This window comes from Lagopus leucura, unplaced genomic scaffold (genome assembly GCF_019238085.1).
Source record: "Lagopus leucura isolate 7727_CA_CO unplaced genomic scaffold, USGS_WTPT01 Super-Scaffold_100017, whole genome shotgun sequence".
Lineage (NCBI taxonomy): Eukaryota > Metazoa > Chordata > Aves > Galliformes > Phasianidae > Lagopus > Lagopus leucura.
The window spans coordinates 1,840,038-1,900,985 of record NW_024962271.1 but is presented as its reverse complement, the minus strand read 5'-3'; the positions used below and the strand labels follow the sequence as shown (position 1 = coordinate 1,900,985).

General features: G+C 42.6%; 4 protein-coding genes and 1 long non-coding RNA gene across 8 annotated transcripts; 4 read left to right on the top strand and 1 right to left on the bottom strand.

Moving 5' to 3' along the window:
• Positions 1 to 8,477: 8,477 nt before the first annotated feature.
• On the top strand, positions 8,478 to 16,145 carry LOC122183142. Of its 2 annotated transcripts, none has more exons than XR_006180114.1 (8): positions 8,478 to 8,639; positions 9,111 to 9,334; positions 10,179 to 10,260; positions 12,594 to 12,821; positions 13,211 to 13,310; positions 15,230 to 15,415; positions 15,722 to 15,835; positions 16,047 to 16,145. It is a non-coding gene; the product is annotated as an uncharacterized LOC122183142 (long non-coding RNA). The 2 variants fall into 2 exon arrangements; XR_006180113.1 differs by having other exon boundaries at positions 14,774 to 15,415.
• A 4,356-nt stretch (positions 16,146 to 20,501) lies between these two features.
• Positions 20,502 to 24,152, top strand: LOC122183141 (arylamine N-acetyltransferase, pineal gland isozyme NAT-3). 2 transcript variants are annotated; one of them, XM_042876920.1, is made up of 2 exons: positions 20,502 to 20,681; positions 22,264 to 24,152. In XM_042876920.1, the coding sequence occupies exon 2, from the start codon at positions 22,265 to 22,267 to the stop codon at positions 23,135 to 23,137; it is 873 nt and encodes a 290-aa protein (XP_042732854.1). In that variant the 5' UTR covers positions 20,502 to 20,681; position 22,264; the 3' UTR covers positions 23,138 to 24,152. The 2 variants fall into 2 exon arrangements, with proteins under 2 accessions (XP_042732854.1, XP_042732855.1); XM_042876921.1 differs by having other exon boundaries at positions 22,260 to 24,152.
• A 698-nt stretch (positions 24,153 to 24,850) lies between these two features.
• LOC122183139 (arylamine N-acetyltransferase, liver isozyme) lies at positions 24,851 to 29,282 on the top strand. The gene is made up of 2 exons (XM_042876918.1): positions 24,851 to 25,057; positions 28,167 to 29,282. Exon 2 carries the CDS (start codon positions 28,172 to 28,174, stop codon positions 29,060 to 29,062), a length of 891 nt encoding a protein of 296 aa, XP_042732852.1. The 5' UTR covers positions 24,851 to 25,057; positions 28,167 to 28,171; the 3' UTR covers positions 29,063 to 29,282.
• A 146-nt stretch (positions 29,283 to 29,428) lies between these two features.
• On the top strand, positions 29,429 to 35,459 carry LOC122183140 (arylamine N-acetyltransferase, pineal gland isozyme NAT-10). Its single transcript, XM_042876919.1, has 2 exons — positions 29,429 to 30,963; positions 33,318 to 35,459. The coding sequence occupies exon 2, from the start codon at positions 33,323 to 33,325 to the stop codon at positions 34,193 to 34,195; it is 873 nt and encodes a 290-aa protein (XP_042732853.1). The 5' UTR covers positions 29,429 to 30,963; positions 33,318 to 33,322; the 3' UTR covers positions 34,196 to 35,459.
• A 4,736-nt stretch (positions 35,460 to 40,195) lies between these two features.
• Positions 40,196 to 46,256, bottom strand: MPHOSPH6 (M-phase phosphoprotein 6). Of its 2 annotated transcripts, XM_042876932.1 has the most exons (6): positions 46,137 to 46,223; positions 44,614 to 44,770; positions 43,256 to 43,368; positions 41,945 to 42,035; positions 40,848 to 40,945; positions 40,196 to 40,409 (listed from the first exon to the last, which is right to left on the bottom strand). In XM_042876932.1, exons 2-6 carry the CDS (start codon positions 44,617 to 44,619, stop codon positions 40,268 to 40,270), a joined length of 450 nt encoding a protein of 149 aa, XP_042732866.1. In that variant the 5' UTR covers positions 44,620 to 44,770; positions 46,137 to 46,223; the 3' UTR covers positions 40,196 to 40,267. The 2 variants fall into 2 exon arrangements, with proteins under 2 accessions (XP_042732866.1, XP_042732865.1); XM_042876931.1 differs by lacking the exon at positions 44,614 to 44,770 and having other exon boundaries at positions 46,137 to 46,256.
• Between the last annotated feature and the right edge of the window lie 14,692 nt (positions 46,257 to 60,948).

Here is a 60,948-nt window from a genome sequence, read left to right as displayed (position 1 = left end):
TGGTCTTGCTGTGGGGAGGATGTAAAAAAAGGTCCTTCCTCCTCTGCTTCTTGGCATGCTGCAATGCACTGAGTGGAACCACCTCAGGACTGACCCTGATTGACTTCCTGAATGTAACCTGGGTTGTACCTGGTTCTTAATGGAAGTTCCCACATGTGATGAATTCCTGGTGCAGGAATTTGTTTTTTTTAATAATGAAGAATTTAAGTCAACTGTCAGAATTTTTCCATTGATGAACTAGAATTCCTATGGGTTGTCCTATAAGTGACTTAAACATTGCAGAAATCTCTCCGTGCCAAATATCACTGGTGTTTTTGGGAAGCTTCAGTGCCTGTTGCTAGCTCCTGTGGCCCCTCCATGCCTGTGTGCTGTTTGTTCCCTACTCATACTGAGGGTGACTTTGACAATCCAAGCCCCTTCAGGCAGTAGAGCTGGTTGCTATCTTTTTGTTATGTGCAGCTTAAGATTGGTCCAAACTGTGTTAGTGTTCAGAGAGAAGTGGAGGGTCTTTGCTGGGAAACACTCATCAGTAAAAAATCGCCCTCCAGACAGCAGAACGTGCTCCTGCCTGCTCAGCCCTGGCTGTTTAGGTAACTCTGTTTAGATAGCAACAAGAGCCAACAGCTCTTTGTCAGCATATTAACTAGACAACTTACTCCACTTTGCTAAATATTTACAGTGTATTTACACCTGGATTTTAGCAGTGAATCTTCTCACATTCTTTGGATAGGGAGAAAAGTTGCAAAATAATAGGAAGAAATCTCCAGAATCCCTAAAAAACACACTTATATACATATATATCTCTATATGTTTTACTTTACATAAACTCCTTTGATGCTGAGATACAGTCTTTGTGAGACCATTGCTGTTGTAAGACGTAACTGGGTGATGTGCAGGTGACCAAACTCCAGGTAATCTGCTGGCTCTGGAAAGAAGAGGGAGGTGTCAATTTTGGCAGCTTCAGTGTCATGCATTTTGTTGAAACATTAATTTGCTGAAATCATAGAATCACTGGGTTCAGAAAAGACCACTAAGATCATCAAGTCCAAGCCTTGCCGGTTGCCATCGCTCCCGCTGACCGTGTTCCCCAGTGCCACATCTCCGTGGTTCTTGAATGCTTCCCTAGGCAGTCTGTGCCAATGCATTACCGCTCTTTCTGAGGAAAAAATGTTTCCTGATACCCAACCTGAGCCTCTGGACATGCTCCAGGGCCTCGATGTCTTTTGTGTAGTGAGAGGCCCGTCACTGAACACAGCATCCACCAGACCTGAGTACAAGAGGGCAATCACCTGCCTGGTCCTATGCTATTTCTGATACAAACCAGGCCTTCATTGGCCATCTTCTCATCTTCAGCCAGCGTTGTCCCTTTCTTACATGTATTTGACACTGGTTGTGTGTCCAGTTGCTGATAACAGACCAGCGCTAATTCATTTTCACTGTGTGAGTAGGTCTATAGGATGTGGTGTGCAATGAGCAAGTCTGGGCTTTTTAAAAAAGCTGGTGCTTGTTCACTCAATGAACATAAATCTAATGATAAAAGCAATAGGAGCCAATTTGAATGAGCTGTGGAGCTGGTTTGCAATCCGGTAAGCTGTACACACTGTCCCAACTTAAAACTTTAATTAGTTTCAACAGGTGTTACCTCTGTGAATTTTCTGTCTGGGCTAAGGAAAGAAGTGCCAACCATGTAACCTACTTGCAGCCTCCCAGCCTTTCCTCCTGTAGCTGAATTTAATGAGCTGAGGCAACTAATATTCCCACCCTGAATAAGTGGTTACTGCCAGAAACTCTTAGAATGGGACTCACAGGATGTTCTGATTAAAATCTGGATCCTTGCAAACAATGGCATCCAAGGGGAAAAAAATTACAGGGCTTGAATTTGCGAATGAAATCATATTTCATATTCAGTTCAGAAGATATTGTGCAATCTTCCCAGGATACACAAATGAAGCCGTGCAGATGGCTGTCCAGAGCCTTGCCAGATCTCCTTGTTCATTTATCCTGACCACAAAGTATTTCACTTGGAGGAAAGCAAGCCCCAAGACCAGTAAGCCTCTTCTTTTGTGCTCATGTAATGTTCACCTGGGAAACACAAGAGGCTTGAAACTCTTAGTTCCTCTGTAGAATTTAGCTCTTGGTTCGTAATGTCTGAACAGATGACATAGGTATAAATTTAACCAAACCAAGCCAATGTCCAAACCAACCAACCACCTAGATGTGAGGAAACAGGGACTTGTCCTAACTCATTGGCATCAACATTAAGATGGAGACAGCTCTCTTCTCACCTAATCCTTTCTTTGCAGTGGGTTCTTGGTTTCCTTCTTTTTGCCAGTAACACCCCTCAGGTTGTATGTAGCTGGTGTAGAAAATCTCTATCAAAGAAGATTAATTAAGCATCTCATTTTAGTTGTGATTTGCTAATGTCTTCACTTAAGTACCTGTAGACTGACTTTTTTTTTACCTTGAAACTTTTTTTTCTTCTTATATAGTGACTGCCTGGTGTTTCTTAATTGGATGAAGCATTCACTTTGTTCTCTCTCTTTGTCAGGCCAAGATTTTTCTCTCATATTCTCTTTCTTGACCCTGTGAGATACCCATTTTGAAGGCTCTTTTGCATTTTTGAGTGAGAATTATCCTCCACATAGGACTTTGTGAGTTCAGTCATTAGATATATTAGATATATTTTTTGTAGGTGTTTGTACCTCTTAGCCTCTTATTGAAAGGCAATTAAGCATTCTGGGGAGACTGAGTTTCTCTCAAGGACGTGATATTTCCATTATGGTTCCCTGATTACCCATCACTGACTTTTGTTCTTTCAAGAAGCTTGATCTTATCTAGAAATACAATTTCTATCAATTCTGAAGAGATTACCAGGAATATGAATGGTAGCCTCTTAATATTCCATGATTTCATATTAGCTGCTGCAGAGGACTTGCACAATGACAGAGTTTATGCAGATAGAAGGGCAAGTTGTTCTGCAGCTAAGCAGGAGATGCTATAGTTGTGTTGCAATCTGCCATCATGAAAAAATAGGCTGGGAATTACAGAGTGATTGCAGCGTTGCAATGCCTGACATCCCTTCCTTCCTGCAGAAACACCACTTGGCTACAGTAAGGTAGAATTGTGGTCATCCAAAGGTGATGGGTGCCTGTGCAGATGGCCATAAGGTGGTCAGGGAGTGATGACTGAATGTCCAAGGGCTGAACTTTGGCTATGAAGATTCAGAAAAGATCCACTGTTCCCCTGCAAGGAGCTGAGAGTGAGCTTTAGTTTCTTTGAGCCCAGGCAGACCAAGGGATCATCTGCCCATGGTACAGACTGTAGAGCATCTTGGAGTCTGCTATTTCCACCAAAGCACAATATGTGCTCCTTTTGCTTTCTCTTCTACAATAGTCATTAATTAAATTTAAGATCTACATAAATTAAAGGTCTGTACATGCCAGAAATTTCAAATAAGTTCAGATGACTTGGGAACCTACAATTCAGAGAGGCAAGTTCCCAGTTCCTGCCCGTGAGTCCCACAGGATGCTGATCTTCACACTGAGGCATGTGGCTGCTTCTCAGGTTTGGCTGTATGAGATGTACCTGAGCTCACATAACACATGAGAGCTGGAACTCAGTGCATTTCTTCTGTGTCCCATGCTAATGCTGTCATCACTGCTCTGTTCTCATCTCTGGCGTGGCAATAACATAGTGTTTTTTTTTAGCAGTTAGTCTTGCTTGCATTTGCAAGCATGAAGCCAGAAGAAAGCAGTCTGTTTAAATGGAAAGGTTCAGTCAAAAACCCCTCTGCTAATTCCTGCTGTTTCTCAAGCTGCTGGAAAAAATTTAGAGAGACAATAATTCATGCTGTGATAGGCATTTAAATAGTGCAATTAATTGCACTGTATGTTTTTTCACCTCTTTCTTCTTGGAAAATTGCAATAGGGTAGAAGGATGTGGAAAGGAGTAATGAATAAGAGGTGGTCTTTGCCTCAGAGCACTCATTCTTTTAATGGGAGGTATTAGATATATATGTAAGAACACGTGCACCATTTTCTTTTTGTTTCACTTGGGTCTGTTGAGAGGGAGGGCTGCTTCCCAAAAAGTGGGCGGGAAAGTTTTTCTCTGCTGTTCATTTTGCTCCAATCAGGACTATCGTGGCTTTTTTCTAGCTGGGAATTGAACTTATCTACCCAGTGAAGTACAAGAAGTTGAACGTGCTCCTGTAGACCATGGGAGATGAGGTGGCACCTTCCCAGAGGAACGCATTCACTGTCCCTCTCCATTTGGTAAGGTCTTCTAATGAACATTGTAGCCAGCTTCTGGCTATGTGGACTGAGGCAGAAAGCTGCACAGTTGTCTGTGTAGGATGCAAATGACCCCAGCTCAAGAGAACAGGGGTGATTACAGAAAGTGAGCCAGGCTGACACAGGTTGGTTGTGCACTTCAGGTGTGGGTAAGATGTATGTGGGGAACTGTCCTAAGGACTGGGTCTGTGTAAAATTGTCTCCAGCAAGTTTCTCTCTGATGTATCTCAGTACTGCATTTATACCAGGCAGAAATGAGACTCTGACTTAAATTCTATCACTTCTTGTAATTTTCCATAAATCCATAGATATTACATCTACTGTGGACCTATAAGTAGAGCAGTGTGGTCTGCTGGCATAGGCATAGAATCATAGACTCATAGCATCATCTGAGTTGGAAGGGACCTTTAAAGGCCATCTGTCCAGCTCCCCTGCAATGAACAGGGACATCTCCAGCTCCATCAGGTGCTCAGAGCCCCGTCCAGCCTGACCTTGGGTGTCTCCTGGGGTGGGAAATCCCCATCACCTCTCTGGGCAGCCTGTGCCAATGCCTCACCACCCTTATTATAAAAAACTTCTTCCTTATATCAAGTCTAAATCTCCCCACTTTCAGTCTGAAACCACTTCCCCTCATCCAATCACAGCAGACCCTGCTAAAGAGTTTGTCTCCTTTTTCTAGCCCCTCTAGTTAGTGAAAGATCAGATCCTTTTTGTTGAGCCTAATGATTTGCACGTGGCTCAAGTATATTTACTGCTCCTGAAGATGTCAACAGAGGAAACCTGCTCTGCTGCCAGCACAGCTGAGCTTTGCCTGCCCCATGAAACCATCAGAGTGACCCATGTCCTCCAGCCAGCTCTGGGGCAACATCTGTGGGGTTTTGTACAGAGCAGCCCCAGCAGAGGCAAACAGTTTTTCACCCAGACACAGCTGCTGTGGCTGTTTGAAGGATCTATCTGGAGATCTGCTGATGCACTTCAGTTATTCAGCTAACTGGGAGATGATTTAATTTTGTTTCAAGTCGTGCAAGCTAGTCAATGGGTTTGGGGTCCTCCAAGTCCAATACCAGCTGGTTTGTCATGCACCTAGAGCCTTTTGTTTCCTGTTTTTGCTCTCCACTAGCAGGGAGGTTAACATTATTTATTCTTTCCATAAAGAAAAAGCAATATCAAGTGTTCTAAAAGCTGTGACCTAAAGGCTTTCATTATGTTGTGCAGTCAAGGGCAAGGCTTGTATTCAAAGCTGTGGAGAGGCAGATGCCTATGTGGATCAATGTAATAAAAATTATTCAGCTGAAAGTATAAAAGAAAAAAAAGGAAAAAGAGAAAGAAATCTGGAGGCCAAATATGACAGGTATAAAGAGATGGCTGTGTTCAGAGTTGTAAAGACCACATTATCGTCCTGGCAAAGGGCAGCTGAGTGAGATTTCTATCCCACCAGCATCTGCTGACGTTGGGTTTTCCAGGAAATAATGGGGCAATTACAATGCCTTGTTGACCTCAGGAGTGTTTATAGGGAACAAGAGGAGAAGCATGAGGAGGTCAGGGCACAACATGATGGCAGCAGAGCATTACACACAGGCTGGAGCTGCGGGGTGCCTCTAGGACAGAAAATGTGCTGGTTCTTTTTTCATTTGTTTTCCTTGTGAAAAGCCTCCCAGTGGTTCTGAGTCTGCTGTGTGTCCACAGCAAGTCTTGGATCTGTGCAAAATACATGAGTAGGTTGAACTGGGGTGGATGGGACAGAACTCAGTCCCTGTGCTCGCCCCCCAGTGCTTGGAGTTGGGTGCTGCCAGCTCTCCTTCCCCAGATGGGGTGCACTTTGCACTCTGCAGCAGTGCAGATGGACTGAGCTGCAGAAGGTAGCAGAGTGCTTCCCCAGATTTTCTCTCCAGTGCGTTAGCTTCTGGGGCTAATGAAGCTTTGAGGGATAATGCGAATTGCTGCATAAATTGATATCCTTTGCTAATTGCATCAGCATTTTGCTTTGATGAAAGCCTGGTAAAAGGTGCCAAGAAACTAATAACATACAACATCATTTGCTACTTAAAAAAAAAAAAGCAAGCAGTCACTGATTGATTGAATGTACGATGATTCACGGAGCTGTGAGTCAGCTCACCAGGAGATGTTTGTTACGGGTTCAGTGGAAGGCTTTATTTTAACATGGTGAAGGACTGTACTTTAAGAAAAACATTCCTAAACATTGCTGGAATGTTGCATCTCACGCTGTGAGATGAAGGTCGCCTTGCTCTGCTTGCCAGGACACTGCTCACCTCCAACCACAAGTAGCTTGGGTTCTCAAGTGTTTTCCTTGATTGCAGGCTGGCCATATTACCTCAGTAGCACACAACCACTGTTGCAATGGAGGTGTGAAAGCTGGGAGCTGCTTTTGCTCTTGCCACCCCTTCATGTCTTTCTTAATCACTGCACTGTCTGGACCTCACTCTGCCTTCCCCATTGAGTTAATTTAGTTAAACGAGTGCAAGCTGCAAGGCACTGAAAGAGTGGTTTGTTTTAATTAATCTTAAACCAATTCTGAAACAAATCCAAAAACTAGGAACAAGCCACCAAATGCAAGTGTGTCTGTATGGGAATATTCTTGTTTGACTGAAGGGGCTTTATGACGTGCTTTTATTTTAAAGGATGCAACTTTATGTGGATCATAAGCACTTTTTAAGATGTGACTTTAAAACTTTACAAACAAAGAAAGATTCAACAGGAAAACATTATATGAGGGCGATCCAGAGTATAATTTCATTATTATATTTTCATTAATTGGTTCAGTCATTGGGCTTCTTTGCTGCTGTCCCTGCCCATGCAGTCCAGTGCCCTGCAGAGCTGTGCAGGGGAGGTGCCTAGGAGCTAAGATCTGGCTTTCAGCTGCTCTTGTCCTCCCCGTGTGTGGAAAGCAATGGGCTTCCTCTTACTTCTAAAGCAGCGTGATGGAGATGATGGCATCACACACATGTGGAGAGAATTCAGTCCAACTGAGGGAGTGATAGACGTACGTACATAACACTGTGTAATGTTTGCTGATGCAGTGTAGGTGTTTTCTTGCCACGGAAGTGCAATTCCCAGATTCTTTCATAGCTAATTAATTATACAGATCTTACTGATTTTACTTTCTTTCTTTAAATCTGATTCAGAATGTCTATGTGTCTATGCTGATGAGGGCTGATAAAAGCATTGTTCATACCTCTTCTATAGCTTTCTTCATCTTCTAGTTTATGCCTGAACACTTGGTGTTAGCCATTATGCAGAGATCAATGTGTCAGAAAGAGGCAGATTTATAGAGAACACATTTCCCATTCTGAGTTGGGGAGAAAAAAAAGAAAGTGAGATATTTTCCCTGAGTTAATCAAAGGAATTCAAAGGCAGTTTAAATCTTTCAATTTTCTTTAGCTCATGGAGAAGATGAAAAATGTTTGACCTCCAGGAAACCAACTGAATTCATATGGTGGCTCTGTTGATAAATAAAATGTCCAACCAGACAGAATATTGATTACTGGAGTACTGTATGCTGAATCATAAACAGGACCATCAAAAGCAAGAAAGTATCATAAAATACATCAGGGCATCTGAGGTGTCAGGCTTAATGTAAATAGATAAACAAGTTATATTAAGCTAACAAGGCTGAGAAATAGCAAGGTGCCATTGCCCCATTGCATTATTCATGGCAGTGGTGGTGCCTCTGCACCGGTCACCTCTGCAACATCCATTGGTCACATTGGCGCTGGCTTTGGGGGAGGCCAAAGCATCCAAGGGACTGGGGTTCTCATGGAAAGCTGGGCTCTCAAATCCTTTATCTGCCTGCACTGAGACTTTGACAAGGGGGGATCTATTGGAGAAGGAAATGCCCATTTGTTGTCATTGAAGCTGTGTTTCTTTTTTAAGGGCAGACTGTGAATAAGACTTGCCAGCAGGTTGCTGAGGTGATCATCTCCTGCCTGAGGCAGAAGTTAGCCCAACAACAGCCACTCTCACCCAGCAGTGTGATCAGCATATAGGAAGGCACTGAATCATTAAAGTTGGGAAAGACCTCTACAGTCATCTAATCCAGCTGTCAGCCTGCTCCTACCATGCCCACTGTCCCTCAGTGCCACATCTCCATGGTTCTCGAACACCTCCAGGGTTGGTGAGTCCTCCCCTCCCTGGGCAGCTGTGCCACTGCATCACCGCTCTATCTGAGAAGAAATGTTTCTTAATATCCAACTTGAGCCTCGCTGGAACAACTTCAGGCCATTCCTTCTCCCTGTATCGCTGTAACGTGGGAGAAGAGACCAACCCCCACCTCACTGCAACCTCCTTTCAGGGAGTTGTAGGGAGCATCCATCACCTCTTACCAGGGATAAGGTATGTGGGTATAGGACCACCTACCCTGTCTGCCAGGTGGATCTCTTGTCTGTGAGCAGGGTGGTGTGGGAAGCAAGAGGAGAGAGGAGAAAAGTAGAGGAAATGAGACATGAAAGACTTTGACCTACATAGAGTCACGCTTCTTTTTGTCTTTCTTATGAAAGCAAGATGTGGCCAGTTCCACTGGGTATTGCACATGCTTTACTATCAGAGAAAACTGAAGATATTTTGTTAAAAGAGGTAATTTTAAATTTAAATTAATTCCTTAATCCTAGAAGAAGGCTACTTCCTAAGGAAAACTCTGAAATTAAAGATAACCTGCATCAACTTTACAATCAGTAGCAAGTTATAAAGTGACAGTTACAGACATACTTGCATGAAAGAAATTAAAATAAGCAACCTTTGCTCTTTATATATTTGTGCAAGAAGTACTGATAAAATGCATAATCTGTTTCATCCTTTTCTCTACAGAAAGTGCACGAGGTGCAATTAATTCCACGTACAGCAGCACTGCTGGAAGAAGTAATCATAAACCAGACTTAAGATGAACAACTTGGATAGTAATATTTTGAAGTCGAGATATTTTTTGGACCTGTCATCTTTGGATGAAGTTCTGAGCTGCTCTTATTTCTTACATTAATTATATTATGTGTTCTGAAACAAGACTGAAAATAACAGACTCGACTCAAAGAGCAGTAAGACCTGTTTTGTTTTGCTTTTCTTGGAAGACAGTGGGCTACAGACTGAAAGAATAGGTGCTGTTGGAGGTGCAGGATGATCCTTAAGACAAACACAGGCATCCCCTGTTGTTATTGCTGTGGGAGGGTGTTGCTTTACCTCTGTGAGAAGAAACAACATGGGCCTCTGCCCATTTAGTGCCATTAGTGCCAGTAAGGTTAGTGCCATTCCTGGTAAGGTCAGGAAATCCGGAAGGAAATGTTAAATGAGGAGTCCCTCTTGGAATGCAATAATTTATGCCATTCAGGGCTTATCCACAGTCAGGCAGTCTCACAGCGATCTGACAAATTACTGCATGATCTAGGAGATGAATTATTAGCCTCAGGCCCATTTGAAGGACTTTAATGTTGCTGGACATTTGGGTAATTAAGGAGGTGAGAATGCACAAGCATCTCGTTGGGCCCACAGTTCCACCTCTGCATTGCATCTATGTGACTTTGTGCTTGTGAGGTGTGAGACAAAGTGGAGCTCTGTGGGGTCATGCACACCACTTCTAATCCTTATCCTCCAGATTATGGCTGGTGTGGTGGAGCCACTTGGTTCGTCTCCTCACCACTTCTTCCCTTGGCCACTTCCCTCCCAGGTGATGCAGCTCGCTGTCAGCTGCTTTGTTCCAGCAGAATTACCGAGTGGGAGAATAATTTTCAAGCTAGCGAGGCTGGAGAATTAAATAGTGCTCTGGTAAATGTATTAAAAAAAGTAATTTTAGCTTCATGTCTAGCTGGGGAAATTGGATCATCAAGAAATAAAACTGTCCTTTTTCCATCAAGAGACAAATTAAAGTCGTATCCTTGTGTGCAGGATGGGTACTCTCACAGATGGCATGCACAAAAGCAGGAGTCCGGACCACTTCTTCCTCTCTCTAAGCAAAGTGTTCATTATGGTAGGTGTTTTGTTGTTATTGTAATTAATTAGTAATTATTTTCCTGTGTTCTTAACTTTACCAGCTGGGTAAAGACTAAAAAGCAAATAAAATCGTGGTGACATCTAGTGGCTGCAGGGAATTTGCAGTGGCATAAAGGGTGAGAATGCTGTGGCTCTGGACATTTAAGCATGCTGCGCACAAAGCCAGGATGTTAAACTGGAGCAAAAAATGAATTAAAACTGTACAGGATGTAATTATGTGACCAGACCCATAATTTAATTCAAGCATGTTTGCAAACTCTCAAGAACGCAAGCAATGATTGCAACCAGAACAAGCAAAAACTAATTTTTGGAAAGGCGTGTTGGTTTGTGATGAAACAGAGGAGAGTTTGCCTGGCAGGTTTTATGGCTAGGGGAGAAACTGGGGCTTTGAGACAGCGAGACTTTCTGGCTGCCACTTGATTCAGTATTCATTTGACTGTTTAGAGATGGGCTATTTCAATCCCTTTGGGCTCGGATCCTTGGTGGCTTCCACAGGGCCTTGGTTGGGTGAGCTGTAAGCCGGGCTCCGCTGTGGCTCCTTGGTGGAAGGAGTCCACCACTGAGGTCCAGTTTTTAACACAGCGTGGTGCACAATGAAAGCAGTAGCTCCTTGAAAGCCCTAGCCTCATGGCTTGTCTGCGTGAGCAACGTTACTAGCATTTCTCCTGTAGTCAAAGGATAAGTGAATTAAAATAAATCCAATTATGGCTGTGTTTTCTCTGACGGAGTGCATCCACACGGGCTCACCATCTGCTTTAACTAATCTGTGCTATGAATTCATGGCACTGTATTGTTTAAGTTAGTCTTCTGGGGTACTGCTGGGTAAACAGCAATTAAATCTGCTTTAAAAATATGATTTACGCTAATGCCTGTGTAAGGGTGTTTCACGTAGCTTCCGTCTGCTTTTGAGTTGTGCTCCGTGTAATCTTGGTTTTTCAATCACTAAAAAGAAGCGGGTGAAGGAAGTTCTCAATATGCAGTCTCTCACTTAATATTGATCATTATTTATGTTGGGTTCTTCTGAAAGGGCTCCTGATTGACTCAAATTACCCAGAAGTAAGCCAATGGCCTGACAAGAGATGTTATGAGCAGGGAGCTGCCCATGTTTAATGGGTCTTAAAGATGTTCCACCTTTAATTGAGCTGCTCCAATGCTTTTTATGTATGCACAGTCAGATTCCTAGATAATTTATAATCCTTCAAAACATGTAAGAAAATTCATAAAATTCCTTAAGAAGAGTTTGAGAAACTTGAGGAGAGTCTGCTGTAAATACAAAACCTGATCCAGGATGTCATTTTCATTACTTAGCCACTTCAGCCCTTTGCTTTCTCTATCCTTCCTCACCATTTTTATCAGTTATCTTGATGAAAGCCTCTCCAGCACTGTTGCTGGCAGAGGAACTCCAAGGGAGAGCTGGCATCATAGAATCATTCAGATTGGAAAAGACCCTAAGCTCATCTAGTCCAGTCATCAGCACATCATCACCGTGCCCATTAAAGCATTGTATTGACAAGTGCAAACAAGGGATAGGGTTGGGATTAGGGTGCTGCCTTAACACACCTCAAAAACTCTCCTCCTGCCCCAAGCAAAGTGCTGCTGTGACTCTACGTTAATTTTAATTCAGAACTAATAAGTCTCAAATTAGCACAGAGCTGCTTCTGCCTACCTGCTGCTCCCCTAACACAGGGATGGTTGTATGGGCAAGGTTCCCATTCATTTTCAGGATTAGCAGCATAGCCCTAACGTTTTTCTAAATTCATTGGCAGCACTTTCAAATCCCTTTAGCTCCTGATTTGTATGTCGCTCTCACTCATTAGGCAAAATATGGTGCATCATAGTGGGATAGATTTGCAGCGGAGAGTTTCCAAAGAGAGCACTCAGTGGTTCCAAATAATCAACAGAATTCAAAGGAAATGTAGGAGTTTTTATACTGTGGCTGGCAGAGAAAATGAAAAGAGCTTGACCTCAGGGGAATCAACAAAGCTCCTCTGGTGGCTACATGGAAAAATAAAGCGCTTGTTCAGAAGCATTGCTGCTCATTTAAGCTCTTTATAATGAATTCCAAATAGAAAAGCTCATCAAAGGTGAGACAGTGCTGGTTGCAGAATGTAATGCATTCAAGCACCTGAAATGTAGTATTAATGTTGGACAGGTGAAAGAGGCAGCAACAAAAGCTGGTGCGTTGCTCTGTGCTGCTCTGCCCACTGCTCATTCCCTCCAATATTTTCAGCTGTGGCAGTGCTTCCTTCTCCAAAAGGATCTGATTTTCTTCCCCCTACTTTTCCATGTCTTTGTTCATTCATTCACTAGAGAGAAAACCAGAATCCTCCCTCCCCTGACTGCGGAGTTCTCCTGGAACAGGGACACTTCGACCCTCAGCTCCCTTCTCCTCACTCACCAAAAGATGCCAGCAAAGAGCTTTGTTTTTACAGCTCAGCCACCAGCTCTGCATCAGGAACCTTCGTGCTGCATTCTGGAGAATGGATTTTTCTTGGAAGTCCTGCTTTCAGTGCGTTCCCCGGTGGGATGTGGTGTGGGGTGAGTGACCTGTGTAGCATCAGCAGACAGAGACGTGGTCAAGGTGTGGGTATTCCCATACATTTCTCTGTTATTGGTTTTTTTTGTTTGTTTGTTTGCTTTCAATTTAAAAGATCCCATGCATGTTTATGCAGGAATGTGGCCCATAACATTTAAATTATATGCAGCAAAAGATGTGCACAACTCCGAAATCATAGGAGTCACAATTTAGGGAAATTGAGAGTGTGCGCTTGAGCTGACTTGGAAGAAATATATTCTGTAAGAATCTTTAAGGTAACAGAAGGATGCTCTGCAGACATACCTGGGCTCCTATCCCTGTGTGATTAACTGCAGTGCTGGGAGAATGCAGGCAAAGCCCAGGATGAGGTCTGTGCTGTGTTCCCATGCAGGACACCCAAGCAGGGCAGCAGCTGGCTGTTGGGCGCATCGCTGATGCATTCTGCACGAGGAGCTGCGAGCAAGCAGAGCATGGGGAATCACACCGGTTCGGTAAGGCTGGAGACAGTAAAATTACAGTGACATCTAGTGATCATAAATATTTCACAAAGGTGCCACGAGCGAAAGAAATTAAACATTTATCGCCAGGGAGCATTTTGAACGCATAACATGCAAAATCAGATCGTTAACCACGGGCAGCAGTGAGGCGGGATACAAATGGGGCAGATGATGGGAATTAAAGGGCTGAGGGGATGCTGCCAGCACTGGGGAGGCTGTGGGTGGGTTCTGTGTGGATCGTGGCTGGGGCTGTATTTCTCACTGCTTCTGCAGAGTTTACTGATGGTACTAAATCATAGCGCGTTCCTCTAAAATCGGCTCGATGTTGTTGAGGCTGGGAATAGGACTAATATATGATGTGCAGCTTTCTAGAGCACACAATGGTTTCCAAGGGGAGGAAAGCAAAATGAAAGCTGTGCAATGATAGGGATGCACAGCATGGACACAACTCTTCCAAGCCCTGGCCCAAGGCTGAAGGGATGGTAAAGAGGGATGAGCAGCAATAGGGTATCACTGCAGACACGGCTGGGGCTGCAGCATTGGTCTCTGCATCATGCTCTGGGGCTGTGTTTTGATTTGCATGTAGGATTAGAAGGTGTTTTGTGCAAGTCTGCAGATGAAGCTAAATTAGGAGAAGTTGTTGACCCTGTGCAAAGTGATGGAAAATGACGGTGGGGTTAGCAGGAGCAGCAACCCAGTGGTAACTGATGCACTTAGCACATTGATTTTGTGGTTTGAAATTGGGTAGCTTTGTGGCCTCGTAAACAAGCAGTCAAATTTTCTTACAGTGAAACATTCAGGAGAGCCTTTGATAAATTTGCAGAGGAAGCTCCTGTCCAATGGCAGGGGCCTTTTGGAGAGTCCCCAGCAGCCGTGCAGCTCTCATTTATTGCCAGAGAGCAGCATATTTACTGCCACCGATCTCAGGTGCATAAGGGAGAGACAAATTCAAAGATGGGATACTTCGGCTGCCTCTGAGCACTGAGTGCCAGCACCAGCATCAGGTTATTACAGATGGCAGCCATGTTAACCACTGGATTGCTGTGATCTTCCAGAGGGAAGTAATGAGCCCTGAGACTCGAGCTTTTGCATGGCAGTGAAGCTCACAATACTATACTGCCTATAAAATTATTAGTTAAGCTGGTAAAGGTAGGGATTGGTTAAGAACAATAGCAAAGCGGGTAAAAACTGGCGAAAGAACAGTGTGAGGACTGGTGGTTGCTTGTGGTGCTTGCCTTGTTCTTCCGTGGGCAAAGACGTGGCCTCCAGCCACTTCTCAATGCCTGTTTCTTACTACAGCTCCTGTTGAATATCTGCTTTGGGAAGGCTGGTGACAGTCTTCCAGCATGACAGCATCCTCAGCATCTGCCTGGGAGGAAATACTGACCTGGATTGTAGCATTGATTTGTGACAGAGTGATGATGCAGCATGGAAATTAGCTGCTTTTTACCTTATAGGCTGGAAACGTACAGAAGTGGTGCTGCCAGACTCGTCATCTCACAGTAAAGGCCAGTCTGAAGTTTGGGTGGTCAAGGATCTAACTGATACTTGCTGGGAAAATAATGCTGCTGTGGGTCAGGGGCTGGAGGTGGTGCTGCATTGGGCAGGATTTGGTATTTTGCAGAGGAGATGTGGGAAATGAGAACATGTTCAGAGGATGCAATGGAGAGCAATGCAGGTGTTGGAGCAGGGAGCCATTGCAGCCCCTCGTTCCTGCTCTCCCATGGAGCTGTGTGTGCTGCATACCTCCCACTCCGTGTCTGTGCTGTTCATGCTGGCCCAGTCCCTGCAGTGCCACCTTGATGTGACATCCATGTCCTTCAGCACTGCTCCTGAGCACAGCGGAGAGGAGAGGCAAGAGTTGCAGGTTGCCACAGTAACCCCTGCTCCACCACCTTTTGCTTCTCCACCAGGAAAATACATCTGCAGACACCCAGCTCTGCAGACACCCAGCTCCATGCTCATGATTTATACTGATCGTGTTTGCACTGGGGCTACTGAACGCTGAGGGCTGGTGTAGAAGACCCCTGCAGGACCAGCTCCATGCTTCTGAATCCCCATTGCTTCCAGATCTCCTTCATGCAGCCAAACCACCTCGGGTGAGTCTGGGGGGTAGCACTGTGAACCCAGAGCATCTCTGCTGTTTTCTCCCTGCTCCTGATTCAGCAACAGGGAGGGGGACAGTGGTGTCATCCCAAACGTGCATGATTTGTGATGCATGATAGTGAATTATAATGAATGTGTTTTCTGAAGGTGCAAGTTTCTGCTGTCACTGTGCATCTCTGTTTCCTGCTCTTCATGGAGATAAAAGGTTTCCCTCCCACCTACTTTTCCAAAACCTAAAATATCTGAGCAGCAGGAATGACAGAACTCATGTAATTGTTCCTCGTGTTGTGTGTTTCCAGGCTGACTGCCTGAAATAGGGCTGAGTGTCATTCCCCCTGAACTCAACGAGAGCCTTCTCATTGAAACAGCAGCTTTCTTTTGGAGATTTTTTGGAGAAGCAGGCTGAGAGCCAGGTGGGGATTTCGTTTTTCACAGCTAATATATGTGTGTGTGTGTATTTCTATATATGCATATTTTCCTGTAATACAAATTAGATCTCTATATGGAAAACACATGAATTAAAGCCAGTATATTTTCTGTTTAGGCCAATTAAAGACTATTTCCCTTTGAGATGCTCTTTTGGTTGCTTTATATCCCGCTCACAGCAGTGTTTTTTCCCCACAGTATTCCTTCAGGTAAATGCTTCTCCTTCCATCAGTGCACCTGTGGATTAGCTGTGAGTAATTTCCTCTTGAAACGTTTTGCAAAGATATTCTTTGCACATGGTAAACAGGTTTGAATACCCAGGCTGATAATGATAGAGGCTGATCTGATGATAGAGCTTGGTGCCTTGCAGGCCCTCTTTGTGCAGGTAGGTCACACCTGTACAGCTGGATTGCGTGTGTTGGTCACGGACTGTTTTCTATACTCATTTGGCAACAGTACAGAGTTTTTGCAAGTGATCAGTGATTTAATTTTAAAGGTATCTCTTCTGGTTTTTGTATTAAGACCAATGTAACAGCTTTATTGTCAGATGAGGCCTTTCTATCCATGCAAAAAACATTGCCCTGCTATTGCTGCTACCAATGATGGTGAAAATGGAAATGTGTCCTTCAGGGATGAGTACTGCCCCATACACCACCTCCTTTGATCATGGGCTCTGCTGTGGATGCCCATTTTGCCCACTGCAGCTCTGTGCCAGAGGAGCAGGGGAAGAAATGCCCCGTGTGGCTCTGAAGCGTGACCGACAGCTCTCATTAGAAAATGTGAAATGAAAGCAGCTCAGGGTCCAGCCTCGCTGAGGCCCATTACACATTACACTGTCACACTTCCCTTCAGCAATTACAGCTTAACGTGATGGCATTTATTAACTGCTTAATCTTGGGAGTGTATATATCTGCACAAAAAAGCTGGGAGAACGGAATATATCCAGTGTCTAGGTGGGATGTTGAAATGAAGAGAGAAAGATTAACGCCTTGGGTCTCCAAAGGTGCTCTGGGGGCATATTGTGTATTGATTTTGGAAGGCACTGCAGTATTTTTGAGGCAGTGGATGCAATGGTCTGATGAAGAGGGAAGGAGGGAGCTCACGTGCTTTTTGCAGAGCTGAGATTTGAAACTGACATCTGAGCGCCTGCAGCACCATGTATGTGAGCTGCAGCAGGCTGTAGGAGGACCCCCAAGCTCCAATGGTTTGAATGGGAAGAAATCTTCTCTCTTGGCTGACGGTGGTTATGGGGATAGACTGCACCAGGAGGATTTGCCATGGGGTGGCTGCAGATGGGGATGTCCAGGCCGTGGTTTCAGGTTTTGTTTCTGGTTAGATATATTTCTCCTTTGAAAATATTTACGTGTGACTTCACTGATGCTGACTTTACATCCCAATTGGTAAGGAGTGTTTTGGGCAGTGCGTTTGTAGGCTGTGCTGAGGGGGAAGCTGGTGGTAAGGAGAGGGATGCAAGCTTGCCAATGGCGTAACCCCAATAATGCAGTGTGAGACCAGCCAGGGCCTGCCCAGCTCAGAAAGAGCTCCCTTCCTACCTGTCTGGCACCTCTTTTCCCCCAGCATGGCCATTGCTAGAACTCAGGATGCTCAGCAGCTCCTGGCCACAGCAAGACTGCTGTGGGACAGATGGGCATGAGCAGTCGGGTCTGGCCAAGGGACACATGAGCTCTGCTCCTTCCCAGTTCCCACCTTGTGGCCACCAAACCCCTCTCTGGGTGGCAGACAAGTCTTCAGCACAACCTCCATCATGCCCCTCCACTCAGCCTTGGCAAGATGGAGAAGGACGTGTTGAGGGTGTGATCACTGCTTGTGAAATGGAGGACAACTTCTGCTTCCCCATACTCATGCTGGAGCTGGCAGAAGCACAGGGAATGTAGGATGGCCCAGGGTGCTGGGGACACATGCTGCTGAGGATCTAACTCTGTCCTGTCCACCACAGCAGTCGTGATCCATGGGAAAATAAAAGCCACGTAAATGGATATATTTTTCATCAAAGCAGCTATTTAAAATGAGATAAAACTGTTCATGTAGAAAAGCTTATTGTTCCCCCTGAAATGGAATTTAACTGACTTATGACCACTCGCATTTAAGAGATTTATGCTGAAACCCTCTGGACCAAAAGGCCCTGCAGGCCAGAGTGGTCTTCTTGGTCTGCATTAGCATGCTTGGTGTTAGTTTGTGTGAAAAACCTCATATTGGCAGGGTAAAGATAAAGAGAAGAGAGAATTTTTGACTCTCACCCGCTCTCAGAAAGACGTCTCAGATGATAGAGATGCTAAAACTGTGGTCTTGTCTGTTCTCTGCCAAGAGAAAGCCAAGCAATTCAAGCACAGCTACCACCTTCCACGGGCAAAAGTCACTGCTGCCATTGCAGGCTCTTTCCTTGGCCCATCAGAGGACTCCTTGCAGCACCCAGACGTGAGGGATGCAAAGAGGAGATACGCAGCCACAGCTGCTTGATATGCAATATCAAGGCAATGAATACGAAGCATGAGCTCTACCATTATAAATATTGCTTACAGGCCATGAATATTATTTACTACTCACATATTAGAGTGGCATACAGGTATTAAAATCCCTCTGGAAATGGTGGGATAGGGCACACTGCTCAGCTTGGGATGTGTAGCATTTTATTTTGAGCAGCCACTGAGAGTTCAGCAGTATGGAAGAATTGAAAGCTGTGTAAGAATTTAAGATTTTATTCCATTTAAAACATGTCAGATGTTCTATTAGTTTAAAAGCCTCTTTTCTTTCCTCTCACCCCAGACCAGCTAGATGAGTAGAATACCCCACCATTTCTATATTAAGCACCCAGCTAACATAATAATCTGTACTTTGTTACAGAGCCCATTGCAGAGGGCACTACAGTGGGAACTGCTCAACGGTGAGTAGACACTCAATTGCACAACACTCCCCTAGCCAGGGTGCCTTAATGCTTGTATTTCTTCAAGCAAATATTGCAGCATGTAATGCTCTGCTAAAGGGGGGGAGGGAGGAATATTTGATGCAGCCTCTCCGGAGAGTCAGAATGAGAGAAAGATTTCAGTAATAAATTAAATGCTGGCGGCAGTTTAAATGAATAAATAAATAAAAGCTATGTGCAATTACATTGATGCTCTTCTGGAAAATGCTCAATGAGCTTCAGCTCCTGCCAAGTTTGGGAAATTGAGTTACGGGTCATCGCTGGTCAAGTGCTCTGTGCGGCGTGGGCTGGGCTTTGCCCTTTGTCACTTTTGAGGACGGACTCAAGTGGGGCTTTATGGCATATCATGGCCATGCTACACAGCAGTAGTAATTGCATTTTATTGCCCTGCTAAGCCTGGAATGAACCATGATGATATGACACAGAGCTGAAACGGAAAGTCTGTGGTAGGGCTTTCTGGTTAAGAGGAACCTTATCTTACCTTTAGTCTTCTGACCTCCTTGGGTGCAAGCAGTACCAGATGAGAACTCTTGGTTTTAATGGTTAGAGGAGCAATGACTCTGGGCAAGGATTGTGGCTGGGTTTGCATGCACAGTGCGGTGATGGGACCTTGGACTTCTTCTTAGTATGGTTCCCCCCAGCAGTATTGGTCTCCCTGCTTGTAGTTTGGCTGCTCTTTGTTGAAATGACATGTGAAAAGAGAATGGAATAGCCTATGTACAGCAAGCTCTACAGAGGGAACGTGAGGCTTCTCTTTTCATCAGGTTGGACGTGACCAGAGGAGCCCAAGAAAGGCAGGTAACTTGCTACTTGAGCATCTCTCATCTTGGGCATTGGTTCTGTCTGGTTGGGTGAAACACCGGATGCTGATGGGATGATAAAGAGGCACATTTTGATATGGCAGTGGAGCTGTGTTACCACAGGCATCTTGGGTCTGATTTATCATCTCTACCAGTTATCACAATAAATCAGTGCTTGAACAAAACTTGCTAGTGATACTAAATATGAAGGAGGGACTTAACAGAGAAGAATCCATCCATGTATATTGAGAATTAATTAGTCCTAGCTTGGAAGAATGCAAGCAACATGTGTACAGAGAAAAGCAGTGTGAAGCACACTGAGGGGATGGAGTTCCCCACGTGTTCACACTTCATATTCACCACCACAGCATCCTTAGATGCTAAACTGAGCTGAGATCAAAGCAGGCACACTGCTGGCCCAGCCTTATCCTGTGAAATTTCATTCTGCAAAGTCTGCTGTAATAATAAATTAAAAAAAAAAAAAAAAAAAGCAAACAAGCATGTAAATTAAAAAGTGTGAATTAAGCAAACACTAAAGTTAGGGTGTGGGCTGACTGAGGCAGGGGCTTACAGGTGCAAGACCCCATGCAGAAATCTTGCTGCTTTTCAGACAGAATGAATGCAAGGATTCTTTCCCATGTACCCAAAGAAGCAGTAAGCCAGTACCCAGGGTAAGTTTATATCACTCACGTGCGTTTGGCTAGATAGCAAAACAAAAAAGCTCGCCCTTTTCTTCTTAGCCCGAGATTTGCTGCTGGCAGCATGAGACAAATGAAAATGTCAGGCAACCTCTGCTCTAATAAAGACCAGGTTCTGAATGTGGATCGAGTCAGTGCTGTCACTCTTTTTTGCTCACTCCAGCTCTTGTGCTCCACCCTTTTCTTTTTTTCTTTTCTCCTCCTCTTTCAGCTCTTGCAGTCTGACAGAGGCGGGTGGAAGCAAGTTGAGAGAGAGGGCATTCCCCAGGAAGGGAGCTGGGCAGTCCTCGACCCCGTGCTAAGTAAAGGACAGCCAGCCACGCCACTTGCTTTTGCCTAAAATAAATCCCCCCAAGTCCCAGGAGATCCGTTTGCAGTTGAACTGATTTTCCAGGTAAGACCTTTCTTTAACCCCTGAATTTAGGCAGCTGCACTCTTCCTAACCAGGAAGTGAGATACGTCTGAGAGCAGCAAACAGCCAGGTTGTGTAACAGCAGAGCGAGCAACGTTCAGCTGCTTACCAGTGCCTCCTTTTGTGTCAGTGTAACAGATTATTTACGTGGTTATCAGCCTCCAACATTTGTTTGAGCATTTGTGCCATCTGACTTATTTCAGATTCAGCTATGGAAAGGGCTTTATAAGGAACCACAAGAAGCAGACAGGAAGACAAATAAACTCTGTAAGGCCAGTGTTTTCCCTTTAAGTTAATGTAAATGTTTCACCTACTTGGGCAAAGCGAAGGAAAGGAAGAAAGAAAGAGGTGTGGGGATGAGGGGGGAAGAAGCACAGTGCTGGTGATATCAGCTTTACCGCTCCCACTGCAAGCGCTGTAGTTGTGATGTTCAGAGGAAAAGCTTGGGAACAAGCCAGAAGCTGAACTAAGAGAAGGCCTGGAATAATGACTGGACGCTCTTAACCCAGTGTTTGATAACTCAGGCCTGCTGGTTGAATTTCATATACCTGTCACAGTGCAATAGTGACAGATTTCTGAACATCTGTATCCTGTGAACACCCTCTGCTTCTCCCGGGACACTCTGCCACATAGGAAGCTTGTGTTCTCACTGCTTTGCATGTATACTGAAACTATCTTTCCCAAACTCCCATACAATTTACTGTATATTGAGAACTTAACCCTGTTGCAACAGTTGGAGATTTTCTCATGGTTTTACCTTAATAACCACACATGGATGCCATGTGAGAGCAGGTCCATGATCTGAAGATTAGTGCTCTACACTCAGATCCATCTGAGATGCACTGGTGCCAGGCTGGGATAATAAAGATATTGTGGCCACATTCACAGAAAGAGGGGGGGTGCTTAAGATGCTTTCTTCCCCTCTGCTCACGCAGGGCAATGCTCACAGCCCTAAGTAAGGACTCCTAGTTACATCTGCTGCCATCAGCACTGAGAGCAGATAGAGCAGATACATCCTGCCTAAATCATGAAGACCACACTATGGGCAAACAGATTAATTTCAGACGTGGTTGAAGACAACGCTCTGGCTTGCACTGTGGGGAAGAAGGGGCGGGGGGAGGAAGGGAGGGGTCTATTTTCTACTTCTGCTTTGCTGAGTCAAACCATGTGCAAAGCAGTTCAGAGCTGGAGAATTTCAGTTCCTATAATTTTTAGCAGGAAAACAGAGCTGCTACTGTTTTTGTTCCTTCCTACAGAGATTTGTAGCTTTGCTGGGCAGGAACTCTCTGCTGAAATGTGCTTAGCACAGCTGGAGCTTCTCATCACAGCTGTAAAAGAAACAATTAAAAATAACATTTGTGCTCATCAGTAGTGCCCCATTGACTTCCCCCAGTGCTAATACTTGCACTCAGCTGCCTTGGATAGGGCCATTTGTCAAACCCCATTCCTCTTCTGAGTGGGTTGTTTCATAACGGGGCTGTCATCAATATAATGGATGAGGAAGATCCTTCCGTTACTTCTGGCACAAACTATGGTGTTTTTTTCACCCTTTTCTCCAAGGCAGCATGGACATCAAGGAGTATTTTGCCAGAATTTCTTACCGAGGCTCCCATGATAAACCAGACCTGGAAACCCTGACAGAAATATTCCAACACCACATCCAAGCAGTTCCTTTTGAGAACCTCAGCATTCACTGTGGGGAAAGCATCGAGCTGGATCTAACAGCCACTTACAACAAGATAGTGAGGAAGAAACGTGGGGGCTGGTGCATGGAGAACAACCACCTCTTGTCTTGGGCCCTGAAAACCCTAGGGTACAACGTCACCCTGCTGGGAGCAAAAGTTTATGTCCCGGAGCACGATGCATACGCTGATGACATTGATCATCTGTTGCTAAAAGTGGTGCTTCATGACAAATCCTACATTGTGGACGGTGGTTTTGGGATGGCCTACCAGATATGGCAGCCGATGGAGCTGATTTCGGGGAAAGATCAGCCTCAGACACCCGGCATCTTTCGCTTCCTAGAAGAGAATGGGACCTGGTACCTTGAGAAGGTGAAAAGGAAGCAGTACGTTCCCAACCACAGCAACACTGCTCCTCATAACGTGGACAAAGAAGTTTGCCGTCGAGTTTATCTCTTCACCCTCCAGCCCCAAGACATAGAAGAGTTTAGAGCCAGAAATCTGTACCTGCAGACTGCCCCAGACTCACTTTTTGTTACAAAGTCCATCTGCAGCCTGCAAACCGCCGATGGGGTCCGGGCACTCGTTGGGTGGAAGCTTACTGAGATAAAGTACAATTACAAGGATAACATGGATCTGGTGGAAATCAGAATCCTTGCAGATGAAGAAATGGAGAAAACATTGAAGGAGAAATTCAATATAATATTAGATAAGAAATTTGTACCCATCAATACAAGCAGGTTGTCTCTGTTTTAACTCACTGCCTGGATTATAATTCAATATGGTGGCATTATGTGAATTCCCCCCCCCCTTCCTGACAAGAATCTAAAGGTTAATCTTTCTCTTTCCATTTACCCCAGCATAAGGCAGAACAGATTAGCATGAATCAGGAAAAGCAATTGATTTTCACAACTGTTCCTGCATCTCTCCTTGGTCTGGGTACAAATAATTTCTTCCTCACTCAATCAAATCACTCCCCTTCTGTTTGTGCTTAGCTGGCAACAGATGCTGCCCATTCCCTGCTCCATTCATCTCTTAAAAGCTTTTCCCACTAACCCAAAGCAGCAGGGGCAGGGAGATGGAACAGTGTGTCCCTTCCCTTATTACTGAGCTCTACCACCTGGGGAAAAAAAAAAATAAAAAAATCACACCACATCTTAAATTAATGCCATACTATTTTTTGAAATGTAATAGCCAGAAAAGTAAAGACATCCAATGCCATTTGCTACACTAAGCCTGTCCTTTGTGCTCCTGCACCCCTCGCACTTTCTCACACAGCAATTCTAACACTCACTGAGGGGGCTATTTGTGGCTTAAAACTGGTGATGAGAAATATTAGGGGACAATTCTGCCTTCTTTCAGATTTCTGTACCCTCAGCAACATAACTAAAGCTTTCAAAGTGAAAGCACCTCCTGTGGATTGTTTGTGAGCACCCAGGAGAGGACTGCTGGAAGCGCACCCTCCTCACACAAGGCTGTCAACTTCTATAACAAACATTACTGCTTGTCAGTTAGTTTCTCCAAAATGTATGTATTTGACTGCTTGTAGTGATTCTAATTATATTGATAGAAGGAGAAATGATGAATCTTACTCAGATACCTAAAGGCTAAGATTTTTAGCATGAGAAATTACACAAATGTAATCACTTTGCCCTTTGAGATGATGCTTGATGTCCCTTTATGTACAAATTCTACAGCATTACAACTATGCACTTACAATTAATAACGTAAGCCAATTACAATGAAATAAAAAAACAAGAACTGTGAAGTATTCAATCTGTTTGTTCCTCTTGTGTTACAACCTCTAATCCCAAAGAAAAAAAATGACATTAATCACCACAACTACCCCGACTGCCTGCATGTGCTGATGTTTTACAGCTAAGGCTGTTAGAAATGCAGTAACTCACTGACCCTCCTTTTTTATTATTTGTTTGTTAAGCAATGTGTGCAGCTTCCTGCAACTAGAAATTTACAGTTAGCAAAAGCTGCTGCTGATCTGCATCTTCCAAAGGCACTTCACAGAGACACAGCTAGCTCTCAAATGCATCTGTATGTGTTTGGATATAAGCATGCACACAAGGCTCCCCACATCCTATGGGGAAATGAGATTTTAACCTCGAAGTAAATTGCAGAAGAAAAAGGGGATTGTCATAGGGCAGGAGTATCCTGTCATGCAGGTGGTCAGCAGGAACCAGCCCAGAATCTACTGGATTCACAATTGAGCAGAGTGAAAGCAGAGATGGAGGAGATAGGCAGAGGAGGCTGCAGCAGGAAGGAAGCTGTGGCCTGGAAGCTCCTTGGCCCCTGCCAGGCTATTTCTCATGCTTTGGGTTGGTTTGTTGGCTCAGAGGAAAGGCTAAAGGGTTAAGCTGATTGCCCCAGAGATGCCGCTCGTGAAGGGCAAACAATGACAGAGAAAAAGTGCTGTTCTTTCAGCTGACTCAGCTCCAGAGGTCCCTGCCCTGGCTGCTACCTGCTGGCCCAGCTCAGCACTGCCAGCCCAGACGAATCACATGCAGTTGTGCTGGGAGAGGAGAAAAAAAAAGAGACTGCTCAGCTCAGATTTCACTAGTTTGCTTTTTTCCTTATCAGAGGCAAAGTCTTAAAGGCCTAGAAGGTTTCAGCAGCACCCTACCAGCTGTGATTAACCCTACTGCTGCCACCTCCTGTGTACAGGTCAGTGACTTGCTTGGCTTGGCTTAGCAGCTCTCAGTCCTAAATTACTTCCTGCAAGGATCCTTGACATCAGTGTCACTGACGTATCAAATGTTGCACTCTTGCTTGGCTGCTTTGGCATGGGTGCTCCAAAGACTGAAGCACTGGGGCGATAGGGATTGCAGATGAGTGACAGCCACTTGCAAAAGGTGCTCATGCTACCTGTAACGGATTGCTGCCTTGCATTCCTGAAGGACTTTTAGCTGTCAAACAGTAATTTGGGAGGTTTAAGCTTACACGATATTATAAGCAGCCTGGGGGAATGCATCATGTTCTGGCTCTTCATATAGCACCTACCACAGTCAATTGTATGGCAAGGCTTTCTGTGCTTATGCAAAAAAAAAAAAAAAATAAAAAAATCAAGTAATAAGACCATTAGAACATACAATATTATAAAAAATTAAACTAATCTGCCTGCCTGTTCTGGTTCTGCTGGAGGAGAATGCTATCCCTGTCAGGCAGAAAAAGCAGCCTCAATCTTTAAGGGCAGCAGCTCTCATTGCAAACACTCCTGGGAACTTAGCAGCTAGCCAGCCAGCCTGCAGCTCCTAGTGCAGAGGTAAGCACCCACATGTCTGAGCTCTCGCTTCTGCATGTAGCTGTGGACAAGCCTTCTGCCACCCCCGTGCATCTGCATACCACGTGCTTTGCACTGTAGGCATATTAGCAAAGTGTGAATTACAGCCACCTGAGGATTGACAGTGTGTGTAGCACTGCAAGGTCGTTGCCAAAGTACAAAGATCAAGTGCTTGAAACGAACTCATTTTATGCTGAGCCAGGGTGTATGAAAAAGCCAGCTCCTGTCCTGCAATTCAGCTTAAAATCAAATACATTGTATAGGCACGTGCAAGAGGATCTTACCTTGGAAGTCTCTCTTGAATTCTGGTAGGGAAGAATCATTCTGGTTTTGGATTCAAGCCATTCCTTGGGTGAGCGTTTGCACGGCTATAGCCCTGCTGTGATGGGCAGTGGTGCTGTGTAGAAAAGGAAGTCTGCCTCCAGGAAGCTGTGAGAGCAAATAGCAGTTTACATGGCTGCTACCTGCCTACATTCACTGACAACGACTCTTTCATACTGCAGCCTTATCCTACACAGATATTTCAGTAGCAGTAGATACCCATCTCTATTACACAGTTGTTGAACTGATGAGGTCCCGAGCTGAGGAAGCTGTGGCACAAGCTTTTGCTACAAGTTCCCCAGGCCCATCTGCCTGTGCCCCATGGAGGCTCCCAAAGGCTCATACGCCACAGGGATCCTAATGCTGCAGATGGGCTGCAGGGCTCTGGCTCACAACAGGGATGGATGAGCACTTACTTGAAAGCCACTGCCAAGTTTATGAGATTCACCAGGCCAAGGGACTCACTTGGCTCCTCCTGGGCACAAAGGTGCAGCTTGACACCATCATAAGAATGAGATGCTTCTATCTGGCTATGCAGAATTGCTGAAAATGAGAGTAGAGAGAAAAATGAGGCAGAAAACCAAAGGATGGGCTTTGCAGCATGCACGTCTGCATCTATTTGGTGGCATGGCTCTGTACAATCAGTGTTTCCTAGGAGATTCTGCCAGAGATGAGTGCTCTTGTCCTAAAAAGAGATGGAAAAAAAAAAACAAACACACAAAATGCAGTATCAAATACAGGTTTTTTTTTTTCTTCGTGTGGCCTCTTTGGGTCCTTCTGAAGCTAAAATGTGTTTCTTATTCCCTTATTGTGATAGTCCTCTGTTTTATCATATTTTCCTGTGTCACACAGTCTGAATCTTGGTACTAGTGCAAATCAGCAGAAACACAACTAAGTGTGTTATGCTGATGGCTTCAAAGTTGGGGCTAAAGTCTAGAGATAAGGTCATATGGTGCACTCACCTTCCAGGACAAGGGCATTTTCATTTATGTGTTCAAAATTTATGTGATTTTCAAAAGCTCCCTGCACTCTCAGAAATTGAATCTAGCTGCTGGCCACTTCTGAGAATGGTTGGTGGGAGGTGATCTCTCCCATGTCATCTATGTCAAAGAATTATTGGAAAATCTTCTCAGGGAATGTCTGAGTGATTTCAAGGAGGAAAAAAAAAAAAGACTTCAGACCTTTTTGGAACTTCATACAGTCCTTATCAGATTATAAATCATTCTGGGGGAAAAAAAACACAAACATATTTGGAATGGAAAAAAAATCTAAACGAAATCGAAATTAAAGGCAAAACAAATCCCTACAGACACCAAATCAGTCAGTGGATTAAAAGTCTTATAGGGAACCTTTTGCATCTCTGCTCTTTCCGCTAATGAAAAGAAAGGGGATGAGAGACACAAAGACACAAAATATATGCAACAATTTGAGCTGAATTCTTTGGTTTGTAAAAGATAGCAGAAGAAACCAAAAGCCACTGGATGTGTCTTGAAGGTGTTTGAAGTAATTATGAGTTCTCCTGGCTTTTGGGTAGAAAAATTAACAATCCCTTCTTTTTAACAGACAGAATCACAGCTGTGTCTGAACTCCACAGGAAAACTAAAGAGATTAAGAACAACAACAATTTACTTCGCATGGAAGCTTGTCTGAAATAGTGACACATTGAGGAGTTTATCCTGGTTAGCTAAAGCCATGAATGTGAAAGTCCCCTGTTAAATTATCTGTGTGATAAAGAATTACTTAACAGTTACGGTAAAAGCAGTAGTAAAGCATTGCAGTTACTATTGCTAGCATAGGCTAACAGCTTGTTTGCAAACCTCATTTGCCAGTTTCCTAAAATTTTGGTCACGTGGACATTCATCCAGGGCCAAAGATTCTGTTATGCCATGTGCTGTGTCTTCCTGTAGCAGAGACACCCAACTGTGCTGAAAACAATTTCTGAGAGATAAAGCTTTAGTGTTACCTGCTTCCCTTCTTGTCTCTTTAAGAAATATAGATGACAGAAGCAGCTCTAGCCTGTATTCATCTCTACCAAAGGCACAGGTGTCTTTCAGATCTTCAGTGAAACAGCCTCAGATACATTTGCAGGCTGGTTAACCTGTGCTACAGAAATAGGAGGGAAGCCCCTTGAGAGCTGCACAACAGTAACCAGCTATTTTCCTGCTCACACAGGTAAAATGAACATTCAGGAGTATTTCTCAAGAATTTCTTTTGATGGCTCCCATAAGGATGCAGACTTGCAAACCTTAACAGCCATCTTCCAGCATCACATCCAGGCGATTCCTTTTGAAAACCTCAGCATGCATTGCGGAGAGACCATTGACCTGGATTTGCAATCTACTTACAATAAAATAGTGAAAAAGAAACGTGGTGGATGGTGCATGGAAACAAACTATCTTTTATTTTGGGCTTTGAAAGAAATGGGGTATGACGTCTGTGTGCTCGGAGGAAATAGTTATGACCCAGCAAAGAAGGCATACATTGATCAAATAAATCACATCCTACTGAAGGTTGTGATCAAGGGAAGTTCCTACATAGTAGATGCTGGTTTTGGTGGTGGTCCCTACCAAACATGGTTGCCAATGTTGCTGATTTCTGGGAAGGATCAGCCCCAGATTCCTGGCATCTTCCGCTTCACAGAAGACAGTGGCATCTGGTACTTGGAGAAAGTCAAGAGGAAACATTATGTTCCAGACGGAAGTGCTCCTTTCTCTGATACTCCAGAAATGGGCAATATCAGAAAACTATATTCATTCACTCTTGAGCCAAAACATATAGATGACTTCCAGGAGCTAAACACATACCTACAAGTGTGTCCGGATACCATACTTCAGAAGAAGTCCATCTGCAGCCTCCAGACCACTGAAGGGTTTTATGCCCTAGTTGGATGGACCTTCTCTGAGATGAAGTACAAGTACAAGGAGGACACAGACCTGCTGCAGACCACAACCCTGACAGATGAAGAGATTGCAGAGACACTGAAAGAAAAATTCAACATAGTGCTAGAGAACAAATTGATACCAGTTAATGTTCGTGGCTTGCCACCTAATCTGGTAGATTCCATATAATTCACAACACAGCTAAATGAGTCTTTAAACGTCCAGTATTGAAACTTCTAAAACTAACATTAAAAGCACTAATGAATCCTAAAAATTCAGCTAATTAGATAAACAGAAAGCTTGGTAAATTCAAGTATATTGTTAGTTAACTGCCCATACTCATTTCATATTTTTTCTTACGCTTCTCCTTCAGAAACTAAAATATCTTACTTCCTTTAATCTTCTCATGTGGAAACTGTATTTTGTCTCCCTTAAATTTTGTTCCAACTCTCTGTATCTCATTTGCTGCTGCTGCTGTAGCAGCAAAAAAAAAAAAAAAAATATCTGAAGTATAAAACGAGACCAAAATTATCTAGAAGAAAAAGCTGTATTACCATTTTACACAGAAGATCTGTAATGCTGTAATGTTTTTTGGTATTATTTCCAATCTTCTTCTCAACACATTTTTTGCAAATTATTCAGTTCTTTTAATGGTCTGAAACAGAGACTTGAGCTGGATTTGGCCATAAAAATTTCATAAGGAAAAAAGGAAAGAAAGGTTAAAACTTCCTCAAAACAACCCACTATTAGGTACTGATGAGTTGCTGATGAAGTGAGTTGAGAGACTCATGTCCTATTCCCTTACCAGATATTGGCTTGAAATGAGCTATTCATGTAAGGGAACTTAAAAAACAAACAGAAAACCCCTCCAAACTCTTCAATTCTGTGCGTTCAATTTTAGCTCCTTTCAGCACGATTTTTCTGAAATTGAAATAAGATCAATAGGAGCTGAGACTCTTCAACAGTTCTTGAGAAAAATCAGACTTCTGGTATCTGAAATTGAAACAATCAATATTAGACCAACCTCTGAAAAATATAATATAAACAGTCGGGGCCTCGCTTTCCTCTGACATCAAACAGGCACAACAATAAGCTGTGCTGCTGTTTATTATCAACGGCATTCTGCACAAAAGTGACTATAAAGACAAGATCCTGGAAAAGTGAAGAACTCTGGGAAGTTAAGACATGCCAGCAGTGTGTTTTCACAGCATGTTGGATGCCTTTTACCTTTCTGATGCTGAGTTTCATGGCAGGTGCTGAACACGATGAGCAATGAATGAGGGTGGCATAAGAACACCAGTCCTCAGCCACACCGACTGATGGGGCAGTGTGTGCCTAAAGCTCAGGTACAGCTCCCAGATACAGCCTGACATGGTTTTTGTCTTCCCAAAAAGGATCACCATCTTCCCCATCCATCAAATGAAGGAGACAGGCTGCACAAGGAGAGAATCACAAACAGCTATGTAACATCATGAAGGTACAGACAGACAATTCTGGGAGAGCATTACTTTGTTCTCATGCAACACTGCCAATAAATGTTTGTCATGGTATTTGTTACAGCTCCCAAGTAACTACTGCTGCAGTGGAAGCTCTGAAGGGATCAAAAAGGTTCTTTGTGTGCCAAGATGGATCATTTCGTACATCCGTGGAGCATGGGAAAACACAGCCTGCAACACCTTGGCAACTCCTTGCACCAGGAGGAAGCATAAGGCTAACCTCCACAAATTGCTCCCTTACCAAATAACAGCAATGCAATTATAAAAAAATTACAGAACCATTTGTGAGTATCTACCGAAATTACGTTACATGGAGAACAAGTTCAGACTGGCCTTAACCAGCGGAAAACATTAACATCTACTAATGGAGAAGAAACAAAGTTTAATTTGCTCATGGATCAGTGAAGTCCAAACATGTGCATTCATTTTTGGTGGACTCTGCCCTTTCTTGGCACTTAAGATGCAGGAATGAGGGACTGCAGAGCTTAGAGAAGTCAGCCCCCACAACTTGTATCCACTGCTGGCTCTCCAGGCTGCTGCCCCAGCAATAACCAACCCAGAAACTGCAAACATCAACAAAGGTTATTTTAAGAGGTAAGCTGATTTTCTCAAAACTAACAAACCAACCAAATAAATGGCTTCTTTGTGATGGTAAAAAGATATCGGGACCCACATAAGCACAATTCTCCTTAGCATAAATATTTTAAAAACGTAGAGCTAAAATAATGGCTGCTTATAGAGGGCAAAATGACAAAGTGATCTCAAATCTTCTGTCTTGCTGCTCTTCAGGAGGAGATTCACGTCTACAAGAGAAACTTCAGCCAGAGCAGTAGATACAAATTCAGAATGACAATCTTTTCTTAAAAATTAACTTTTTTAAATTTTTAATTACATTGAAGGATATTGCACATCCAAAGAGAGAAAGACCATTTAATAATCAGTAGATCCTGCTTTTTGAAAATAAAATTAAAGTCCTTAAAAAAAAGTTAAAGTGAAATTACAGGCTGTGTTTTGCCATCCTCAGAAAGCCTGTGTGCTGGTATGTTAGGATAAAAGTAGGCAGATATATATATGTTTTAACAGTGAAATTGCTGATAATGTGCATAATCCTAGCAAGGTATATTTGTGCTTGAATGCCTTCAATTTGCACATTTAGAAGTAGTCCTTGAAAGTTTTCTTGCTCACATTTGTAGGATTTCCTTTTTAAAATCTAGGTTTTTATCTCCTATGGTTAAGATCTAACACAGATCAACATAGTATTAGGGAACTGCAGAGGGAAATTACTAGTATTATAAACTCAAGAACCAACTTTATGCTGGTGTGATCTACTTAGCATTTAATCTGACTAGGTAGGATCAGATAGACTTGGATTCTGCAAGTCAAAAGAATAAAATACCAGAACTTTGTGTTCTACTGAACAAACATTACACTGGAATATCCTCCAGCAATACGCTTACATTATCACTGGAAGTTAAATTCCCTTCTGTAGAAAATAACATGCAGCTTTTGATGAGGCTCTCCATTCACTTTGGACAGCTGCTTCTATAACATCCATATGCCCATCATAAACCTGTCGCTGAAAATCACCTTGAGAAATTCTAGCATGCAGTAAACATTCAATGGTTCACTGCAGCATTTATCTGAATACAATAGACTTTCCAAGTCACTAATATTAAGTGTCTAAACCTCAGCTTACTGCATTCACAAAAGATTTCCAACTAGCTTTGCAGGCTGTCAAGAAGCTAAATATTTGCACTAACTCTAGACTGCTGAAATGCTTAGGATTTTCTTTGTAAAGGTTCAAGCCTTCAAAACCTTTTATCTCTAGCTCAATGTCCAAGCAGACAATCTACAGTATTTTTTACAAACAGTGTCTCACCAGACATCTACAGGTCCCAGCCCACAATGATGGCCAGCAGATTACAATGGACCGTTGTGAAAGCCAGATCGGTGCACATGACTTTTCATGGATTAGAAGACAGAAGTTACATTGTATAGCTCCTCATCCAGCAGACTAGGTCATGAAGAGTCCTGTGAAGCCAGGTCAGGAGATGGGATCAGCTAGAGATAGGACAGACAAGGTATATGCTGAGCATAATGCTGTTATGCCTCCTTTGGCAAAATAAATCAAGTTTTGGGAAAGGCCATGTCTAGAGAGCTTTAAGCCACTCACTGCCCACTTTCAAAGCACCCTGTGGGGCACAGCAAGGACCAGAGATACGCTCTTTGTATTTTAGGTCAGTCGCTTCCATTCAGGTTCATTATTCCTACACCAAAACGAGTTTGTGCAACACTCGGAGCAGACAAGAGACTCAGTGGTCTGTGTCTCTTGAAAAGGTCAAGAGTTTTTTTTTCCAGATACAATTACCTGAATAAAATTTGACACTTTACAAAATGTGCAGGGAGTATCATTTTCACTCTTTGTAAGTGGTGAAAAGAGACACCTAGAGAAGGAGCCATTCGTTTTTTGATCACAGAGTAGTGGCGGGCTCATGAAAAGAACATGTGAATCCTGGCTCAAATTATTTGCCCTCCAACTGTCAGACAACACTGCTTCCCCCACTGACACTCATTTCATTCAGCAGTTAGACTATTTTTCATGAAACATACTGAACACTCCCCAGTGTGATCTTCCATTTCTTCTTAACCCTGCCCTTACAATGCAAGGACATCAAATCCCCATTTTGCAGGCATTGAGTATCAAGCTGCCATTCCATCAGTTGTTTGCCATAAGGATGTCTCCAGGACAAAAAATAAACCCCCGCATGCACTGCTCTTCTTAACCCTGGGAACTGTTTGATGTGAATACTTGTTACCTTTAAAAACTGCTCTGATGAGGTTCAGTAGATTAATGCATCTTTGCAGGCAGCAGCCTGGGCAGTTCTTCACAGCATCATAAATCATTGATGTAAAGAAACAAAACTAAAACACATTTCCTTCCTTCACAGGAGACATGAATCTTGAAGAGTATTTTGCAAGAACTGGGTATAAAGGTTCCCTTGAAAATCAAGACTTGGAAACCTTAACTGATATATTCCAGCACCACATCCGCGCTGTTCCATTTGAAAACCTCAGCATCCATTGTGGGGAGAAAATTACTTTGGAGCTGGAGCACGTTTATAACAAAATTGTGCACAAGAAGCGTGGTGGTTGGTGCATGGAAAATAACCAGCTGTTGGGTTGGGTCCTGAAATGCCTGGGGTATAACGCCAGCTTCTTGGGAGCCTACGTGTTCAACCCACATGAAAACGCGTATGCCACCATCATGACCCACCTCCTGGTGAAGGTAGTTATTGAGGGCAAAGCCTACATTGTTGACGCAGGCTTTGGTGTATCCTACCAAATGTGGCAACCAATGGAGCTTGTATCAGGGAAAGACCAGCCCCAGGCTCCTGGTATCTTCCGTTTCACAGAAAAGAATGCCATCTGGTACCTCGAGAAAATGAGACGGAAACAACATATCCCCAATCAGAATTTCTCTGATTCTGATCTTCTAGAGAAAAAAGACTGTCGGAAAGTGTATATGTTCAGTCTGGAACCACGGACAGTGGAAGATTTCTGCTTTCAGTGCACGTACCTTCAGACGTCTCCAGAGTCCCTCTTCACAAAGAAGTCCATCTGCACCCTTCAGACCACCGACGGCTTCCGAGCGCTCATTGGGTGGACGCTCACTGAGACCAAATACAATTACAAGGAAAACATGGATCTGGTAGAATTTATAACCCTTAAAGATGAAGAGGTGGAGAAGACACTGAAAGATAAATTCAACATCACCCTAGAGAGAAAGCTTGTCCCAATTAACATCAAAGGATTTTATACAATCTAGATGACTGGAAAAACCCACGGTAATGCTGCACGCGTACAGCGCCTTCCATGTCTGTGCAATCACTACTGCAAGATTATGGGATTCCCTTGCAGGCGACTGAAGGAAAAATACATTAATACCAGATTAAAGTGAATTTCACTCTGGAGAAAGGAGAAAAACAGGGATTTAAGACTCATCTGTCAGGTAGATAGAATTATTTTCTGTGAGATGACTGCGGTTCAGTTTTTTGGCACGAATGTAGAGACTGATTTGAATCTGGTTATAAACTTGGGTAAGAAATATCTCAGAGTAATTTTGGAGTGCCTATAGCACATAAATTGGAGTAAGGATTATTAATTGTGATATGCTGCCAACACATTTTCTACGGCCATTATAGGAAAAAAGTCATCTGCGAGCTTTTAGACAATGAAGTATGCATTTAAAACTTCATTTTTCACCAGATCTAACCACTCACTGCTCATCTCATTACCTTTAATATAGGTTGAACAATATTGTCATCTTTGAAAGGAACATTAGGAGGTGTAATTCCTTCACCATCATCCTTAGATGAAAACACAGTACAAAATGAAAATTATCATCATGTGCATCCCTTCTGTCATTACTGCAGCAAACTGCCCAAGGTAATTTTTGGTACGTAGGTATTTTTCCTTTGATGCAAATTGTATATACTGCAGCATTATTGTGCCTGATGGGTCCTAAGGAGATACCTACAAGCTTTGCTTCTGATAAATAATCATCCTGTAACAGGTTGAGTGGTGCTTAAATGTCTCAACTAGCTTAGATGTACTTCTACCTCAAATGGGGTAGAAATTTCATATTTTCAGTATTGCAAATTTGTATAACAGCAGTAGAACAATGAAGCTGACCCCACTACAGCCTTAAATCCACCCTGCTTTTTGTGTATAGCAAATATGGGAATCCGCATGCTATCCTGAATGACAACTGCTTAGCATAAGATCTCTAGTGTCACAAGTTAGTTTCATCATCTGTATTCAGTTGAAGAAAAACAAATAAATAAATAAAAAAACCCACCATGGAGCCAACCAAATATGAAGAAACTCCTTTAAAGTATTTAACAATTGCATTTCCCCTTTAAAAATTAAAAAAAAAAAAGTTTCCCCCCCATCATGCTTTTCTGCAAAAAGCCTGACCAAGAAAACCACTGAAAAAGCAAAAATGCTCCCAAGTCCATGAGATCAGCAGCAATACTGGAAAATACCCTTTTCCTCCTTCACATGGTAATAAAGGAAAACAGAAACATGAAGAGTTGCTGTCTTGCATGCACCATTAACTAAGTAAATGAGGTCTGCACAGTCGTGCTGTCGATCTGCTGGTCAACCCTGCCCACCACAGACTTCTTGAACCAAACAGGCCAATACCAAAATTTGGCAGTGTGCTGGAGATGGTAAGTTGTGAGAGCTGCCTGTAAAGAACATGCAGGTTGAAGAGAAGGTCCCCTACCACGTCCTGTGCTGGGCTGGCTCCTCCCTGTCCATTGGCCATGGTGGCAGTTCTGCCTGCTCAGAGACAGAGAACTAAGGACCAAGCAGGAAGCAATTGGAGACAATGAAAGATCTTACTGAGGTCGGAACACTTTTTCTATGAACTAAAGACTTTGTTCTGTAATTTGCGTTCTTACTACTACATCATACTAAGGTCTCATTAAGGGTTTTCACCCCTTTCTAAGTGATTGATCACAAGCTGTTCCTCAAGACCCCAAGAAACATTCTGAGTTTCAGAACACTTACCACCTCCATTTTGGCTGACAGAAAATCCCATCTGCATTCAACCCAGCTCACCAAACCATATTCCTCTATGCAATGAACTACAGCTGTTCTCTGGTGCTGCTGCCTCTTGTCTTGAGGGCAACCATTTACAGGCTAGTTATTCTGCCTCTGTATTTCTCTAGAGATGTTCCTGCTATTGCTCCCAGGTAATTGCTCAGGTTGTGATGTGCAAGGCATCCTCAAGCCGAGCACTATAGACTCATACTTTAACCATGTCTGTAAAGATGAGATTCAACACAGGTACTCCTTCCAAGTATTACTTTCTTAAGATTTATGTGGTGGGCAATGACTTAAGCTTCAGCCCTTTCTCTGACTTCACCTGTTGATAACAACTTTCTGAGATGTGTTTTTCCTCTCCACGTGACAAGTATAACCAGGTCCTCATCATGCAGCATCAAATCACATAAAGAAAAGTCAACGCTTACAGGAACCGTTCCACACTTTAACTAAAGCTCCCGATAAGCTGATGAAAAGCCTGAAGTTATTCAGGTGTGAATGTCAGACCCAAAATGTCTCAAAGGTTTGGGATGAGAATGGTGTAAAAACAAATAAAACCAAACAAACCCAGAGGCCTCCTGCCGCAGTTTCACTAGCAAGGCATTATTACAGAAGACAGACACTCTCCTAGACCAAAAAGAAAAATACAAACAAGTAATTAAAGCATCAGCTCTCAGAGAAGCTTGCATTCACATGCAGTAGTGAAACACAGAATCACACAGCTGCAAGGCACTTTGACATCCTTTGCCATCACTATACCTTATTAACAATCTCTCTTTAAGAAAGGTTTAATGAGAGCCTAAGCTATTGTGCAGTTTTAGTTGCAGATTGTTGTTCAAATGAAGCAGAACAAACCCATAGAACCTCCCCCCTCCTCCCACCCCCACTTTTACAATTCCAAGTAAAATTTACAAGTACAGCATTCCAATTAACAGAAAGATGAGACAATTTCTTTTTAAGTCTGAATTCTGGAGCAGCTCCCAGAATCCCAGCCCAGCTGCCCATTACACACACACAATGCCCAATGGCAACGACAGCCATCCACAAGTGTGTAACTGTATAATGGAGAATCTTATTAGAAAACAAGACACACAGAGGAAGAAACGCTGTTCAAACTTCATGGCACCACTGCCCATCCTCCTCCCTCTCCAAAGAGTCAAAGTTTAAAAAGCTCATGCATTACTAAAGGGAAGATTCAGGATGTCTCACTGCAGTTGCACTCTGCTCCAGTAGTTTTTAAGATCCAATTCTAAGCAGAATAAAAGTAGCAGAAGAAGAAGCATGAGCAATAAAGACAAAGTTGTTCAATTCTCACATTTCCAACACTGTCAAAAAGAGGGACAAAAATTCCACCTGTCAAGAAGCATGTTTAAACTTAACACAGTGAGCTGTCAGCAGGCATGAACTACAACACACTTTGTTCACCCTAATAGGTACCTTAGTACAACAGGCACAAACACTTCTCATGTCTGGTAACTCTGAATTTTGCTTTTTATTTTTTTTATTTGAACAAAAATACTACTTACCCCAACTTCTTTCAGATCTCAAAGATCTCTACTTTTCATTTGGAAAACATGACCACGTGGGTTTTAAATTCTACAGCTTAGAAAGATGTTTATGAAAATGGATCTGCGTTTGAGACCGTTTCAGAGCCAAGAAAGCTTGAATTAATGTAGGTTTGCAGTATGAATATTTCACTGCTACACTTACAGCTCTGTCAAGAATAATTCAAACAGAAATTTCATACAGCACAATGTTTCTACCTTGGCTACAAAACTAGAGGTCTGATTTAAAAAAAAACCACACACATTTATATTTATAAAGTTGGAAATACAGATGGGTATTTCTGAGGATCCTATCATAATTCTAAATGCCTGCTGGTAACTTTGGACACACAGGCACCTTTAGAAAGGAAGACTGGGAAGATTTTGAATTCTGCCTCGTTTGTAGTAACATACCATGAATCTTAACATTGCACTTTACAAACTCCTCATGGATAGGCTCTGATTATGCTACAACCAAGTAGTTGGTCATACTACAGCATTTCAGTAGCTCACCTACCCACCAGCTAAACATGAACAAAGCACCGAGATCTGAAGATAATAAACCAAGACCAGACACACTACAGTCCTCACAGTTGGTGTTAGGTGTTTTCAGGAGACAAATGAACCATCCTTCCTTCCTCTTAAACTCCAAAACCATGGATTTACTTGAAGCTGATGGGAGTTCACTCTACACAAACACACCTTGCCACTCAAACTCCCAGCCATTCACCAGGACACGACATGAAGTTAAGGACCCGTGTATGGCAGAATACACTTCAGCTGCACAAAATTACCCTTCATCGGACTGAACAGAATTGTGCAGTGCAACAGAACACACTGCATACAGACTCGACCAAGCAAGACTTCACAAAATGTTTACCTGAGCCACAGGTAGTTACCAGAATTACCCCAGAACTCCTCTACACAATGTCACTGAACACTCCACTTTCCCTCAGGGAAGGGCAGTTGTGGGAACATGGCTGCTGGTGGTTCAAAGAAGACACCTCCCTCAACTATCCAGCACAGCCATGTAGAAATTCTCATAAAGAAACGTATTCTCATAGAGGGGAATCAATTTCCTACTAATAAGCAAGAAAGAATAATGGGATACATTCTGAGTTTCTCTTGTGATGACCAACAATAAATCATTTCTTAGCTCAGGTCATATCTTCCGTGGGAAGAAAAATGTCTTGCCATCATTAACTTCTTTTCAGCCAGTGATAATATATGATCAAATTTTAAGTAATTCAACCAGTTGCATTTAATTAGCTCTGAAAAACTATCTCAGATCATGAATCACAGACTTTCCACCTGTACGAAGCTTCCTTACTAGGTCAGAAGTGTATTTCTCTTTCCATGTGTGATCCATCTTGAATATCTAACAAGGTGCTCCTGATATACAGATTATAGTTCATATATCACACATGCAAATACAGACATAAGGCTCTTTCTTCATATAATTGAGTTGTCGAAAGTGTCGTTTCACTGAGTAGTTTAAAAAATGGGAAAAAAAGAACCCTCAGGTCCTGGATGGAATGGTCACCACTTGCAACAATTCAACAAATTTCTTTCTCCAGAGAGTTATCATCAAGGATGAGTAATTTAGACACCTCGATCAGGAAAGTAACAGACAAAAACTACTACTTTTTGAAAGCCAGAATGCAGAGAACTGCTATGATTTCAGACAAAACCACACTGACCTTTCTGTTTTCCAAAGCACTGACAAAAGGCTGTGATGTTTGGGTCCTAGCACTGCTTCAGATGCCTTTGTTACGTGCTGAACAGAGAAAAGCTCAGTCAGCTGATATCTGGGGACATCCACAACCAGCACAAAACAGGATCGTTTCTTCTATCTGACTGTATTAAGCATAATTGGTTTTTAACATTAAATTAGTTAAACCACAATCATTAACCACAAAAAAAAAAAAATAATCAGTTTTTATTAGCTCTCCAAACATGTTTCTGAAGCCGTTATTGTGCTTCTATGTTAAGATCAAGATAATTATAACTTTGGAATTTTTGGGTTGGAAAAAAAAGACAAGATTAGCAAACTTCTTTTGGAAGACAGAAATTAAAGGCTCACAATCTGCTCAAGTGTCAAACTGGAAACATTGCCCAATATTTGCCTTGCTCTAGGAAAAGAAAAGCTTTGCTATAAGCTCCTATTTTTAAATATGCTTTATAAAAAAATAAAATTAGAAAAATGGATTTTGTTTCTGTTCTTTTCCCAGCTTATCTGTCAAGCAGTTAAAAAAAAATGTTTCCACTGTTTTTTTTTTTGTTTGTTTTGTTTTTTTGAATTGAAGAGAGCAAAGGTTTTCATTTTCATAATAAAAATAGCAGCAAAAGCTGAACTGTCTCACTGGATTGGATTGAGCAAAGCTCATCTTTACTGCAAATACTTATTTTAGATGTTATCGTAAAATATAAATACTGTTGCTATTGATTGCACGTTGACACTCATCCTAGTTATGCACAACGTTAAAAACAGCTGATGGGTTTAATATCCCACATGTTAAAAGCTGCTTAGAGAGGAAAGGATGTATGACATCCATTACATACACATCCACTTCAGAAAAGGCTTGTTACGTGGACAGCAGGCATTTCAACAAGGATGGACTCAGATTTACAATTCTGTCTTTCACATAAAATAGCAAAAACTCCAAACAATCTTCAGTTCTCGGTGCCATTTTGGCTATATTTGGTAGACAACATTTCTATTAGCTCCAGTTGTGCAGCTGACATTAATCCTGAGGTTTTAAGAACGTTTTCCTAGCTTTCTTAGGTCTTGTATTACTGTTCTCTTCCTCATCTTCATCATGGAGAACATGCTGGTCTCTTTTTTTCAAGAATTTCTTCCCTATTGTTCCCACTAGTGTTTCATATCTGTAAAGATAATGAAAAAGTGACAGTTCTTACTATAATCAGAGAGAAGTTCAATGCAGGAAATCATAAATGTAATCAACAATTAAACTATTGTAAGAAGCCCATCACTGGAAGCTTAAGCAGCACAAGTGCTACATGATCACAGATTAAATTATTATTCATTTTGATAGTTTAAGACTTTTAGCAATCTGGAGCTAAGAGGGAATTAGCATAGAATACATGGATGTCAAAAGGTGGAAAACAACTATGAGATTTTTTAACCCTGAAAGTCATGGAGCTTCCACTGAACAAACACCAGAATTCCTGGATAATCAGTTCTGTGAAGTATCAAATGCTGTTTGTTTCGGTTTTTACTTTTTACGTTTCTCCTCCCACAGAAAATGCCATAACATAGGCCATATTTTACGACATAATCAGTATTGATTAGGAATAATGTACCTTCTGGCCATTTCTTCATCAGACACATCAGCCTCCATTTTATCATCCTCTTCAATTTCTTCTTTCTTGCTCTTAGAGTTCATTTGGACCATTAATTTCTGAAAATGAAGTAAGAAATAGCTTAAACATGTAACCCTGACAAAACGTCAGCTATGCTGAAATAATGTCACTGCCAGGATAAAAGCACAGAAGGCAGGAAGCAGTTTCAATACTGCTTTCCTACATTTGCAGTACCCTGTTTAGGCTGTACCACAGGGCTGCAAGAAAAGGCAACATTTCTCCTTGTTGCTAAGCTAAGTTTGATTTGCTTTTGAGAAAAGAGGCAACAGAGAGACAGTTTTTTTTCAGTGAGCTGCACTATTCAAGCATTCTCAACAACATGGCAGGCAGCTTCAGAAGACCAGAGATTTAGTTTCTAATTTTTTCATTGTGATGCTAGTCTTTGAAATGGTTTTGTTACAGTGGAAAAATATCTGCAAAGATCTACAATAAACTACTAGTATAAACCATGAAGCAATGATAGGCCTAATCACAGTGAAAGCAAGTTCAAAATAACTCTAGGAATGCCCCATTAAATAACCTTGCATAGCCTTCTGCATGCCTCTGGCTTTGTACTTTCATCTTCTTGTTTCAGTTCAGCAGTAACACTTTTATTACTACTTCAGTATGAAATAGTTGTATGAGCATGAATCATGCTGGAAAGAAATGAAAGATCCTCTTGCCCAGAACTTTTAACTCTGGAACCTCAAGCTCTTACTTATACAAGTAAGTGCTGAATAAACAGGGCTGAATGTTTGTAAGATTGGGCTCTGAATAAAAAAGGAGGAAGAAGAGCGAGCTATCTTTCTGGTGAGCAGCACGTGGAAAAGTCTCCTGAACTCAAGGAAGGAAAATCTGCAGGAGTCACATACTTATTAACCACCAACACCAGGAGGTAAGAGGTTTCTGTTTCTTAGATGTTGCACTGATTGGCATTTTGGCTGAAATCACAGCTTTCCTATATAAGGAAGTGCTGCAAAGGCCAAACAGCATGGAGCGTGAACACTGAAGTCCTCATTCCTGAGGGCTTCAATCCTCAAAAGACAATTAAATATTACCTCAATTTCCGGATTGAATCCTTTGAAGGACATTCTACCATAAAGTAGATCCTCACATGGCATAAAGCTCCTCTCTTCTATTATATAGCTCCTGCATGAAAGCCCAAACACAGCAGTTGTCAAACAGCGTGCTTTAATACAATCAAATTAAACAAACGCAAAAAGCATTTGCTGTCTTCCCCCACACAAATAAACAAAACTGCAGTGTATTTTATACCATCAACTACTTTCTGAAGATTAATTGCTCTGATAAATCTTTCAATACAAAGAGCTTGGAGTGCAAAGGAATACTGCTTGCCAGTAAAGCTGTGCCAGTTCCACAAGAAAATTAACTCTCCTGACAGAAAGCACTCTTTGCTGGTACGATTCCACCTACATTAATGCTTTTGCCAGAATAAAAATACCACATAAATATCACTCTCCAGGTGGCATTACTATACCAGCAAAAGCTTCTAATGAATTTTTCATTGTGATGTTAGACCTGGTATTATTTCAGCCTGTCAGGATATAAATGTGTAATTTTCTGTTCAGCAGAGAAAGATTTTCCCATTCCCCCTCCTTTTTTTTCCTCTTCTAATGACCCCGGAAAGAAAAGAAACACGATCCCAAACCATTCTGTCATACATGGCAACAGCCATGGAAAATAGCTTATAGGTGACCTATTCTATTGCAGTTAATTCACTGGATCACAGCTTTTTATAAATTATATGTTTTCCTTTAGAAGAATTCTGTTCTCTTTTTAAAGGACGAAAGTATTTAAAAAGTAGTTCCTTTGCTATTTAAAGCATCTTTCGACATAGCAGGAAGGGACATTTGCTTCCCTATTAACTAAGCCCTCCTTTATTTTTGCTTCATCCATTCTCCCTCCTTTTTCAAAAGCAGGATTTGAAGTGGTCTGTACTCAAGAAGACAGAACTTGCCCTGAATGGACCCAACCACGTGACTGGATTTCAGGTTACCCATACAAAGTTTCAAATTCGTTTTTTTTTGAATGAAAGAAAAAAAAGCAGCAATGAATGAATTTGTTCCTGCTTGAAAGAAACTAATTACATGCATCTAGAAGAAAGTGGGGGTGAGAGAAAACAAAGCATGAAGAAACGAAAGTAGGTCAAACGCTGGATTATTTAACCTTGAGAACATTTCTGAAAAAAAAAAAAACCAAAAAAAGCTGTACTCCTGGTCTGCTACTGGTTTTTTTTGCTTCTTTCAATTGGTTAGTAATAGTATTTCCTGTATAAGAAAAACGATTATATTCTGTTTGCACTATAAAACAATCCAATGGTGATAGGAAGTACAAAAGTAGAAGCTTACTCTTTCTCCTTTAGGTCTGGTAAATCAAGATACCAGTGTTCGTCACTAATTATCTTCTTTTCCTCTTCATCGAGTTGCTTTTTAGTTTGTGAGTCCAAACCCCTTTGCATGAACTAAAAAGAGAGATACAACTTCAGGCTTTTTGAGTATGTTCTGGCAGGCAATAATTACATGACAACAATTACTCATTACATACTTTTTAACAGTTGATATAAGCAGTACATGCTTTGTGTGATCTTCTCTGAGCTTGGTTGGCGTTTGGGAAAACAGAGCAGAAGTGAACAACTGTGGATCACAACCATCTACTGGAAGTCAACAGTCAGCCACATCCACACTTGGATACAAAGACACCCCTAAGAGCTGGGATCTTCCTTTGGGGCTACAGAAAGCACCTCAAAAACTGCATATGGCAGCAGGGCACATTCACACAGATACAATCTGCAGCAACAGGCTACCAGTACTGTTTATACACACTGATGCACAAAAATTGCTTGGTGGCCACCAAGAGGAACCTGTCTGTGCAACAGCACAGAAGAATCTTATCTCAATGAATCTTATCTCTCTCATATAAGCAGCATCATTTCCATGTTTAGCTAAGTTTGCAGGCTGACAGATAACACCACTGGGGCTCGTCTGTCTCTTGAACATTAGCAGAGACTTGGACATAATTTTATTCAGTTAGCGTGGACTTGGTTTGGGGATAAAACCCAAGAAGCCATCACAAAATACTTGTCTCCCACAAAAAACATGCATTACTGAGCTTATTTAGAGCACGCAGGTAATATGTGCATGCAATATACATCACATATAAACACCCACGCCTTCTCATCATTACAAAAAGTCCAGTCAAAACAAAACAAACCCCATCATGAAAACCAATATAGTGCTAACATCTCATTTTCCATTATATTTTTATTTGCATTCATTTGTGTAAGATCATTAATGAAAGAAAAATTGACTTTTGTTTTCGAGTCAACCCAAAATATGTCAAAGATTTCCAATTAAAATTACAGTATCTGCTTGAGGAAAATGAGGGAATCTATCATGTGGAAAACCATATCTCAAACCATATCATCATTCTCAAGGAGATTGTTTAGCCAGTCAGAAATCTCAACAGGAGAAATTTTGCTACAAGCACACAATTAAATAATCATTTCACATTACATTTTAAATATTACGTTCCTAACGATTACTTCAGGAATAAATAGATAAAAAAATCTGATTGTATTTATCTGTAAGCACATGTGGATGAATCAAAAATACACCAATGGGGGTAGGTGCAGAGTATGCATGTCAATAATCGTGGGGCTATCTGGATTAGCTGGGACGTGGATCAAGCAGTACAAGAACTAACTTACAGTCATATGACTCTATTATGCTAAAAGCAGGAGCCATCTTTTGACATCAAGAGGTGAGCACATCTCCGTGAAAAGATCTGACCACTGACCACACGCCACCTTTGAGTGCATATTGAATTGCAATGATCCATCTTATCCACACTTGCAGAGGCAACTGCTAAAAGATTATTAAAACATTTGTCAACAACAAGATCTGCAGAAGGGAAGCGCTGAGTATAAGATCTGTGTACAACCTTCTCAAAACCCACACACCTCTTTTAAGCTGGTTAACGCTGCCTGGTCTCTAAGCCTGCAAATGTCAAGGCACCGCATTCATAACTGGTTTTTCACTGCCTGAAGGAAATCTAAAAAACCCTCTAAAAATGGCAAAAAACAGCAGCATAAGTTTCACCTAAGAAGAGATTATTGCATAAAAATGAGAAAAAGATCAGCAGTGCTGCAACCCAGAGTCTTGCCCTCTCTTGCACTGCTGCCTAACTAAACTCAACATCCAATTGCTTTTGAGAACAATGTAGGAGGTGTTTTGTTCCTTCTGTGCATGAATTTTAGCCTTTCATTAGCAGCACCTACTTACTGAGGTAAATATTTCACCATCTTACTGTATCAGGGTCCACTCTACGTGGCAGGTTGAACCTGTCAGCTAAATATCTTTCAGCCAAGTGTCTAAAAATATGGCCCACATGAACAGGGGGTAAAAAAATGCACAATGTTAAGTGAAACACCACAAGCAAGAAGCCACAGAGGCCCATATAATCAAAAAATGGCCTGGGTTGAAAAGGACCACAATGATCACTCAACCTCCCTGCTATGTGCAGCGTTGCCAACACCAGACCAGGCTGCCCAGAGCTACATCCAGCCTGGCTGGATTATCAAAATATAACAGGTATCGTTTCAAAGAAAAGTTAATGGTAATCCAACTTTTAATAGATGCAGTCTCATCACAAGAGGATGCACTTTACTGAATTAGGTGTTGAATTACACAATGAGAACCAGAACCTGCAAATCCACCTGGCCTGAGACACAGAGCTGCAGGCATGGTGGGCTGGCCAAGGTTAACACCAGCAGCATATATGCGTCTATGGGAAAAGAGGGGGGGAAAAGTGGTCCAAGACACAGAAAGACAAGGGGCACAACGAACAGTCAATCCCTCTCCGGGGCAGCTCTCGTAGCAGCCCCTTGCTGGTGAAGTTGGTTGGAGCAGAGCAGTTCAGAAAGCAGCAGGGCTAAGCGAAAAGACAGAACTAAAGACACGCGTTTGTACGCATGTAAAAACACCGCGCACAGGACACAAACACAGCAGCCTTGCGCGGAGGTGCAAGAAGCGGAAATACCCCGACCCAGCGAGGGGCACTGAGATGGCGGCAGAGGCGCAGCCCCCACCGGGGAGGGCCGCTACAGCCCGGCATAGCGCGCTGCTGGCCCGCCCCATCCGCTCCCAGCGGCCCCGCAGCCAGGCCCGGCCCGGCCTCCGTTTACCTCCCGTTCCCGCAGACCAGCCCGCACGCCCCCCCCCCCCACCTCACCTTCATGCGCAGCAAATTCTTGGACAGCTTCGTTTTCACCTCCCCGGCCATGGCGGCCCCGGCGCTGCCCGTAGGCCGCGCTGGATCCCCGTGCTCGCGTAGCGCCGCGGCCGCGCACGTTGGGGGAGGAGAGGCGGGAGGAGGCGCTGGCGGCGCGGCTCCACCCTCCGCGTTCCGGGCCGGCTGCTGGCGGCAGGGCGCAGCCCGTAACCTGGGGCTGCGGAGGAAGAGGGCGGGGGAGGGGGGAAATGCATTGCTGGTGCGTGAAGTAGCGGCAGCCGGGCTGTATTGAGCCGGTATATAACCGGGGTGGGGGAGAGTGCGCTCATGAGCAGGAGTGAAAATCAAGATGAAGCGGTAAATTAGTGGAGGAAGCTTAGCTTCTTTATCAGTGCCTGTGCATGCTGTGGGCTTATGGCTTAATACATAATTTTCAGATGTTTATAATGGAAAAAGGAAGAGATTACAAAATCTTTTTCATATTGGCATTTGGAGTCTGCTTGATTTATTCAGCTATCGTTTTTTTAAAAACAAGCATTGACTTCTGCTTGAAAAAAAAAACAGAAACAGGGTGTAGTCAAATGTGGTTAAAGCTGGAGAGCAAATGGATTTCAGGATGCTGCAAAAATCTTTGCAGCTCTGTTGGTCCTGAATGATGGTTTTGGAGTTCACACTTGGCAATGCTGTCTCTAGGCTGCCAGGCTGGGCCCTGCTGTCCTGATGCGGAAATCCTGATGAGCTGCCAGCTGACACCCAGCCACCAGCAGGCACCACAATTTCTGTATATATCCTCATAAATCAGATTTCTGATGCCTGTTTTGACATTCAGCGCATAAACCAGGCAGTAAAGTAATACGAGTGAGAGTTCAGTGTTCAAAACTGTAATGAGCCAGTGTGCTCAGAAAGACAGTCTGGGAAGGAAAGTTCCCATATGTGCAAGATGTAGGTCAAAGTGAGCTTGAAGAACTTTTGAAGATTTATGCTCTAATAGAGTCCACAAAAATGTACAATGAAGGGCAAAGCATTACTGCAGTGGGAAAGAGGGAGGAGGAATAATCTGAATCCGGGCATCCTTACTACACAGTTAAGCTCAGAGGGTTAACATAACCACAAACACAAATGAGCCACATCCACTTCAAGGGCAATCCTTGAAGTAGTGGGGTAGAAATATTTAATTTCCACATAGGCAAAGCAGGTTCATCTCCAGGCTCCAAAAATGAGCTGAAGATGCTCTGAAGTTCAAGGCCCAAATGAGAAGGTCTCTGTGACTGCGGGATCTGTCCTGCTTCATTTGTCCCCACTGTGTTAGAGCTTCTGTTCATCATTAACAGTTTCCAACCCTTTCCATCAGAAAAAGCTGGGAAAAAGTTTGCGGTTTTCCAAACACAAACGTGCATCAAAGTCTGTTTGTACCTTAGCAAACAAACCAGTAAGGGAACGCCTTTAGTTTGTATGACAGCACAGTGCCTCCATTAACTCCCCACTTTGGCCTTATTTTCTGTTTTGCATGCACTCTAATGGTGCATTTGCTTTTTGTTGATCATTGCACGTTGAAGCCTTGCATTTAATTGCATGGCCTTCAATGTCATTCAGGGCATTTTCTGAGCAGTTTCAGCTAATTTATAGTCCAGAAACGTACTTCAAATGATTCTTTCTAAATACATTACTCTGCACCCATCAGCACGTCTCCAGCTACTATGCCTGGTTTGTGTGGTGCCCTTTGTGAAAGCTTTCCCCATTCCTTGCACATCACCCTCTCCTGCCTGCATGGCAACATTTCATCAGTCCAAGCAGCCCCTTTCTTCAGCAGCCACTGCATATATCAGCAGCGTGATACCTTTGATGTGATACCACCAACTCTTTAATCTTTGGGAGCTGAGCCTAATAATTTAAAACGGCATGCAGGAGTGCTGGAAGCTGGGAGTGAATGGTGTGAGGGGTTTTGAACTTGACTGTGGAATATTCTGGGTGCTCCCTGGGTTGGCATCCACAGCCTCGGACCTGTGGTGCCCCAATGACACCATGGGCTCACAGAGGTATGCTGCTGGTTGTCTCACGTGCCGGCACATCAGCCAACAACCCGCCTCAATGTGTGCAGGCAGGCAAGAAGAAGTATTTTCCTGTAAATGCAGTACAGCCCGCGTGATGTTTATTTAGAAAAGTGGAGGTTGTAAAACAGCCTGCCATGAGAATTTGATGTATTTCAGCAGTAAAAAAGCCTGAAGGAAATTTTTGGATTACATCCTCCCATAGCTAGAATTGCATGGGGAAGTTACAGATAACAATCAGCTGCCTCGTGAAGCAGATTATACTGTCTGGTAGATCTGAAGACACTCCATTGATTATAGGAGAAAGGTTTATGATTTACTGACGGTGGTGGAGGCAGGTCAGAAGAATCCAGCCCTGTAATGATTCCTGCTTGTGAGACGCAGTGAGGGTGAGGAGCTGAAGCAGAAGGGATATTGCTTAGAGAAGATACAAGGCTGTTGTGCATGGCAGTCACACCCCTTTCCCCCAGCTCTGACAGCTGCACAGCACCTTTGCTTTCAACCTGGAAATCCATTTCTTTTTCAAAACGAAAATGCTCAGGGAAATAACTCAGGGGAGAGGAGCTCCATCTCATCAAACATTATGCATTAAGCAAGCAGATAAAAGATTTTTCTTCCCAGGAAGCATAGTCCCATCTCTGTAGTAATAATAGAAGTCAAATCAAAGTTGTCATTAGCGTTATTTAAGAATTAATCTCTCTTGAAACAACACAAGTGACAGTTGTGAGCTAATTTCGTGCCAGTGGGATCTAATCTGAGGGAAGTCATGGCTTGCATTTTCTTGCATTTCCTTTTATTTATTCATATGCTTGCAGTTTTGTGATTGTAGCACCAAGCTGATATCTCAGGCCTTACACCGCTCAATTTGTTACGAGCTGACTTTAAATCCCAAAGCGCCTTTTTACATATCTCAAAATACTCAAAGCCTTTTTTTTTTCCCTCTGCAAGTATCAAAATTCTGATAGTCTGACAGGCGAGTCATTAACTTGTGTCAAACTCCTCCCTGTGCTGTGGGTGAGGACTTTATGTGTTCTCCTCTGTGAACAAGGAAAACAAGGTGTAGAACTGCTGCAGGTGTGTTTGCAAACCTGAAAGAGTGCGAAGTGCCGCGTAGGACTGGGCAGCATCAGAAACGTGCTTCTGTACCTTGGTGCTCTGCTCAGAGGCAGTGTGAAATTCTCTGAGCAGCAGAGATGTGTGGTTTTGAGGCAAGGAGTCTTTGTTTTTATCTCCCTTGCTCTCGCTTAATGCGGCGTATTGACAGCTCCGATGTCCCTGGGTGGCTGGAGATTTCTTACCATATTCATTCCTTTTGATGCATGCATGTATAACCTGTCGGCCGGCTCGCTTTGTACCTAATGCTCAGAGGACATGGATTTGTCACAGCTCTCAGCTGCAGCATGTGGCATGGCACATCAGGCTGCACTGACTCATCCATGCAGCCTTTGAAGTCCACTTTCTGGTGATGGCACCGGTCGAGGTGGCAGCTGACACATACAGAATGACTTCAATCCTTGCCATGATAACCCTAAGGCTTCCAGTGGCTGGGCAGAAAATGAAGCTCAGCTCAGATAACATGGGTAGGGCAGCTCGTGTTGTGAGGCTTTCCTTTTCATAGCCTTACATGCTCAAAATGTATGTGGTGTAAAAAGGTGCGAGTTAAAGACGTGGCAAAACAGTTAGAAAATCTCTAGAACAACCAAGCTGTGCTTTGATTAAAAAAAAATAAATAATTGCCAGTTGTCACTTTGGGAGAAGACAATTAATTCTAAGTGCTTTTGGCTGTCCCAGTGGCAGGATGACCTTTATGTCAATAAATACAATAATTCCTTTTTGATTACAGAAGGAAGCAGCTTGATAATGGTAGCTCCCTATCTTCTATCATCACCTAAAGTGCAGGGGGGAGCAGACACAGGTCTGTCATTCTGATAAGCCTAAAAATTTGATCCTATGATGCAATGATTTAATAGATCCCACTGCTAGGAGTCAGAGCAGAGAGAGTGACTGGAGGATGGGGCAGAGCATCCTCCTCTTCGCGTTCCTTTAAAAACCAAGCAGCTTTTAGCTCTTTGGATTTGATGGAATCACAATTAAAAGAGAAAAGGAAAATATCACCTTCCGTTTGTTAACTATAAAAATGCAATCTGGCAGTGCTGCTGGTGGTTTGCTATTTCCCAGGTCAATAAATGGCTCCCCTGACTTTAATAAACATTGATGCTGCAGGCTTGTTCTACAGTGATTGAACCTTTTTATAGTTTCAACCGCTCTCGCATTGCATGAAAGCCTGAAGATTTTTTTTTTTTCCTTTTTCTTCAGGAGGGTTGGTTCTGATTGATTAAATTGTCATTTTCTGAGTTAGTTGCTGAATTAAAACTTGGCATTTTTAACCGTGTGATTTGTTTAAAGAGACAGCTTTTTGATACGGCAAACCAGCTGAGAATTTTTAAGCAGTAAGAGGAAATTTTACTCACTTTGTTCTCAGCCTTTCATCACTGCATGACAAAAAAAGCTCCTGAAAACAATGTAGAGGCTCTGATATAAAGAGGAGGTACTTACATTCATACTCGTTTCTTTATTTCATCATAGATTGGATGGTATTGTATTGCTTTTGATTAGTAGTTGGACACTTCTTTGCTGTTAATGTGTATATCCTTCCAAGGACTGGGGAAGGAGTTAGAGATGTAAATGTGAGTGCCTCCCGAAGGATATTAACAGTAAGTGGCAGGACTGTACTTTGGACCAGCTGAATTATCCCCTAATGAGCACAATGTGTTTCTTTACACTGAAATGTTGGGCTCTAAGCACTCCTAAGTCAAATAACAACAAGGGTTTCACCTGCATCCAGCCCATGCATGGTTCAAAGACCTTGTAAGTCTTTAGATACTGAGAAAATCACGTCCATGTGATGTGTTCATTCTTTGGTTTAACTGGCTGCTGCTTGCTTTCTCTGTGGTTAACTACTGGGTTTCTAAGCCTAATTTTTTTCCTCTCCTTTCTTTCTTTCCCCTAGTTTAATGCAGAATTCCAGACAGTAAAACAGAAATGAATGAGACTCAGATTAAAATAACACGTGTCCAAAATGTCTTTGGTAAGAAGGACCAAGAAAACTGTTTTGTAAAACATAACGGGATGTTTTTAGCTTTTGATTTACAGTGCCTGCAGGGGAAATGGAATAATCTGACGGGCTGAATATGGGAGATCTTACGTTTGTTCACTGCAGTGTTACCCTGGTTGGACTCTGAAACTGTGCTTAGTTGTGGAAATCTCAGGGCGTCAGTATGAAATACTGAAGTCCAATTATACTTCTGCTTGTACACTTTCCTCTCTGGCTGTTTCAGCGTCTGTTCTGAAATAATAACTTACGACAGCACAAAGCTGAATTTCAGCAGCAAATTATACCCCTGGCCTCTCCATTTAATTGCATGATTCTGCAACTGAGCCGCAATTCGTCTTGGTCCCTTGGATCCTTTTTTTGCCTGTGTTCCTGTGTTTGTATACCATTCATTCAAAGCCTTAAAAGTGTTCAAAATAGGTGCATGGGAGGAGGGAAAATTGTGAGACAAACATTTTGACTTACCAGTCAGCAATTCCTGAAGACTTTTCACTAAACAGACAGTGTAGATCTCAATAATTCTGGGGAATGATGTGCTGCAGTCCGTGGATGCTTACCTGGTTGTCCAGAAGAGGAGTCAGGAGGCTGCTTTGCAGGTCACAGTTTGGGCCAAGGTCTTTGTGGGATGGCCATTTTCTCCTGTAGTATCAAAAGTGGAAGCGGAGCCAGGGTAGAGGACAGGGTAGAGAACTGCTGTGGGCCAGCATGGCACATCTGGTGTTCTTATCATCCTTATATTCAGCTGAAGATTTCACAGCAAGATGCTGATGCATGAGCAAATGTTTAATAACAAAAGGCATTCTGCAGTTATTAGAAAATACAATATGGAAACATTTTCAGGGGAATCACTTGAGTTCATTTCAGAATCATCTCAAGGCCACTGTATAAGGCAGGGAACAAGCTCGAACATGAAAAAGAGTAAAATGATCATTAAAGCTGTAATGATTTATATCATAACATTATGAAGTAGCACACTTTACTCAGTACAGTTCCTCAATGAATGTTTTCCTAATTTCCATAAGTAATTGACCTCTCATTAACAACTCATTAGAGAAATTGAGGTGATGTGACAAATGCAAACCCACCACAACAGAGACTGCCTGTGAATAAATTATTGAAAATGGATGGTTTCAAAAAGAAGACCACAGGAAACTTGATTTCTCTGACTGCAGAAGATGTCATTGAAATCTGTGAAGTAAAACACATCTGTGTGAATGTGTATAGCTGCACACTCAGCAGCTTTGTATCCATGTGGCTCGTGGCTGATTTTCTAATATAGTAACCCTTCTTGTATTCTTCATATTGTAAGTAACTGCATAGGAAAAGAAATTAGGCAAGTAGTTCATATACACATATGTAAGTCGGTTCATCTATAGACACCAAAGCTGAAAAAATGATGTAGAAATTTGGAACGTGGGCTAAGCAAGTGACTTAGTTTTTAAGGAACTAAATATCTACTGGCACTGCTCATTGGCTCCAGCTGAGATGTAGGACTTACCAGAACAGGACTAAAGCTGAATTCCTGCCCGTGAGCAGCTGTTTAAGAATGGAGCTGGCTACCTTGTCCTTCCCATAGCTGCTGTCAACCAGCACGTGAATGTTAACAAGCTCAGTAATAGGTTGCACAGTAATAGGTTGCACATACAGAAGTGTTAACTTTAATAACCTTCTATATCTTTCTTCTTAGGGATCAATAAATTGATTTCAAGCTAGTTCTTCATCACTGTAATATGGAGAAGAGTGAGGCTGATGTTTAACATAAAACTTTAAGAGTCCTGGATGCTCCTGGAGAAACCCAGAAGAAAACATTTCTCTTTCAGTATGGCCCTTAAAGTCCCAATGTATGTCTGAAATGTATTTTGACAGTATGTATTGACAGTCATTCGATTTATGGGTTCCACATTTGTGGCAAAGCTACATAAAGATGGGAAAGGCAAAGAAATCCCAGTCTGAAAGTCTAGTACAACAGAGACAAAATGAACTGATGAACTGTCCTGACCTTTTGCAGCACCAACTAGAAGACTGTGGGGTCTCTGAGGAGGATAAAGGCAATGGAGAGCTAATGTAAAACAGTGGAAAAAGCTGGCTTAGGTCTGTCCAGGCGAAAAGACCAGTGGGAATCTTGCTTTTTCTCATTTGGACAATTTGTCTGTTATCTGGTTACCCTTCTCACAGTTTCCTCCCTCCCCAGCTGAATTCTCCTGCAATGGGCCATTGCACATCACCATCTTAGTGCAGGTGACAATCTGTTTTGCTTTGCCAACCAAACTGTGGAGGAAAGGAAGCATTGAAGCGGTCGTGAGGAATTTCCTATTATGGAAGAAAAATGTGTTTATAAAACCTTACTCAGAAAAATCCAGCTGCTTAGCTTTCCATGACATTTGAAAACAAAAGGTTGAAGAGAAAAGAGATGATGGGTAAACAGTGAAGACTGATAGACTGCATCATGCCATGGGGCTGTACCAAGTGACTGGTTCTGTGTTACTGCTCCCTGTCTCTCTATTCTGCAGATTCTCTAACTCCTACTGGTTGATCTCAGCCCAAATGTAGAGTAAAATCTCCCCTCTAACGGGTTTTAGCACCTCTTTATAGATTCATGTGTGAACCGAGTTGTGAGGCTGGATAGGAAACAACGTATGAGAACAGGAAGCTGAGGATATGTTACCCAAACACCTGTCTTGCTTTCAACATCTCCTCTAGGATTTTGGGGATTGCCATAGAAACAAAGCTTTTGAGGTCTCAGATAACCATTACAGCTGTGTAAACCATCGTAATGATGTTTATTATCACATCTCTCTGCGCAGTGCTGTGTGCTCCCCATCAGAGCCCCCCCTTCCCACGCAGCCACACTCTCCTACGCTGCACTACAAGGATGACTCACGAGCAGAATTTCTTTAGGATTTAGAAATACGTTTGGATTTCAGCCAGCTGTGGAAAATATGCACACTTCCTCTAAGACCCCTACAGTACTCAGTATATTGCTTTACATATGGGATCTGAGTCAGTAATACTAAAAGCCTGAAGTTGAAGGAAGAGCAGAATGTGCTTATAAGCATGTTCCTTGATAAGGTGATTCTTTTTATCATTTGTTCAATCATTTTGTGTGAATGAAATACCTGATATATTGCAGGGTGGAAATAACACTCCTCAAAGGAGAAAATACTTTGTGGAAATAACACTCTGACAAACAGACAGTGTTCCTTACAGGGGCTGACTTTAAAGAAGTTGTAATACTAGGCAGAATGAGAAAATGAGAATATTATAATTACAACTGCAAACATGATTTCCAAACTTGCAATATCATGTCAAGCTAGCAAATCTGCAGATATTCAGGAACTCACCAAAACTGCCTTGGAAAGGTATGATAAATAACACCGAGAAAACAGCTATTTTTTTAACTGTTGTTGCAGCACGACTTTAGTTGTTGTATGCAAAATGGTTTAATGTCACCTTAATTCCAGCTTGCCTTGTGAAAAATGACCCTGTCAATTTGATAGAGGTAGAACATTGAGAAGTGCAATATTTTTTCTAATAGGCAAGAGCTGACAAAGATAGACTGAACGACGTGCAGCTGTACAAAACTGACCTGAATGTGAATTCCAAATGAAATTAAAAATATTGCTTTTAGATTTCACAGGGCTTGTTTTCTGTCTTTCCGTACTTGCTGGGCTTTGCTTATGCCATCTATAGTTCAGTTCAGCAGCAGTGTTATTTTCCTCGTCGATACAAGCTAAAGGCTAAATATTGCAAGGCGTTTGGTGATGCCAATATGCATTGGAACTCAGTTGTGCAGGGATCGTTTATCGACGCTTTTATTAGCAATTATTAGGAGGGCACTTTCCGTTTGCCTTCTAACTGCAGTAAGCTGGAAATGAGGGAAAGGGCAAAAATGCTGTGGGTGATTCCATCCCTTACTCCCCCAGCTGCTTAGGGCAGCTCTCTACACCTACAAGGATGGGGCCCACAGCCCCGCTGGGATCCTGCAGTGTGTATCATCACAGCTAGTCAGGACAAGCTTCGAGTGTGAGGGCACCATGGGGAAATGGAGAACATTATTTTCTTTGGATTTTCAGTGGCCACTATAAGAAGTCTGAACTTTTATCTGCTTCTCCCCTGCTCTGCTTTATAAACAAACATGACACTTTATTCTACAAAGTGATTTCTTTCTGAGTTATGGAACCACAGAAAGAGCATATAAAACCCACAAACCTTATTATTTTTGGATTCTTGAAACTCGGAATTGATTTAAACCAAGTTCAGCGAGCAATATTTCCTCTCTGTCTGAGAAACTATATCCTGGGTTTCAGATGAGTAAATTTTTATGGGCATGTTATAATTATAAACCCTTGAGAAACAGATTTTGTAACAGGGACACTGGCACCAAGCTTTGCTGTAGTTACTCTGCGCAGAGCTGACACGAGGAGGCTGAAAATCCATCCTCCTAAGAAGGAGCTTATTAAAAGACTGCAGTAGTTTTAATGACATTTCTTGTGACATCAAAATTATTTCATTTGGAATCACAGAGCATCTCTGCTGCTGCATTTTTGAAAGAGAAAATACTGCTGCAGCTTCAGTGCTATGAGCAGTGACTGAGAGAAGCAATCCAGAGAAATAAATCTGGGTTGCTACTCCATCCTCAGATGATGGGAAATGTAAATTAATCTGCTTAATTACAGCAGTGTGTAATAATCATCACTGGGAAGGCAGGAAAAATGTTTGGAAAGACCATATAGGTTTTGCAAATGATGTAGGTTCCTCTTTTCCTTCTAAACTGATGAATAATAGCTGAAATGTCAGTGATAACTGAACTGAAAATGAGGAGGCTTGGCTCACATCAGATGTATTTGGAGACTGATGTTCTTATTCGGCTCTGTAGAGATCCCAGATTGATTTTCTTGCAATACTTCAAGCCAAATGGATGTTTCCAAGCAGTACCCACTTCTGATTGGACTATCTCCTTACTATTTATCTAGTGCCATTTGTAAACAGGAATTCAAATCAAGTCGTAGTGAGGTGCTTGGCCCAAATATATCATGCCATAAGAGATTAAGTCCTGTTCACTGGATCAACCTTTAATTACACTTCAGCTATGCAGGTAGAGAGACACTTCACACAGATGGGCAAATGGTTTTATCCTGGCTCAGAGGCAGAGCTCCAAACCAAAGGTCTTCAGTGCTGCGAGGCATAGACCCATACTGCATCCTATAGCCAGACTTCCACTCATTTCAGAACCCAACATTCATCCTCTGGCAGCATGCTTCTTGGCTCCTGTGGGATCTCCTTGGGTTTACTCACCAGAGGATGAGCTAAAGCCTTGCTGGGCTTAAATCAGATGTGCAATATAACACACGGTAGCAACAGCATGTAGGGAATTTGGGACAGCAGACAGATTGCTACAGGCTGAACAGGGAAGAAGTTCCTCAAGGAAATAGCCCAGCTTGCATTACAGCCATTGGTGTTTGAGATATTTTTGCCAGCATGTATTTAATTGGTTTGAGAACGAAGTGGGGAACAGAGAAGCACAGAAAACGCAGCCTGTAGGCATCTGGGCAGCCAAAAAGCAGCTGCAATGGGAAGTGTGATGAGGTTGGAGGTTGGGAAAGTTTGAAGAATTTGAGAATCTGAGTGATTCCAGGCCCAAATGCAAAAGGAAAAACCCTTTTGTTTCCCCCTTCATCCAAGCCTGGTCATCCCTACCTGCACAGCTCATCCAGGGGCTGAGCCTGACCCCTACTCTAGTCAATGTCAGAGCTCCTGCTGGTTTCAGCAGAGGCAGGATCTGTCCATTTGCTGGACGATCATGTTTGTATTTAATACCCTGCAACTTAGAGTGAGGATTAGCAGAATTAGCCTCCCCTAATTTGTGTATCTCAGGCTGCCAAATGGCAATTAACTTTAGTGCGTTTGAATTAAAAGGGGAAAATTATTAACCACCCTTTCCTCACGCAATTATGATTTTACACTTTTGGAAAATTTCTCCTCAGTCTGAAAGTTGCCCACACTCCTTTGAGCCCACCCCTCTCCATATCCTTTACTTACTAGAACAGAATGCAATTTCTCACCCCGCTGCTTTCACGCACTCCTTCAGCCTGCCCAGTGCTCTCGTGGCACTGCATACTTTGCTGGTTTGCTTTGTGCTGATCCCCAGCTGCACAAAGCACCCAGGGCACTTTGCAGAGGGCTCACAGCTTTAAACTCACCAAGGATGACACCTGTGCCTCTAGCCCTTACCAAGAGTCACAGCTAGCTGCTATTTTGTGCAGCTTTTAACCATCCAACTTGGAGACTCAACACCACTCCTTTCCTTCTTCAGTGCAAAGGAGCCTTATTTTCTGCTTTATTTTCAGCCCAGAAGCCCAACAGTATTCTGGGCTACACCAAAAGAGGGGTGGCCAGCAGAGAAGGAAGATGACTGTCTTCCTCTGCTCTGCCCTTGAGTGTAACCATCTGGACTACTGCTCTCTGATGCAGGGAGTATGCAGAGCTGTTGGAGTGAGTGTAGAGAAGGGCCAAGGGCTGAAGCACCTCTCCTATCAGGTGAGGCAGAGAGAATTGGGATTGCTCAGCCTGGAGAAAAGAAGGCTCCGGGAGGACACTGTTGCAGCCCTCCAATACTTGAAGGGAGCTTGCAACAAGGAAGGGGAACCAACTTTTAACACTGTTTGATAGCGATAGAAGTAGGGGGAGTGGCTTTATCCTAAAAGAGACGAGGTTCTGAACAGATTTTAGGAAGAAGTTCTGTTCTCAGAGGATGGTGAGGCACTGGCACATGCTGCCCAAAGAATTTGCAGATGCCCCATCTCTGGAGACATTCAAGGCCAGGCTGGATGGGCAGTGAGCAGCATGAGCTGGTGGGGGGCAACCAGGCCATGGCATGGGGGTTGGAACTGAATGATCTTTAAGTTCCCCTCCAACCTCAGCCATTCTGTGATTCTATGGTGATTCTGCTCTTCCTTTCTTGCACATGCCCAACTGGACTTTGCCTCTGTATGCACTCAGGCTTGCAAGACTCCAGTTGGCGCTGAACATTTTGCTTTCCTGCAGATATTTTCCACAGGCATTCCCTCCCTGGTATATGAAATAGTGGTTCTTATCTTAAAATTTTACGTTCCTAGGAAAGAAAATACAGTTTTAGGTCTTGTTAGGGGGATAAATGTGTATATATATGTATATATATATATATATATACACACACACAAGAACAGATAGCTTTTGATTTATGTATCACCCTTCTATAATAAATACATTTGTAATAACATAATGAAATTTTTGAACAAAAGTTCTTTTACAGAAGAATAATCTTTAACTGGTGTGAAATGCCTCACTGGGACTGTGTCAGGTTTTAATTTCAGTTTGAATAAATTATTGGAGACACCAGGCTAGGAAAGATAAAGGCGAATTTCATCTACTTCCAGCTTGCCATAATGGAAATAATAACTACTTTAGCCAAAAAAACAAGTTTCCAATTAGTTTCTCTAAAATAATATTATTCCCCTTTATATAGATACTGTAGCTCATTTTGAAACCTAATTTTGATAATATATAAACATTTCTAAAGCAGCTATTCCCACCAAAAGAATGGCAAGAGCAGACTTTGACAGTACATATCGGGAGCATATCAGTACTGAAATACAGTCTTTGCTTCTCTTTAACTGAATCTTACAATGAAAGTGGAAAATCAATTTAAAGTTTGCTCAGTGATGAAGACATCTGTCCCCAAAGACTTTATTTTAAATGGCTGGATGGCGATCATTAGACAAGATATTTTGAAGTTACAAAATTCATTTATTCTGGAAAGAAATACAGATTTTTTTTTTTCCCTTTAATGAAAAATTAATGTACTTTGTGGGGAGCTTCAAGAAACAGTAAAAGTGAAATAGTACTGACTCTGAAATGCAACTGAAAGGAGATGATTTATGAAGCATTTTAAAATCAGAAGCCAACACTAATGTTGTTTGGCAGACAAAAAAATAAATGCCCTCAAGATGAGGTTAATGTGCTAGAAAGGACCCTTTGAAGGGACATAAAAGGACTATGCTCAGTCCCACCCAGCAATCACTTGTTACAACTGCCATTAACGTCTGTGCAATTGAGCTAAAGGAAAAGTTTCTGTTTGAGAAATAGTTTGTAGACAAGGGAAAGTCAAGCTCTGACATCCTATGCAACATTCTGTACTCACAGAGATATCATCCATGAGATGGGCAATCACAGTAGGAATCTTCCTGGGCTCCCTAAGTCCCTCCAGAGGCTCCAGCAGGCAATGAATTGGCAGCTGTCTTCCTGCAAAGGCAAAAGGTGAAGCTCCGGGATTTGTCCTGGACCTCAATTCCCAAACCTCTACGCTCCCAGCTTCTGCCCCATACCTTACTAGAGCAAAGCTCAAACCCCTAAAGGCCCTGAAAAGCACAGCAATTTGGCCAGAATCACAGCAGCTGTGGAGCTCTGCAGGGGCTTCCAGCTGCTCTTTGAATCCACAGGGCTGGAGGCATGTGCCCTGGGCTTTAGTTGTCTAAATGAGCATGGCATCCCAGCACAAGCATGGCATCCCAGCACATAGCCATCATGTCTGACTAATGTGATGTCAGCGTGGTGGGTTCTGCCTGCACAGTAATGAGTGACAAAAACACATATGGTACATGGCCTGAACTCTGACCGTGTGTGCAGGCAGCCCAGGGGTGTAGCCCCAGCACTCCAATCGACCCCTGCCATAGCAAAGGGAAAAAAGAGGAACAACTTTCAGAACTCCAAACACAGTCCAGAAAGACAGCATGAAGTAAAACAGATGTATCCAACATTTTTTTTTAATTCTAAGATTGCATTTCATAGAGTATAAACTTCTCATTATCACGTATAGATGTGTGTGCAAAACTGCAGTGGCATAGATCTTCTGGGAGTCACTGATAGTTCCAGTGGTGTTTTTGTAAATTTGGGCACCTTCTGGTTTACTCTTGCTGTAATTATGAATCTACGGTTGGAGAATAATGGAAAAGTATCCCATGCAGAAAGCCTGGCCACATAGCTGGCATGTATATTTTATGAAGGCGGCTCAGGTTGCTCATTGAAAGCTGCTTCTGGTCTTACTGGCTGTGGTGTGGGGTCCTTTAACCCAGTACCTTGCCTCTGGTACAGCCAGCATGAAAATACAACAGTGGAAAGTATAAAGATCAGGCAGGAGGCAAGCATAAAATAATTATCTTTCACATTAGATCTCAGCCTACCTTTTGTGTAAGTCCTTGCTCCCCAAGTTTTATGTGATTACGGAGAGTAAACCTCTGGCTGGTGGTGGGACATGGTGTTATCAAGAGACTTCCAACTCTTGTGATGGCGTTGTAAACTGCCAACCATCATCACCCATCAGGCTGATGTTTGTCCATAGAACCATCCAAACTGTTCTGAAATACCATGTTTGCAAACATCAAGTGCTGTTAGTAGATGTGGGGCACTCTGAAAGAAATCCTCACTCCCCACGAATTGCAGTAAATAATTAGAGCAGTGCAGACAGTTTGTCTTGCAGAGAAGGATGGTAAGAGAACAAGGGCAAAGCTGGGCAGAAGTTGGCAGGAGTCATTTCTCTTTGTATGTGTTAACATGCAGCAAGATACACATTTACATTTGCTCCATCCTCTCCTGTAAAAGATGTTTTATGTGAGAT

Excerpts from the sequence above, each read along its gene's own strand:
- LOC122183141 (XM_042876920.1), top strand. The coding sequence starts at position 22,265 with ATGGACATCAAGGAGTATTTTGCCAGAATTTCTTACCGAGGCTCCCAT.
- LOC122183139 (XM_042876918.1), top strand. The coding sequence starts at position 28,172 with ATGAACATTCAGGAGTATTTCTCAAGAATTTCTTTTGATGGCTCCCAT.
- LOC122183140 (XM_042876919.1), top strand. The coding sequence starts at position 33,323 with ATGAATCTTGAAGAGTATTTTGCAAGAACTGGGTATAAAGGTTCCCTT.
- MPHOSPH6 (XM_042876931.1), bottom strand. The coding sequence starts at position 46,187 with ATGGCCGGGGAGGTGAAAACGAAGCTGTCCAAGAATTTGCTGCGCATG. Across the intron at positions 43,369-46,136 it reads AGAATTTGCTGCGCATGAAG|TTCATGCAAAGGGGTTTGGA; the intron begins GTGAGGTGGGGG and ends CTCTCTTTTTAG. Across the intron at positions 40,946-41,944 it reads GATTCAATCCGGAAATTGAG|AAATTAATGGTCCAAATGAA; the intron begins GTAATATTTAAT and ends CTTCATTTTCAG.